We start from the raw sequence: 72,089 nt of genomic DNA, 5'->3' as shown, positions 1-72,089 counted from the left end.
ACCAACAAAGAGTATATATGTTAACAACACTTGCTCAAACTTACCAATTGTTTATGCACACTTTCAGCACGCGGATGCAGGTAGGCAGGATCTCGCATATATCGCTCTAGCCATAAAATGCCAAAACCACAAGCCTACTACACCTCTATCTCTATCTGTGGGAGATAGAAACTGTTTACTTCATGTCGTCAAACGCTCTAAGCACATGCATACGAGAGGACCACAATCCCCTCTGGTTCCCTACGTTTGTTGTGGCGCGGTCTAGTCTCTGATCATTGTAACTTTGAACTTCTTTGGCTTCTTGTTTCCAGAATTAGTCCAATAATCAATCGCATCCAAGTATTTAGCCAAATGAGCGCTTCATCCCTTACAAATAATATCTCTCAAATCAAACAATGGTATGTAATTCAACATGCTGTAATATACCATTGTCTTCAGGGATGGGAGCTGAAGCTCAACGAGAAGCCAATGACGATATTCCAAAACAGGGATAAACACTTGCAATCATAAATAATAATTCAATTGCGCACATCAAATTTTTATTTATGAACACCTTTAAAATATTCAAAAATAAATACTAACCTTATCGACCTCTCACCACGTAGGATAAAGTTTAGCTTTTCCAATACCCAACACATATGAAGTGTCTCTCTGATCCTTCAAGTGAGCTACGCGAAAAGACGTTAGCATAATAGTCCATTGCGTATTTTTTATTTTCTTCAATTTCCTTATTATCAGAAGATGTGACACCCATGCATCAATATGTTATTTTATAAAAAATACATATATTAGTGAATTTCATAAATTTAAAAAAAATTAATCAAAATGCAATATAAGAAGAATATAAGACTTACCCCCCGTCGAAATAGACATTGTCTTCAACCCCTAATAACACAACCCACCAAGACCGATCAATAAACAAATGCATATCATCATCGAGTTTGCATATGTCAGTGTAACACCCCTGGCTCCGCTCATGTAGATAAAAATCAACTGCGGTCTTAGCCCAAAAGGTATTATCCAGAATTGTGTTCGATAGTGTTCTCCTATCCACTTCAAATACCGAAATGGTACAGACCGATAACTCATACGAAAGCCAACTCTCATCCATCATGTCGGGCACGTGAAGGTGTTTATCAATATGTCGACATATTATGCCATGTGAATTGGGCTCTCGAACAGTGGGAGGGACCTCTTGAACTATGACAGGGGCCTCTTGAATGGTGGGGGCCTCTTGAATGGTAGGAGAGGCCTCTTGAACAATGACAGGTGAATTAGGATTCTTCTTACAGAGTCTTTGCACTATTGGGGTGAACGAAGACGTAATGGCACGTGCACGACGTCTGATACGTGAACCCCATCGTGCAAGAAAAACCCGACACAAAGCATCTACCTTATCGGGCCGCTAAAAATGAATTAATACATAAATCAGTAAATAAACAAATAAATAATGCCGAAAAAAGGTTATTTATATTTTTAGTATAGTATTAAACAAACTTACCTCATTCTGCAACGATGCAACAATCTCAGGTAGAGCGGCTACCTCATCACTTAAAGTAGATACCTCACCATGTAAAGTAGATACCTTACCACGTAAAGTACCATTGTCATCGCGTAAAACCTCTACCTCACCACGTAAAGACCGTACCTCATCACGACATGCACCATTATCTTCACGTAAAGTATTGACCTCCTCACGCAAAGCATTGACCTCATCACGTAACTCCACTAACTCATCCCGTAGAGGTGGAGAACAGGGAGATAAATGTCGTGGCATCTTGGCCGGTTGCCTATCATGAGGTGATGGTGGAGAAGAGGCTCGATGATGTGACGGAATAGGTGATGGCTCTCGCTGTGGAGGTGTATAATCGGCTCGATCAGGTGATGGCTTTGGGTGAGGTGATGGCTCTCAAAGTGGGGGCTGCTTATCATCCGTGCCATCAAAAAAACGCTTACTAACTTGCCACCAATCAATGGCAAGCTCAGCCTCTGTGGGTGCCAGCCTCTGTAATGGATAGTTGGCCTCCTAACAATACAAAAGCTCAAACAAAGTTAAACGTCTACTAGTAATAACTTATTTATATATGGTAGTATTTGTGTTTACTTACATCATTCATCGTCGTATATGGTAGTAACTCTTCCCAATCCAACAGCCGGATCCTCCTCCAGGAAATAGCCCTAGGAATATCATTTGAATTTTTGATTGCATATGTCTGCATGCTGGGAAAAGCCTCAAATATCCAAATCTACAAACAATATAATACACAAACATTAGTAATTGGTAAATAATTAATTATAATTTTGGAAACATTATATAGAAATTCTTACCTTAAAGGCCCAAATAAAGCCTGCCAAAGTGTATTTGGAACCATGGCCACGCAAACTTTTTCGGTCCTCAAAGGCATAAGACAACTTTTTCCAGGTAGCTTTCCATAGATATGAACCCCACGGAAATAGGTTCCATGCATTTAGGTCCTCTACCAATAATATTAGGTCCTCAGAAATAGGTTGTCTGGCCTCTTTGCCTAAAAAACCGGCATACAAAAGTAATAAATCGCATACTCGGACAACATCGAGGTCATCCATCCGAGTAAAACTATCTTTAACAAATAATCTTTTCAAGTCGTCGACGTGTAAACTCGGCTTCGCCTTTTCCAGCTCAGGAAAAACCCGAGATAACCATGATGGGCGGGCGATATGACTAGTGTACCGACCTACATCATCGTGTCTGAAGCGTAGACCAGTGATTAAGCAAAACTCCTCCCGCCCAAAACAAGTATAGGCCGAAGGAAAATGAAACCATATCTCTTCATCACCATGTTGTATCCTCTCGGGTAGATCGTTAGTCATGGTCTGAAGAAACAAATGGGTCAACATAGCATCTCCACCCGGATGTTGTACTTTGAGCCATGGCCCGAAGCAAGTATCCTCAAACAATTTTCTTTGTACAGGTGTAAGCGTTGACGCAATTGTAGTGGCTAGGCTTAATTTATTCCTTAAGGTCAATGAAGCCGAAAAAACTTTCTACAAAAACAATAAGCATACCAAGTTAGATATACTAAAAACTACAAATTATACACTATAAGCAGACATGATATTAAACAGTGAAAACAAAGCCAAATATATTTCAAACTTGCACGGTATTCACCCAAGTCATTATTCTATTATAGTTCACAAAATGCATCAGATAACATTCCAGAAGTAAGCACTTATATAAACATTTAAAAGGACAACATATAGGTTTAGTGCATGTTCAAGGACAACATAAAGAGTAGTAGTTTATTTTTGAAACTTAAATTCGCAACACTGTGAAGTTAGTATTTGTCTTTATTTTTTGGTTGAAGTAATGCAATTCATTCAAGTTTCAATTTGCAGAAGAAGAATAGTTTCTGAAACTTAAAATCGTAACGCGAAAATGAAAATTGCAACGCGAAATGAAAATCGCAACGCGAATTTGGAAAATTGCAATGCGATTTACATATTCGAGTTGCGAAATTGGAGTTTGCGTTGCAATTTTCATTTTCGTGTTGCAAATTTAAGTTTCAAATAGTCTTCTACAAATTGAAACTTGAATGAATTGCATTACTTCAACCAAAAGACAAAACAAAGACAAATATTAACTTCACAGGGTTAAAGACTAAATAGTTTAGCAGTATTGGCAGCAACCGAATGAATTTACTAAGCAATCTAAGTAAAATGATTAATCTATTATTGAAATTACCAGTAAATTTATCATCAATTTAAATATGAAAAATCTAATAATAATACAAAAATTTCAAAATAAAAATAATTAAAAAAACTAACGCTCAGTGGTTGATTTTTCATTTCTGACCGTGAATGGTTGTGAGGGTGGGCTCTGAGAGATGGAGATAGACGGATTTCGCCGGAGATGGGGACGGATTTCGTCGGAGATGTGGACGGATGTCGCCGTAGAGAGTGAGAGATGGAGATGAGATTGAGTTGTGATTTACGGTTTTAGATTATGATTTGCTATTATATTTTTTACATTTGTGTTGCGAAATTAATATTGTGTTTCGAATTCGAAAATAAAATTCGCGTTGCGAAAATAAAAGCGCTTTGCGAATTTGACTTCTGTGTTGCGAATTCGGAAAATCGCAATGCGATTTACATATTCGCGTTGCGAATTTGGAAACTGAGTTGCGAAATTGGAGTTCGCGTTGCGAATTTGTTGGTCATTTTCGCAAATCTAAAAAAAGTTGGTTAAAATCGTATATTATAAGGCATTTTCGGTCACTGAAGTTATTTTCTCTATAAAAAATAACCACCTTAATCTAATTCATATTGTAATATTCAGACTTATTTGATTAATAAACTAGGAAAATAATCTTATAATAAAATTAATTGATTAAGATATGCTTAATTAACATGATTAATTTGATGGTCGTCCACTATACCAAATAACAAATCATTTTCGATTAAGCTAAATTTTCCATAAAGAAAACCTAACCATGAAAATTAATACAAAGAGAGGCTAATTTCTTCTCCAAATAGAAAATATGCATCTATACCATTGTTTTGAAAACCGGACCGGACCGGCCGGTTTAACCGGGAATCGCTGCCTAGTCCGGTTCAATTTACACCGGTTGAACCGCTATTAGTGAACTGGCCAAAACCGTTGAACCGTTTGAACAGGACCGGCTGAAAACCAAAAAAAACTGACAATTTTGTTTTTTCTTTTTAAATAAACCAAACGACGTCGTTTGTTAAACGAGCCAAGTCGAACTCGAGTATTGCTGAGCTGGACTCGAACTTGAAAACTTTAAAAGTAAGCTCAACTCGACTCAAACTCACGAGCTAAAAATTATCAAGTTCAACTCGAACTCGAAAAGGCTTGAACTAAAAAAAATTAGAAGCTCGATTGAAGCCTAAAATTCGAGTTTGATTAAAGTGAAAGAATAGTTCACTCAATGCTCACCAAAAGGCTCCATGATTTTGAATGTCAAATTACCTCTATTATTTATAGAAGTTATTTGGGATGCTCTTCTATGTTTCTTAGCCATGTGGGATTGTTTTGTTCTCATATTTTTACTCTTTAGACTTTTGGGATGCTCTTTTATGTTTCTTAGCCATGTGAGATTGTTTTTAAAAAAAATTAAACCAAACAATATCATTTTGTTATGATTTTTTAGCCCCAAATTTATTTTTTAATTATATTTATATAATTATATTTATTATTTAATATGTTTTACCTTAAATATTATGTTGTAGTTAATTTGAATCATTTTGTTTCACTTGATTTTATGGTTTTTAACTTATATATGTTATGATTTTGCTTTGAATATGACTTGTGATATAAAAAATTATTTTTTATTAAATATTTTTGATATTTTTATTTAATTTTTTAAATAATTATGATGTCGTCTGGTTCTTCCGACCTGTCGGACCGATTCGATCGGTTGAACCAGTGAACCGGTATCATGGCCGGTTCGCTAACCGGTTCGGTTCTGAAAACCTTGATCTATACCTAATTACAAGTACCATTGACATTTTTTTAATTATCTTATCCGAATTCGATACGGCCATCGAGATTTATTTTACTTGTTATTTGTCTCTTTTAGAAAAAAGATTTAAAAAATTTAACAACAATCAAGATGGAGAGAGAACGGTATTGGAGACGATTTCATGCGTTAAAAATTTTAAATTCACATATAATTTAAATATTTTTTTTATATTTGTTAAAGTTAATTACATCACATATTTTCAAACTATGATATTTATTTCAAGTTGGTCCTTAAACTTTTCAACATTTCAGTTTCATACCCAAACTTGGATTATCATTACCCAAACTATGAGCATTCTAATTTTATTCCAAATTGTGACCCTCATTCTAAATTACTCGCTAAACTTTTGAATGTTTCAATTTCATCCCAAAATACATGTATATGCTAATCACATTACTTGTTAATAAAATCGTTAGGTCAAGCTATACTATTATATGTTTGAGAAAAAAGAAAAATTAGGTTAGATTGAAACTAATTACACATTTGAATGATTTTGGGGTGAGATAGGAGTCATAGCTCGAGGAAGGATCTAAGGGACGACTAAGAATTTTAAATTATCATACATTTTATATATTTTCTAATAATATGTTTCCACCGCCTTGAATTTTATCACATTTTCTTAAAATTTTATAAGTTTGTCCCCTAACGTAAAATTATGTGTTCGTCTCTCATCTCTGTGTCATAATTCAGGGATACAATTAGAATTTTCAAGCATTTAAGTATCAATTTAAAACAAATGTTATAACTTAGAGACGTGTAATACAATCGACAATCTTTTAATTTAAAATAAAACGAACATCATCAACATGAAATACTTTGTCACCAACCAACCACAAGTCTTTAAAACCGGCAAGAAAAACAACGGGGTTACCGTCGGTACACGCTATCGCCGTCTTTTTTTCGTTTTGTGTTAAATTTGTGTGACAAAGTTTTCAATAATCAGTTACATTTAGGTGACAAATTTTGGAATTATATTCGCAACTTGGTTCATCCTCTTCGTATTTTAATAACATCTGTGTACTTGTTGCGAGACATTGTTCCACAATTTCGTGTCGTGTTATTCACTAATATATATATATATATATATATATTGCTTAAATGCGTATTTTCCCCTGAACTATATTATTTTTATTAAATTATCCCTTAAAATATTTTTCGTACTGTTTTACCTTTAACTAAAAATTGTTACCCTTTTGTCCTAAATAGTTAACGTTAAAAATAATATGATAAATTACATATTTAGTCATTCAACTATTCTCAATGTTCTGTTTTCATCACTTAATTAATTTTTCTTTCAAAATAATCACTAAACTTAAGTTTTTTTTTTTGATTTTAGTCACCTAATTTAATTGCATGTCTTCTTCTTCTCTCTTTTCATTTTTTTCTTCCTTTTGTTTAATCTAAACAAGGTTTAGATTAGTATATAGGGGTGTTCAATTGGTTGGTTCGGTTAACCGATTGAATCGAACTTTCAAAATTTTATTAACCGAATTTTTTTCCTTTTAACCGTTTACCGAACCGAAAATTTTTCAAAAATAATTAACCGATCCAAACAAAGTTCGGTTAATCGGTCGGTTAACCAAAATTTTGAATAATATATATTATATATTTAATATTTTGGTCGGTTAATTCGGTCTATTAATTCAGTTAAAATCGAAATTTAAACACTCCTAAAGCTATTAATGAATAAATAATATTAAAATATATTACAATTTTAAAAATGTCGGTTAATTAACCGATTTTGAATTGCATTAACCGATAACTGAACTTTGAAAAAAATCATTAACCGTTAACCGATCGAACGTAAAATTAACCGACCAATTAACTGGAAAAAAATTTAGTTCGATTTATTTAATCAGTTAACTGAAAAATTGGAGAAAGGTGGGATTTTTATGGTGGAGAAAGAAGATATGGTGATAGAGTGATGAAAAAGGTATGAAGGAAAGAGGAAGTTATACTGGGATCGTTGAAGCTCAATTTGAAAAACCAAAAAATGTACAAGGGGTGAATTGGCAAATATTGTTTAGGGAGTAAGGAGAAAGAAAAGATAGACAAAATATTGCACAGTGATTTATAGTGGTTCGACTTCTCAACTAAGTCTACCTCCACTATCTTAACTCCTCACTAACGATTTTCTAACAAATTCACTAATTTGTTCTTTCTTTTTATAAGATAAAGAGATAACATTTACACTCCCTAGTTTTTCAATGGCTAAACTAGAACAAATACCCTTTTACAAAAGGTAAAAATAAGTAAACAATAAAACCTCTTAAAGGTAGGGTGTTTACAAAACAAAGCTCACAATATTTACAAGAAAATAGGAATAAAGAGTGAAAAGTTTTTCTCTTGTGTTTAATTGCTTTGATAGTTGTTCTAACCCTTCTTAAGTGTCTTGAACTTATCTTTATATGTTGGAATGAGTTTGTGGACGTTTCTAGCAGTTGGGGATGTTTTCTCTGCAAAAATAAATTACCCAGTACATAGGGTATTGATACTCCTATACGGAGTATCAATACTACCTTTGTTATTTTTAAATAAAACTAGTCGTTGGGTCTGATGGTATCGATACTAAGCCTATGACATCGATACTACTATGTAAAGTAGTATCAATATATCTTTGGGTATCGGTACCATTTTTATATTCTGGAATTTGAGCAATGATGGTAGTATCGATACTACCTAGAGTGTATCGATATTTCTCTTACCTTTGGTATCGGTACCACATAAACAATATCAGTATTGTTCATATAGAATCGATACTGTAAAAACAGTATCGATACTTCATACGTGAAAATCATTTTTATGCTCAAATTCACTTTTAGTGGACTTTGAATTATTTTTGAAAACTTTGAATAAATTTAATTCAAGTCCAAAAACATTTTGTCTTAATTTGTTATATCAAAATATAGTTCAACAAGTTATTGAGAGGATTCAAATCTAGAAAAATAATAAAATGTAGGATTTGTGTGTGCTTCTACAATCACAAAATTATGTGAATGTGGTTGCTTTTTAATCCCAATTTTTAGATTCATTGTTTCCTTTTTAATGGCAACATTTATTTATTTAATGAAAATTTTTATTTATTTTTAATTTCAAAAAAAATTGTAATTGAATTCAATTAAAACACATTGTAATTAGTCATTTTCAAGTGTCTTTCATTAATTTTGTTTAAATGTGTCAAGATCAAATATGATACTGTTTAATGAATTCTTATATATTAAAAATTTTAAAAATAAATTGAATCGAATTTAATGACCAAAATGAAACATAAACTTAAGTGTAGTGATGATTATAAAAAATAGAATAATTGGTGACTAAAATAAATAGTTTAGTGACTAAATATATAATTTATCCTTATATTTTTTTAATAGAGTTAACGGGTTAGGGCAAACGGGATAACGATTTTTAGTTAAGGGATAAAACAATACGAAAAATACTTTAAAGAGTAACTCGATAAAAAGATATAATTCAAGGAAACTATGCATTTAAGCCTATTTTTTTCCTTTCAAATTCTTCACGGATAAAAAAAATTAGCTAATCCTATTCTCATATGTAATGGGGTAAGAGGAGGTAAGATAGTAAGCTGCCCCTAACGCCAGGTTGAGAGCAGTTTCCATGGGAGACCTCCGGCGGTCAGAATTATGAATTGCCCACCATAAGACTCGATCTCACTACCACTAAGTCAAGAGTCTTACGCTCTACCAACTGAACTGGACGGACAATTCAAATTCTTCACGAATAAGTTATATTGATAATAAATAATAACGCATTTCGCGAGGGAAGTAATCAAATAAATAAAAAAATGCATGGACAAGTGTGACACTGGCACTGGCCTTCTTACAAAGCATCTGTCTATCTGTTTGTCTTTTTCTGTTAATTATTTTATTTCTTTTGAACAAGAAAAATACCTTATTTTTCGAACGGTGGACTAAGGATAATGTTAAGCCATGTTATTATATTCAAGATTATTTTAAAATTCATTGCTTTTGAATGAAAAAACTAAGGATAATGTAATGACGGTTAAGCCATGTTATTATATTCAAGATTCTTTTTTAATTCAATTGTATATGATATTCTGACGGTTATTAACGGTCTGCTTGATCAAAGCAGCCCTGCTATATTATTATCATTGTGGACATAGTGCATAATTCTAGTACTTACATTGAAAGCTTCAATGCATTTATTGAACAGAAAATTATAGGACCGGTATTAATTGTTTTACATTCCTTTTCTCAAATTTCATTTTAAGATACAGCTTAGGATAAACTAAACAAAATGCCACTTTACTTTGAGTAACAATATAATGAGGTCATTGTATTTTCAAAAGTCATAATTGAGTCACCCATTTAATCAATTATAACAATAATGTCATTGTATTGTTAAATCTTAAACTAATGTTGACTTTTTATTTATATTTTAGTCACTCAATTATGAGTGAACTTATATTTTGGTCACTTGACTTTTGATTGTGAGTCAACTTTTTTCGTTTTTATTTTCTAATTTCACATTAGTTGGTGCAAGGTCAAGTTATCATTTTTTTGGATGCATTTTTCATTATCTGCAAAAAGAATAAAAAAAAGAGAGAGATGTTTTATTATGCTCTTCATTTAACTAAGGATAAACTACAGAGTTGATCACTTTTGTTTTATTTTTTTAAACCTATGGTCACTTGATCCAGAAACATCAATACGTGGTCACTTTTGTTTCGTTTTAATTAAGACATTTTCACTGAGACGTTAGCTGCCGTGAGTTGGATAATGTGACACTTTAGTAAAAATGTTTAATTTTTATTTGAACACTTAAGCTTGAGATAAATTACTAATTATGAGTCTTTTGTAATCTAAAATAATTTAGGGATAAAAATCAATTAACCCTCTTTTCCCCATATGCTATATTCCCAAATCAAAAATGGAAAATCCCTAAAAGCAAACCCCTAATTTTCATTTTAATCCCGTCACCATTCCATCGATCCCCCGCCATCATTCGACCGTCGGTAACTGTTATTGTCGATGCCATCGTGAGCGCCTGATCATAGTAAACAAAACCTCATTGAGAGTGTCTCGTGAGCCACTGTCGTTCGACGTGGAAAGCTCATCGAAGTTATGTCGTAGAACTCAAAACCACTACACAATAATCAACGAATTTCGGCATATCTAGTCACCGTTAGGCCCCACTGTCACTATCCACGTGCTCTCTGACGTCTTGTGAAACAAACCCAACCGGTGTGAACATCCCCTTTGTCGTCGTGGAAAGGGGTGAAGAATGGAGGTTTCGGGTTTGTTGATAAACATATGGGAAGAATGGGTAAATTAATATTTTATCCCTAAACTATTTTGGGTTACAAAGAGACCCATTTATCTCAAGTTTAAGGGTTAAAATAAAAATCAAACATTTTTACTAATGTTCCACATCATCCAACTCACGACAACTAACATCTCAGTGACCACATTAATTAAAATAAAACAAAAATGACCATGTATTGGCGTTTATAGATCAAGTGACCATAGATTTAAAAAATAAAACAAAAGTGACCAACCCTATAGTTTACCCTTTAATTAATTAACTATATTTTGAGTAAAGAAACTAATTAACTACATTAGTTAATTGGGTTATTTGGCGGAGATATAAAAAAAATAGTACAATAAGATGGGCATGAGTCCGACGTGGCGGCAGCCAATCGTTATCGAGTGCCAACCATTTTACTCGAAATCAGCCGCGTGTTTACGTGACGCGTGGCAGTAGACTTCCTTTTTCATCTTGTGCTCCGCTGATATGGCGGTCTCCTACACATGCCTGCCTCGTTTCATGCATGTCTACCTGTTCTCACCCTACTTTGTGTCCTCCCTCCACTACAGTCTAATTTAAATATTTTTCTTACCTAATAAAATTAAGGGTAAAATATAGTAATAGTCACTAAACTTTTTTAAAACTTGCATTTAGATCCCCCAACTTTTAAAACTTACAATACAGTTATCCAACATTTAGTCTGTTTACAATATGGTCCCTAACGTAATCGGCCGTTTGACGTCGTTGCACTACCATTAGAAAAAGATGACGTGGTAGTCCTCAAACATTTAGTATATTTGCAATATGGTCACTGAACTTTTCAGGCGCTTTCATTTAGGTCCCCCAACTTTTAAAACTTGCAACACAGTTCTCAATTTCTTTTCGATCTCAAATTTCCTTTGCTTCTTTATTCTCATTTCTAGCGCAACTTTTCAATCAGGGATGCATGGTAAATTCTAATCTAACTTTGAATTAAGTGGATGTGTTGACTTGAATAAGGGTCCATTGAGAGAAGACCCGACCAAGGGACTGTCAGGACCATCAACGATTCAAGGTGTAATGTTAGATACAGGCATCTCAAGTGAGGCATTGATGTTCAATGAAATGCTTGTGAGAAAAAATGGGGTTAGAAATGCAGAGTTGACAAATACTACTAAGATGAACTAAGTATCATTATTGAAAGTCACCAACAAAGCTGGAATTATTTTGTATAAATGACATATAATATTTTATTCGTTTAATCCTTATGGTTAAAGATTTTTCAACATATGATAAAATATAATTAAATCTCAAACAGCGCCTTCACCTATCTATCTCTTTCGCTCACATGCACTCTCGTTTGGTTTTTGTTCTTCAGTTTTCCGCCATGTAAAATTGTAAACCCAAGCAATGCTATGTCTTTCAGCTTTTTATTTACAAAGAAAAAATGGAGGAAGAATTATGTGTTTTTTGTTGAAATTTTTATGTTTCTGGAACTGCATGTCAAGGATCTGGATATTCAGTGTTAGTTTTGAACCAAAACCATCTAATTTTCTTTTTTTCTTCTTAATCAAAACTTTTAGTACTCCTTATGAAAGATATTCAGTCTATCGGAATAGAAATGAGAGAGGGTCCTAGGATGTATGTTGTAGTCCTATGAATTAAAACTCTTTACTATTTTCGTAGCCGTTGTATGTGCATGCTCAATTTCCATCCAAACCTATTGGATTGTCAAACCAAAGTGCGGCAGCTGCGAACAAGACAAATTGGCCTTGTTACTTTTACTTAAACGATTTATGCAATAAACGTGATAGGTGCACTTTTCATGTTCAAAGTGCAACAATCGTTGGATATGCATGCAATAAACCTCAAATTTATATTGAAGTAAACATTATCAAATAGTAAATTTATGTTCAAAATTCCAAAATACTTCAATTACATTCTAAATCCTAAATTTCAAAATACTTCAATTATATTATAAACCCTAAATTGAAGTATTTTAGAATTTAGAGTTTAAAATGTAATTGAATTATTTTGGAATTTAGGCTTTAGAATGAAATTAAGGATTGTGTTGCAAGTTTTAAAAGTTGAGGGACCTAAATGAAAGCGCCTGAAAAGTTCAGTGACCATATTACAAATGGACTAAATGTTATAGGATTGTCACTTCATCTTCTTCTAACAGCATTGTAATGGCGTCAAACGACAAGTTACTTCGGGGACCATATTGCAAACAGACTAAATGTTGGAGGGTTGTATTGCAAGTTTTAAAAGTTGGGGATCTAAATGCAAGTGTCAAAAAAGTTCAGTGACCGTTACTATACTTTACCCTAAAATTAACTTGTTTTCTTTTATACAGAACCTACTCACGGTCAAATTAAGTTCATCAACCTTTTTGATGAAAGACATGACTAAAACCATACAATTAAGGAACAACTAACCGACCGTAAGGAGGGTCGTGAAGGTCCCATATGAGGATCAGGGCAAACTTATCCAGGAGCTTCATCCATAGGTAGAGAGTAGGGGTGTTCAAATATTAGTATTCGGGTTTTCAGGTACCCAAAATTTTGAGTACCCATGTCTTTGGGTAGTTGATTGGCCGCCCTATGTTCCGTTATGGATATTGTGGGTACCCGGTAATCGAATATCCGGATTTTGGGAATATCCTAAATTTAGGTAATCGGATATCTATTTTTTATCATTTTCAAATTATTAATTAAAAAATATAGCTTATATTATTAAACAAAATATTATATTAATTATTAAACACTGGTGAGTGTGTTTTTTTTTAAAATTTTATTAGTTTAATTTAATATATAAAATTATTAATAATTAAATAGGTAATATTATTATCTATAAAAAAATATAACGGGTACTCGAAAAAATATAATTTTGTAACTCGGGTCCGACTCGGGAAATGTCGGGTCGGGTAATATTTTTTAGATAATTACCCTTTTTTTAGTTTAGATCGACGGATCAATGGATCGGATCAACCAGATAAAATATTTTTAAACATTCATAGAGAAAGATTGACAGGACTATCATCCTTTTAAAATTTTAAACTTCTATATAATCTAAATATTATTTTATATTTTTATTTATAATTTGTTTTAGTTTCTGTAGAACATAACATCAAAATCCAACTTTTCCACCAAGCTTTGTCATTGGATCAGTTGGCATTTGGCATGTTAGTCTCTCCTCGAATAAACTTGGATAGCAAATGCCTGCTACTGCTCTAACTAATGCAAGGGACTTGAAAAGGTAGGGATTAAATTGATTAATATTTAAATTTCTAATGGCCTAAAGAGTTATTAGACCTTAAATAATATCTGGCAAAATGAATGCATAGGTCCGGCGGGTTATTGAGCAGGTTCACCGCGTCTGTGTGAATCAATGTTTTCAAAATCGGACTAGATATTGAACCAGTGAAGGTACTGATTCACTGATTTAACCGGATTCAATCGCAGTTGAACTGAATTTTATATAAAATAATTTTTTTTAAATTTTACATAATATTCAAAGTAATATTAATATATATGTAACACTTTTTTAAGTTTACAATATTAAAAGATACAAAAATATCACAAGTCATAACATGTATAAATGAAAAACCATAAAATCAAGTGAAACATAATGATTCAAATCAACTACAACATAATATTTAAGGTAAAACATATTAAATAATAAATATAATTATATAACTATAATCAAAAAAATAAAATTGGGGTTTAAAAAAATCATAACAAATGATGTCATTTAGTTTAATTGTTTTAAAAAAACAATCATACATGGCTAAGAAACATAGAAGAGTATCCCAAAAGTTTAAAGAGTAAAAATATGAGAACAAAGTAATCCCACGTGGCTAAGAAACATAGAAGAGCATCCCAACTTACTTCTATAAATAATAGAGGTAATTTGACATTCAAAATCATGGAGCCTTTTGGTGAGCACAAAGTGAACTATTCTTTCGCTTCAATTGTGCTCAAATTTTAAGCTTCAATTGAGCTCAAATTTTAAGCTTCAATTGAGCTCAAATTTTAGGCTTCAATCGAATTTCTAATTTTTTTTTTGAGTTCGAGCCTTTTTGATTTCAAGTTTTAATATTATATTTCGAGTTGATAATTTTTAGCTCGTGAGTTTTTGAGTCTAGTTGAGCTTACTTTTAAAGTTTTCGAGTTCGAGTCGAGCTCAGCAATATTCGAATTTTACTCGGCTCGTTGAACAAACGACGTTGTTTGGTTTAATTTTTTTTAAAGAAAAAAAGTGAACCGGCAGTTCAAACCGATTTTTCCGGTTTTCAGCTGATTCACCCCGATTTTCTCGATTTTCAGCCGGTTCTTCCGGTTATTTACCGATTCTGTGCTAATCCAGTTTTGAGAGTTAACCGGACTGAATAGGTCACATGTTTACGGTTCAACCGATCGAACCGACTGATCCAGTCCGATTTTAATAACATTGGTGTGAATGGATTAATTGAACATTTGAAGTGAAATTTAAAACTGTGCAAATCATTAAAAATAATAACTTACAATTTAATTAATTTAATCAAATTAAAAGATTTTGTAGAGTGAAATGACTAAAAGTAAACGAGACCTTTTTCAATAAAAAGATTTTATATTTTTGTACAGCATATCCGTATAAGTGCGTGAGCCATCAGCCTCCTTGCAGGCTCCCACATGGACGGCGAACATGACGTGGCACTTTCAATTCCGAAGTCTCTGCCTTCCCTATTTAAACCCCCGTGTAAAGCTCGATTCTTACCAAGCTCTCGACTCAGTTCACAGCCTATCCCTTCTTCCTTCAAGTCACTTTTTCCTGCCAGCGCTTTAATCCTTGTCTTCCAATTGTTCGACAAAATCCCCCTTTCGAAAATGGCTGTTGATTCCGCTCATTCGTCTCCTCTTGGTCCGCCGGCATGCGAGAAAGATGCAAAAGCTTTGCAGTTTATCGAGGAAATGATCCGAAATGCGGAATCCGTTCAACAAAGTGTTCTCGAGGAAATCTTGACTCGAAACTCAGAAACCGAGTATCTAACCTGGTTCAAACTCAATGGTGCAACGGACAGTGAAACTTTCAAGTCCAGAGTTCCAGTCATTACTTATGAAGACCTTCAGCCCGAAATCCAGCGTATTGCTAATGGTGACCTCTCTCCGATTTTATCCGCCCACCCAATCTCTGAATTTCTCACCAGGTTCGCATGAAAATTAAACTTTTTTTAAATCAAATCAGGTCTCTTCATTGGAATTAAAAACGATTTAAACTATTTTTTAGAAAAAAAATCTCATTATTACAACATTGTAAAACAAAAATATTAGTACTATATTATATCAAAATAGTAAAAAAATGAAATTATATCAATAAGTACTGAACTCCAAATTTTAATGTAGTAGGAAAGTCAACTATTAAAGAAGAGCCTGTAATGTTTGAGTTTCCTGGAAAATTGTGAGTTTCCTATAAAAATAATTGATGCTGATGTTTGAGTTTCCTGGAAATTTGTGCAGCTCCGGGACATCAGCTGGTGAAAGGAAACTAATACCAACGATTAAAGAAGAGCTAGATCGCCGTCAGTTGCTCTACAGCTTGCTCATGCCAGTGATGAATCTGCAAGTATTTTGAGAAAAAAATGTCAAATTTATATCATGCTAAAATTTGAGATCAAATCTTTATACTTTAAAATTAGTATAATTTAGTTCTTTTACAATTTTGTTGGTCCGTCTAAATTGTTAATATGGTTAATTATTTTAACCTCAGCACTTTCAGGAACATAGTTAATTTAAGTGTATGGAGTAATCTCAAATTTTAGTATAGTTTAGGGAGCAAATCAATAATTCAATAAAAAATCGATGGCTAATAAACATTGGAATTGGTCTGTATTCATTGATTAATGAAACTCGGTTTCAATGTCACAGTTATGTGCCGGGCTTGGACAAAGGCAAGGGACTCTATTTGTTGTTTGTAAAATCAGAAACAAGGACCTCAGGTGGTCTCTTGGCTCGCCCCGTCCTCACCAGCTACTACAAGAGCGATCACTTCAAGACTCGGCCGTACGATCCTTAGAACGTTTACATCAGCCCCAACGAAGCAATCCTCTGCCCGGACAAGTACCAGGGCATGTACACCCAGATGCTCTGCGGTCTCCTCGAGTGCCACCAAGTTCTTCGCCTCGGTGCGGTGTTGCCTCCGGACTCCTCTGTGCAATTAGGTTCCTTCAGCTCAATTGGCAACAACTTGCCCAGGATATCGAAACTGGTTCCTTGAATCCGAAAATCACCTACTCTTCATTAAGTGAATGCATTGCTAAGATCCTTAAACCCAGCCCGAACTCGCTGATTTCGTTCGACGTGAATGTTTGAAGGATAGCTGGGAGGGGATCGTTACAAGAATTTGGCCCAACACGAAATACCTTGATGTCATTGTGACTGGTGCTATGGCGCAGTATATTCCAACACTTGATTATTACGGTGGTGGGTTACCTTTAGCTTGCACAATGTATGCTTCATCCGAATGTTACTTCGGTTTGAACCTTAACCCGATGTGTAAACCATCGGAGGTTTCATACACCATAATGCCAAGCATGGCGTACTTTGAGTTCTTACCCCATGAGCCTGACTCAGCCGGCGCCACTCTCACTCGTGACTTGCCTCCTCCGAAACTCGTTGACCTTGTGAATGTTGAAGTTGGGAAAGAATACGAGCTCGTGATCACGACCTATGCAGGGTTATACAGGTACCGGGTGGGAGACATTCTCCGCTTAACCGGGTTCCACAACTCGGCCCCACAGTTCCATTTCGTGAGGAGAAAAAATGTGTTGCTCAGCATCGACTCGGACAAAATCTACGAGGCCGAGTTACAAATGGCAGTCGAAAATGCTTCTCGACTCCTCTGCAAATTCAACACCAGCGTCGTCGAATACACGAGTATGCCGACACGAAAACGATCCCCGGTCATTACGTGGTGTATTAGGAGTTGTTGGTGAAAAACTCGGCTAACTCGCCCAACAACGAGGTCCTGCAACAATGTTGTTTAGCGATGGAGGAGTCACTCAACTCGGTGTACCGACAAGGCCGTGTCACGGATAACTCGATAGGCCCACTTGAAATCCGCATGGTGAAAAATGGCACATTTGAAGAGTTAATGGATTATGCACTATCAAGAGGGGCATCCATTAATCAATACAAGGTTCCAAGGTGTGTTAGTTTCACTCCAATCATGGAGTTGCTCGATTCTAGGGTGATATCGGCGCGTTTCAGCCCAGCTTTGCCACATTGGACCACAGAAAGGAGAAGATGATTACTTAAATTTGTAGATTCTCCGTGATTTCATTTTTTAAGATTGATTAAATCTAAAATTTAAGCATATTAAAAGGACCAGATCATAATTTAACCTATTTACATCTAGCATGAAAGTGGCTGGAGAAAAGTAATCAATGATGTGCTGCAGACATATCAAATGATCAATCTATATAAAAGTATTGATCCTCGAATAAAAAAACGTGGTTTAGCAGTTAAATATCACATCTCCATCTAATATTCAGCAGGGTCTGCTGCTTCACATCTGATCGATAGTTTCGATGCTTGTTGTTTCCACTGTTGAGGGAGCTGCTTTAGGGACGCATTAATTAAATTTGCCGGGTATGTAGCTGTCAACCCAAGGCAGACCTCGAATTGTGTGTGCCAACACCTAAGCATTGCTAGAAACGGGGACCAAAATCTCGTGCCTTTTGGTAGCCTACCTTGAAAGAAGCCAACCAAGCTTCCACCGGAGTAGACTATATGATTAGCTGTCCAAACCCAAAGAAATTTAAGATGGTTTAAACAAAATCATTGATCCGTTCCTAGATTTATTTGTAATAACTATTGGGATGAAGCCTTTGCCTATTCCACTGTGCTTCGCCTTCGTTCAGACCATCTCCGGAGAATATATATCTTCGAATCAGATCGAATTGATAAAAAACTCGATCTATTACCATCCTTGATTTTTTTATTAGTTTTAAGCAGTTTTTCTAACAATCACTTCATTAACTTGATTTATCTATTCACATATCATTTTCTATTTTCACCCACATACCAATTGTCGTAACCGGTTTTCGTCCGGGCACGAAAAATTTAACTTGACGGGAAAAGTGATGTGAATAAATGGTTTTGAAAATAATTTGGGAGTCGCCATCGGCCTTTTGGGTCAGGTAGGTCGAATACCTAAAAAATATCTTTTAAAAGAGTTTTTAAGAAAACATCAATTAAAAGATAAACTGATCTGTGTTTTAACCAAAAATTCGTTCTTTTTAATAATAAAAAGGAATTCGTGGTCGGTTACGTTTAGGGAAGGATTAGCACCCCTACAACGCCCAAAATTGGTACTTTTTAATTATAAATTGTCTCTATTATTAAAAATTAAAAATTCAAAATATATTTAATTTAAATTTATTACTATAATTTTAAGTAAATTTATTAATTTATATAAATAAAATATTTATTTATTAAGAAATATCAGAAAAGGACTTCTAGGTGCCTTAAGACAGCTCTTTTCTTCGATATTAAAAAATAAATAAATATAAAAACATTTTTCTAAAAATAATAATAAAAAATAGATTAATATAATTTATAAAAGTAAGATGTTTATTTATTTAAAATATCAGAAAATTGACATCGAGTTGCTTTAAGACTACCATTTCTTAATATTTAAAAATAAGTAAACATTGTTATCTAATCGAATTAAAAATTTATAATATTGCATTTCATATAAATATTAGTGAATAAAAATATAAATAATAAATATATGAATAAATAAATAAATACTATACTAATTTAAACATATAAATGATAAAAATATATAAAAAATGACCAAAAGAAAATGATATCTAAATTAATGAACCTAACTCGAAATATAAAAATATTTAATAATAGTGTAATATCCCTTTATTAATCGGTGATTAGAATAATAATTATTAAAACTACAATGGTTAAATAAGTTATTTTACCTTAAAATATATATAAGCATATCATGTACTAAATTATAAAGTAAATAAAATTATAAGACCGAATTAGAAGTTTAGGATTTGATTTCAGTGACCAAATTGTAAATTTACAGAACTCAAGAGGACTACGTAAATGGTTTACCTAAATTAAAATTACACAAACATCCCTCACCAAAACTACGTAGTTTTGGTGAGGGTTTAAATACCTTTAATTGTCCCAAATGATTCATTTTCCCTCATTTTTCATTTTTCACTCTCTCTCTTAAAGAGAGATGACAATTCTCTCTAACTTCTCTCTAGTCCTCTCTCACCGGAGGTGATCCGGTCATCGGTTGGTCGACTTGCTCCGACGCCGGCAGCCCCCGCCGGCCACCACCCGCGGTGGTCGGAAATATTTTTTTTTACACTAAAATTTCTTTTTATTTTTCCTAAACCCGAATCTGAGATTATTTTAACCTAAAGAGCATTTAATCTTAATATATCTACAATAATACCTTCGAACTCCGGTGGTTTCCGGCGACGTTCGGATTCCCTGCTCCGGTAAGTTTCTTCACGATCTTCTCTTTCTGTTTTGGTGCTTGTTTGTTGGGTATTTTCTCTAGCTTCCTTCTCTTGCTCTCTCTATCGATTCCCCTCCCCTCTTTGCAGGTTCGGTGGTGGCTTTTATAGCCACCACAAAGCTTTCTATGGACCGGGTAATAAGGGGGAATTCGGTGAGTCACTAAACTATGGTGGTGACTCACCTATAGCTTCAATGTGGAGGGGCAGCTGTCGCTGGAAGCTACTGGAAATGCTGCGTGGAGGAGCTGCTGCAGCTGCTGGAAATTGCTGGAAATGCAACGTGGAGATGCTGGAATGGAGAGGTAAAAATGGTGATTACAGCTGCCCCTCTTTGCTCGTTGCGGTGGAACAGGAATGGAGCAAAGATATAAAACACCATTTTTAGCTTGAAATGTTTAAACTTCTAAGCTATAAGTTCTTCTCATTATGAACTTTTTGCTCACTTCGGACGAATTCTTCTCATTATGAATTCTTCCACTGGGATTGACAATTTATCTCATTCTGGAAATGTTGGTGCTGATCTATCTCCTTCTGTGATAGAGTCATGCAAAGGTTGAACAAATTCTTCTCATTATGAACTCTTCTCCTCTTCAGATGAGTTCTTCTCATTATGAACTCGAACTGGCAATGTTGATCCATCGAATGATGAATTCAAGCAAAATGTTAAACAAGTTCTTCTCATTATGAACTTCTTCTTCCTTCTTCAGATGTGTTCTTCTCATTATGAACTCTTCTGGAAATGCTGATCCATCGAATGATGAATTCAAGCAAAAGGTTGAACAAGTTCTTCTCATTATGAACTTCTTCTTCCTTCTTCAGATGTGTTCTTCTCATTATGAACTCTTCTGGAAATGCTGATCCATCGAATGATGAATTCAGCAAAGGTTGAACAAGTTCTTCTCATTATGAACTTCTTCTTCCTTCTTCAGATGTGTTCTTCTCATTATGAACTCTTCTGGAAAAGCTGATCCATCAGATGATGGATTTGAGCAAAAGGTTGAACAAATTCTTCTCATTATGAATTTCTTCTTCCTTCTTCAGATGAGTTCTTCTCATTATGAACTTTTTATGGAAAAGCTGATCCATCAGATGATGGATTTGAGCAAAAGGTTGAACAAATTCTTCTCATTATGAATTTCTTCTTCCTTCTTCAGATGAGTTCTTCTCATTATGAACTTTTTATGGAAAAGCTGATCCATCAGATGATGGATTTGAGCAAAAGGTTGAACAAATTCTTCTCATTATGAATTTCTTCTTCCTTCTTCAGATGAGTTCTTCTCATTATGAACTTTTTCTGGAAAAGCTGATCCATCATATGATGGATTTGAATCTTTGCTAAAATTTTGAAATTCCTGTCAAATATTCAATATGGATAAAATGAATGAAAATGCTCCTATTTTGCAAATGTCTAAATATGATGCATGAATGTTGATGCAATCTTCATTTGACTTCAAAGTGGTGAACTTGGTCTTCCTCTAGTTCATCATTTATTGTCAGGGTTACCTCTGGATATCAGTATAAAAACTTATGCTATCAAGCTTGCATTTTTGCAGAACCATCTGATCAACTTGTATCTTTGCGTCTTCTTTGCTTCATGAAAGTCTCAGAAGAAATGTTTCATTTGTGGAACTCTTGCTGTAGTCAGAGCTATGACTTTGATGCCCCATCTTGTCTTGGATAAAACCAACTTTCTTTGCTTGGACTTGTGTAGAAATCCCATAAAGCTTTCATCTTTGAAAAGAGAATCAATCATCTGACTCAGCAGGGATAATTAGGAGAGTAGAGTCTGTTCTAATTTACTCTTGAAACATCACAAGGAAGATTTATTCCAATTCCTTTCATGTCTCCACATATAATCAGATCTCGAATAAGGCAACTTGGACCAATATCATGTCGAGATGCTTAACAACAACCTGTAGTTCAACCTTAGTTGACCCCATTAGTTTATTGTTTAAAATTTCAACTTTCCTTGGAAAGAAATCTTCATTATATCTTACTTCTAATCTTGGGGTTAAAGAAGACAAACTTCATCTTGGATCAATAAATGGAAACCATATGATTGCAACATTGGTTCAACATCAGAATAACTGGTTCGTAAAACATTTGACAACACATGCATCATCTCATGTGGTTTATACTCAGATGTAAAACATTTGACAACACATTCATCCTTTTCTGTGTATTCTGCTCAGATGTCTCAATCATTGAAGCTCTTTGCTAGTGTTTCAAAGTTTTTGTATAATGTCACAAGATCACTTGAGAACAAAACTCAATGGGAATACAAGAGAAATGTTAGTATGACCAAAAAAGTTGGTCAAATTCACAAAATGTGCTGGTGTCGAATTGAATAGGAGATACTAATTGATCTTGATATTGTCTCAGGCAAGGGTAAGTGTGATATTGATCACATTTTCTTCTGTAATGAGCGTTTGTAGGAATTAGAAACAGACTCACTATAAGAGCCATGTATGGAAAGATATCCGTAGAATTCTTGATGCTGGGGATGAACGCACATGATAAAATCCCAAAATAGATAAAAATTCAGTTTAGCCTAGCTGAAAATGATAACCCTAGTAACAGTGGGAATGGGTAATATGTGTAAGTCGAGCTTCTCTCTTCAATGTCATCAAGTAAACAAAAAACTGATGTGAAAAACAGCTTCATAACCTCAATAGTATGGTTGAAACTAACTGCCAGGAACCTCAAAGAAATATTTTTAATTATCACCGACACATAAAAGGCCAAATTCAGAGTTGGAAGTCTCGATGAACTGATCCTTGGATCGAATGGTCTACAAAGGGACCATCTTGTAGTTTATCAAAGAACACATTGTCATGTGACACATGGTTTTAATAAGATTGGGTATTTGAAACCATACTTGCTGAATAGATATTTGTTCACAACAAGATTCTAATGCAACTGCCTGATGAACGAAGCAATTATGTATAGTGATCTACTGTCACTGTTTTTATTTTCAATCTTCATATCTTTCTGTCTCATTAGAAATATTTGTTTAAGTCAATGATCTTGACACAGGATGTTGTGGGCCTTCAACATGCCCCAACATTAGCTAATACAAGTGTTCAAAATGCATCAACAGTTCTGATTCTGATTGAAATGGGTTTTCAGCATGCCCCAGCATTTTGCTGATAAATATTCAGAATATTTCAACATTTCTGATTCTGATTGAAAAGGGTTTTCAGCATGCCCCACATTTCTTCTTGTTAATCTGAGCCTTCAAAATGCCCCACATGGATCTGTCTGAAGGAACCTTTAAAATGCCCCAACAATTGCTGATACAGATGTTAAAAGTGTGCTCAACATTACTTCTTGTTGAGATGAGCCTCCAAGAATGCCTAAATATTCATATTGTTGTGAGCCTTCAAACTGCCCCAATATTCTATTTCTGGTTGAAATGGGTCCTCAAGATGTCCCACATGAAACATTTCTGTCTGAAATGGGCTTTCGAGATGCCCCAATATTCTGCTTCTGGTTGACTCTCAATGTCTGTTTGACTTGAATATCATGATCCCCACGAGGTCTAATTTTGACAATACACTGTTGTACTTGTGGCTTATTCATGCCCCAAATCTGTTATCTTGAATACTCATTCTGATGTTACTGAACAGCAATGTTGTCAAGTAACTGGAGAAATTCTCTTTATGTTGTCATAAACTTAAGAAGTACTCAATCATTCTAACAGAAACGTCTGAGATATGTGTCTTCTGAATGAGGTGACCATTTTCTGTATCTGGAGGGATTTAGTCGGACAGAGCAGTAAAAATAGCTTGGTAATCCGTTCCAGGCTGGCACAGTGGCTTATCATCTTTCAGTGAAGGTCATCTCTGAAATATACTTTTATGTGGGAGAGAAACCAATTTATGCAAACAATAATCTGATGCAATGGCAGACTACATATACAATGGTACAAGCTCATCAAAATCCGCACCCATGCAACATGTTGATTCTGATAACAACTCATCTGATTATGAAGCGATCTTTCAGGATGATTTCACAGATTGATAGTTTTCTGATATCGAGGAAATCATGAATTCTGATTTTGATGAGGAGAGTAACTGTTATACTTGACAAAAATGGGATTCTCAGAGGCTGAGTTTTCAATAACCATGGAGAGATGTGGTTCAGATTCATCAATTGCAGAATTGACAGATTTTATATGTGCTGATCAAATGGCTAAGGTTACTGATGCACTTCTTATGGTAGAAGATAGGAAGCCATTATGCAATGATCCCAATTATAAGCAAATGCGAAACTTGGGCTATGATTTGTGGAAAAGGAATAAGCATAGGAAGCTTGAAAAGAAATTTCTTAATGAAGACGATCATGCAATTCATCCTTTAATTCCAATGATGGTTCTGGGTTCCTACCGAATCAGATCAGATAACTCAAAGAACACTTCCAGAAGATGCTATTGAGTCTCCTTATTTCTACTATGAGCAAATTCATCTTTTAAATCCAATGATTGGTTTTGGGGTTCATACCAAATCAGATAAGATAACTCAAAGAACACTTCCAGAAGATGCTATTGAGTCTTCTTATTTCTACTATGATCACCTGGCACTTGCTCCAGTTAATGTTTGGACTGGAATATCACAATACTTATTCGATGTAGAGCTAGAATTTGTAGATTCGAAGCATTTTCATGCTACTACACTGAAAAGGGCTATATTCATAATTCTTCCAATTGAGAACAGATTTTCTTATTTTGCTTCCTCCATGTGCTGATGTTTTTCCATTGACAAAGAAATGATGGCCTTCCTGGGATCCAAGAACAAAGTTGAACTATTTATAAACATGTACAGGAAGTGCCAAATTGACAGAAAGGACCTGTAAGGCTCTTGAAGCTTATGACAATGAGCCACCTTCGAATATCCAGAAGTATGTTCTTGATGAGTGCTGAAAATGGAATCTGGTATGGGTTAAAAAGAATAAAATTGTTCCACTTAAATCTGATGAAGTGGAAATGCTTCTAGGTTTCCCTAAAAACCATACATGAGGAGGATCATTAGAAACATGTTCCTCTAGGTTATCAATGTCCTGTCCCTTTTCTCTGGAATCAGTGATGCAGAGATTGCCTTCTATTGGCATATCTTTGAAAACAGATGTGTAAGAATTGAATGATGATCGGTTGGAGCAATTGATGAGTAGTTTTGGCGAATTCGACCTTGTGTCAGTGTCATCCAGTGTAACAACCTTACTGGAAGAAATAAACATCCTCATGATGAACTAGAAGATTTTTGTTAATGCATTTTCTTGCAATGACTGCCACAGTGACTGTCTATTCTGCTGCTCCAAAATACACACTGCCATATCCCACTCTTCCCTAACCATGGAAAGGTTTAGTTGATGGTAAAACTGGTTATCTCAACTTTTAGAATCCTGTACGGCATACAAATGTAGAATTTGTTCCAACATCTTATTCTGTGCCATAAGTCCTCAAATTCAAATTCAACAATCTTCTGAAGGACATATTGGATATCATTTTGACAAAGAAAGTGATCGGCGTAGAAGAAGTAGCAATGATGTATCAAGACTTGAGCTAACACCAGAGTGCAGGTAGTAACTTGTTCATGGCTTTATGATGTAATCTTCTAGAGAACATGAATTGATGGTTGGGGAAAATAATCTGTCTGGTGATGCTTATCGCCCTCAGCATGATATAAACAATAATCTTTCTTGATGAATTGCTAATGTCATAGGAGAGTGTCACAAGTTCAATTCTCCAGACTTTCTGACTTCTTGGACCACTTGCCTTCAAAAATGTGAAGCGCTTCATTCTTCTGGCTTCGTTCATTCTTTTTCTACAACAGAGGTAGAATAAGCAACAATTGCTTTAAGGACCTTCCTCATTTGAGACTGTACTGTTTGAAAATGTTTTTTCTCCTTTCTTTATTGAAGAATGAAAGAATTTTGCAAAGTATTACCCCTTTCAGGTTCACATCAATATAACGAATACAATGAGTTTAATGAATATCAATAAATCAACTACACTTTTAAATCATTCAAAAATCATAGTCCTATGGCAAGTGTCAAAATATTGACTGATTTGAGGTGTAGGTTGATTTTGGTAAAGTAGGTTCTTTTAAGTTGGTTCAGTATGTCGCTTCGGGCTTCCACTAACTTGAAGAAATGGTTGTTATGCTCATCTTGTAGAGATGCTTCTCGTTTCCAGAATCTCAGGAAAGTTTTTGAGATGTGTGGTGCTTATTAAGAGCTTAAGATCGTCTCTTATGTCGTTGTTGCACCATTCAATATTCGAGCCGCCTTTCAGGTTTCAACTCGAATCCTCCTTTGGTTTCAAGATGTTATTTAAAAATTTATATCTTGAACCCACCTTTATCATTTTTCATATCATGCATTAAAGATTTTAAAAACTAATTTTTGCAATAAAAATCAATCTTGGAAGGCGGAATGAATTCTAAAGATATCATCTTTTACTTAGAAATCCATGTATGATTAGAATGGACTTTTCAGGTACGTAACGTAGGCCATGGCTTATGGTTACGAAAGAAAGGGATAAAAAGGCCCAAATAAGTGTTTTAAGGGTCATCAAACCAAGGATCAATTCATTCTGATGCCATCAATCTTGTTTTGTTTGACTTGGATCTGCCTTGCTGGGGAATTTTCCATCAACTGGATCCCTCTAGACTGCCAAATTTTGGATTCATTTCCATTTCTCATATCTCCAGCATTTCTTGCTCTTCTTGTTTGTATTTTGATCAACCTTGTAACTTGAGGCTCAATAATCACCCATCTTGATTCAATTTTCCTTTTTTTTTTCTTCTTTCTTTGCTGGATGAGTAGAATACTTCAATTGCTTTGAGCACCTCCTTTTCCTTTTGCATTTTGGAGGTTTTCCATTATTCTTGATTGGATTGATCTTCAAGCACTCTGTATTTGACATACTTTGTAGTTCAAAACTTTCATGACTTCATGGAAACTTGTCTTCGTAATAAAACTGTATTGACAATCTTTATTCTTGTGAGCCATATCCTTTACCTTGCCCCCCAATGTAGAGGGTGATCCTTGGTTAGGTTGAATTAGAAGAAAAATTATTCAGGCTCAAATGGGACAACAAAGGATATATATATATATATATATATATTAAGGATAAATGAAACAATGTCGTTCATCATCTCATACACAGAAACCTTTGTAAAAAGAGGTATCCACAGGGGGATGAATATTCAAGATTAACTTTATTTACATAAAAAAATGTAATTAATGCATGATATATTTATTTCAATCAATCACTTTCCCCTTCTTCTTTGAGTATGCCCTAATCACTCGAAATTATCATCAATGAGTTGGTCCATGATGCCTCATCTCGTCTCTTCTTGCAGTAAAATTCACGAATAGTTTGAAAGTTTGGTTCTTTTGAGGTCTTTTGGTTTATGATGGTTTTGTATTTGGAAGGACAAATGTGTGACTTATAAAGTCATGTATATGGTGGAAGGTAGTATCATCAATCAATCGACTCTACCCGAGAAGGTAAACATCTAGAGTTTGTGTCTCAAAAACAGGTAGAGACATTTCTTCAGAGTCTCAGATAAATGTAGTGTCAGGATTTGGTTTTGGTAAAGGTCGAGTAATTGGTGTTGGATGGGATATGGAAGATATAATTTTATCACTTGCCAATAGATCTATAACTCTTTGCAAATTAAAAGAATATTTAATCTACTTGATACTCAATAATCTCAAGATTAAAACTTGATTCTTTGCTCATAACCATAAAAGCACACAATTTATTTTTTTGCACAAAGGCAGAGAAAGGAACAAAAACATTCAAACAAGATGCTGAAAGTAGAAAGGTATACAATGGTAAATAATACTTCCACTTGTTTATGCATCATTACTCCTCTATTGTTGGGTTGTGTACTTGGCCCAGGATTTTTATCTTTTTGCTCCCCATTTCTTGATCATTTCTTGTGTCAAGACTCCCTTATCGACGAGCGTCTCTATTTCCTTTAACAGTGACCAATATTCCCTGTTGAATGTCCAGATACTCCCAAGTGAAAATTACAGAAGCTATTTTGATCATAGCAATGAGCATAAGGCCTTGGTGACCTTCACCAATCTTGGTGTAATGTATTGACCTTTAACAAAATGAGGGTACAGGTCTGAGATAGATTCTTGAAACACCTTTAGAGCTTTTCTTGCTCGTGAGGCTATCACTTTCTTTGATTGTTCTGAACGAATGAATGCTCTCATGTTATTGAGGGGTTCTGAATGCTCATTTCAGCTATAACGGGGTAGTATTAACCAGACTCCTTAAGTTTCCCCTTGCCTTACTGGTTTTCAGAAATCTGATATAGGTATCTGAGGTGTCTTCTGGGTTATATCTGCCTCATTCTTTCTTAGACCTATAGGCCAATCTCGAATTACATCCATGGGAGCCTTTGATTTCTTTTCCATTTTCTTGTGCCTGATATTCTTCGTAGGATTTGGTTATATTAGTTTCTGTTGCAACAATGGTTCTGAACATTGAACCTTAACCCCTTCTTTTATCTTGCATTTTTGAATTGCTTGCTCTAAAGGGTCTTGGAAATTTCCCTTAAGGTTACCAGGAACCTTAGCTGAATAATTTGGAATTCTAGTCTGATTTATCCATGAACTTCCTTATAGGTCCAATTCTCATTTGGAGGCCATTGTGATTGATCAAGTTGTAGAGTAATTGATCTGGCTGAGAGCATTTTTGGATGCAATTTTTCACTCGAACAGTGGAAGGGAGGAAATTGAAATCCCTGCACATTCTTTTTCTTCTTGATCACTCTATAAGGTTTGGCACCATGTTTAACTGAATAAGACCTCATTGTATTAACCCCAGCTTCTTTCTTGACTTTAGTATTGTCAGAGCCTCTTATCTTGCCATTCTTGATAGCCATTTCGATGATTTCTCCACTTATGATGATGTCAGAGAAATTATTAGGGACAACCCCTATCATGTGATTAACATAAGGAAATTTTAATGTACTGATGACAAAGTAGTGACTCTTTTTCAGTCAATGGTGGATGTACTTGAGAAGCAACGTCTTTCCATCGTTGTGAATATTGTCGAAAGCTTTCATTGCACTTCATATTCATGCTTTGCAACATTGTTCGATTAGGGGCCTTATCAGTCATGTGCTTGTATTGACCCAAAAAAGCTTGAGCTAATCCCTCCAAGAACGTATTTGAGTACGTTTTAGCTGATTATACCATCTGGATGCAGACCCAGATAAACTGTCTTGAAAACAGTGAATCAATAATTTTTCATTCTCTACATAGCCAGTCATACGACGACAATACATAGTGATATGATATGAAGGGCATGTGGTCCCATTATACTTCTCAAAATCTGGAACCTTGAACTTTGGTGGAATAACCAGGCCAGGGACCAAACTTAGTTCTTTGGCATCAAACCCATAAAATGACTCAACTGTCTCTATAGATTTTATCAACTCTTTTATATTTTCCAGTAGTTGAGTGAATTTTTCCTTCTCAACTGATTTGTTTTGGTCAAGGACCTCATTACTAATACAAAATTCATCAGGCTTCAACTCAGAAGTATTAGGACAATCAGTGGGGAATGATGCTCCAGCTTGATATGGTGAGTTCTTAACAGCGAAGTAAATCGGTGATTGAATTTCCTGGGGTATAGAGGTGAACTCAGGATATGAACAGGTGTAACATCCAAGAATTTTGTGGTTTTCAACAAGACTCTTTCCAGCGTCTGATGCTTCTCAATCATTTCTTTCATATTGTTTAGTAGATCGATATGAGAATTTGTGATATTAGCTTCAATTTGTGCCAACTTGCTCCTCAATTCTTCTGTGGCTCTTTTGCTCTATCTCTAATTTGGATAGCCTATCTTCAATTTCTTTAGACATTTTTCTTGTGTCGTGCTGAGCGTTCTTGCTTCAAGGAAAACCAAGATCACTTTGTTTGAAATCCTTATTTTAATGAATAAATGTTTTAATGTATTATGACATAAAAAATGCAAAGATGCCAAATGCAAATGTAAATATGTGAATGTAATAATAAGAATACAAATTGTGCAATACAAAAGCAAACATAAAAATACAATGCAAAGATGCCAAATGTAATATGCAAATGTAACATGTAAATTATTTAAATATCAAATAGGACATCCAGTTATATTAAGACTGCCATTTTCTTGATAAATACAAACGTAAAAAAGTACAAATGCAAAATACAAATGCATGTATGAAAAGGTGTTACTCAAGAGTGATCATCTTAGAACAGATTTCATTGAACGCAAAAGTTTCGGTACATCAAACAAAACTTTACATATATGGATATATTTCATTCCTAACTTCTCCAAAGCCAAATTAGTCTATCAACTTAAGGGACATATTGCTTGTCTGGACTGCAACCTCTTCCATGACATTCTCTTTCATTCTGGTCACTTCTCGGAGTTGCCAAGAAGTCTTGAACAAGATCTTCATATATGTTGCAGTTCTTTTTCGCTTGGTGACCCCTGCTATCCATTCTTCTGGATACTTCCTAGGCCAGCATTTTGAAAGGTTTGACTGATCTTCTGAAAATCTTCATGCATGTTTTCATTTCTGTGCTCAATTTCTCGTTTTGGTCGTTCAAGTCCTTCAAATAACATGCTTGAGCTTCATAAAAATCTCCACTACTCTGAATGTCCCGACTGATACTTACCATAGATGTTTTTGGTATCAATCTAGCAGAATCTTTATGGATTACTTTTGGTATTAATATAACGGTTCTCTGTGTGCAGAACTTCCCTCGATCCTCGTAGTTTCTTCAGGATGTCTTTCCTTGGTCGTATCATATTTTGTTTGATCATAAAACTTTTTGTACATTTCCGATTTCTTTCCAATATGATGAACAGTCTTTCAAGCCAAACCTTTGGTTATGCCATGATCATGTAATGCAAACAAAAGAAATCAATATGAACATATTAGAGCAATGTAATATGCATGAAAAAAATAAGAAAAAATAGAATAGTTAGTACAACTATAAAAATCTATCTATCAATGTATAAATCATAACATACTTTCTAGTTCCATGCTTTGTAACGGTTCTCTGTGTGCAGAACTTCCTCGATCCTCGTAGTTTTTCAGGATGTCTTTCCTGGTCGTATCATATTTTGTTTGATCATAAAACTTTTGTACATTTCCGATTTCTTTCCAATATGATGAACAGTCTTTCAAGCCAACACTTTTGGTTATGCCATGATCATGTAATGCAAACAAAAGAAATCAATATGAACATATTAGAGCAATGTAATATGCATGAAAAAAATAAGAAAAAATAGAATAGTTAGTACAACTATAAAAATCTATTATCAATGTATAAATCATAACTATACTTTCTAGTTCCATGCTTTGTTTGGAAAAATTAACCTAACTGCATGATTCTAGTTCGCATGCATTATCAGGAAAAAGAAATAAATTAAAAGCTAGAGTTTATTTTCCTTTGTGTATACCTATGACAAAATTTCGGCATGGTTTCAGATCGGGAGAGTTTCTAGGGTTTATTATATGCAGGTTTTCAGTTCTAGGAGTAAAGGTACTCGAAACTGTCCTTGTGATGTCCCTTGGGCTGTCAAACCCTCAATCCTAGTCCATCACAGACTTAAGCGGATCAAGTTCAATTCGAGGGGATACATTTCTCTATACCTGACACGGAGAATAAATTCTCACGAAGACGAAGACGTCGCTTTCACTTCCACTTAAAAGGGACAAACTCAATTATAGAGCTTTATGTTATGCAAAGCAAGTGCTCTGTGTGAGGAGAAATGTTCAAACCTGTAACAACCCGATTTTCAAAATAATATTTAATTGAAATTTAGAGGTTAATTGTGAAAATTGGTAAATGTTGGTGACTAAATCAAAATTTATGAGTTTATAGGCATTTTAGAAGTGAAGAAAATCCAAGGACCAAGCCTTGAATTTACCTAAACTGTCGGCAGCTTTGATTATAAGCGTGCATTTGGTTGATTTTCAGAACCAAAAGGCTCCCAATTCCTTCCCATACGCAGTTTCCAAACTCCGATTCCGACGCCGTCCAATTCCGATCATCGTTTTAAACCACCGTGTGTTCATCATCGAGCGAGGAAAACCTTCAAATTAATTGAAGCGAAACGCGGCCAAACGTCGGGAATTTCCAGTCAAAGTAGCGACGGTTTTGTTAGCTCTATCGCCGAGGAAATTAAATTCACCGCTGATCGTTGCTCCGTTTACGACACCTCCCGCACATCGTGTTCCTTGTGCCGTTCCGAGTTCACCGGTGTCAACCTTGTCCGCCGTAGACGGCGGCACGTGAGGAGGTGGTGCAGTCAAAGATTCGGCCGATTTGAAATCGAGCTCTCCGCCGTTCAAAATTTGAACCGATCGTTGTAAGTATCTTGAAATCGCTCAAATAATTTTAGAAATTTTTCCGGGATTTTTAGGGCCCGGAGACGCCTCACGCGCCACACGCGCCGCGCAGGGCGAGTGGCTGCTGGAAACCGGTTTAACGGTTTTCAACTGGTTCTGACCGGTTTGACCGGTTTCAACCGGTTCGAACCGGTTTGACCGGTCTGAATCGGTTGACGGTCTGACCCGACCCGACCGTTGACCGACCCGACCCGACCGTTGACCCGACCGACCCGACTGTTGACCGACCCGACGTTGACCGTTGACCGTTGACCGTTGACTTTCTTTGACCAAAACTTAAAATGGCTTTGACCGAGCATTAAACGACCGTTAATCTTTTCCGATATACCTATCCTGATAGTTTCGACGTGCCGAATCCGTTTCCGTGGTCTGTTTTGTCAAATTCGAATCCGAAGGTCTCCAAATCTACGGTCAAAGTGGTTGACTTGACTTTGACCAAGAATCTGAATTTTCAAAAAGTCATACTTTATGTTTTTCGACGTCCTGATTCCGATTCCGCAATCTGTTGGCCAAATTCAGACTCGAAATACCCCAAAATGATAGTCAAACCCGAAAAATGCTTATACTTAAGAATTCTAGCTTTGAACAATTAAGTAAGATTTGGGGCTGATTAATTATTATTGTTTGAAGGTACAAGAGACTCTCATCGTTCGATAGCTCGACCCAACTCTTCTAGATCAGTTAAACCACGTATACCAGTATTCACTCGTAAGACTCGTAAATTTTATGATTTAGAGATTTATTTATGTTACCCATTAGTAATATAGTGATATTATAAATTAGGTTCGAAAACTGTAGCAGAGCGTGGTGAAACCAGCAATCAGTAGATCCACGATTTGAACATATTATCGAGGTGTGTTCCCTATTTATTACTGAACTGTTTATTTGTTTTAATATGTGGTACACTGAATTCTTTGGTTTCCGTATTGTTGATGCACCGATTAATGTGATGATTTATGGATTATGAATGTTATCTGATATTGTTTTGAAATGGTATATGATTACCATGTTTATGGATTATGGAATTTATAACACGGTGCAATTGAATTTTTGGAATACGAATTTATAAAGTACAGCTCTGATCAAGCTGGAAAATTTTACAGACCTAATGTGACTCTTAGGTAGGCTCTGCGGCCCTGAGATCTCGGGTAGGCCCTGCGGCCCTAAGATGTGTTCTTAGGTAGGCCCCACGGCCCCGAAATCTATCTTGGGTAGGCTCTCAGGCCCTAAGATGTTCCCTTAGGGTAACGCTTTGTAAAGAGATTACTGCAGTATAATTTATGAGACTTTTTGGACTATGATGTTTAGTGTACCTATAGTGATTTATGGTAATATTGGGACACACTGAGCCTAGCTCACTTTTCGAAAAATTTTTTCCCTTTCAGATACTGTTGGTTAGATACCTGGATTGAGCACTTGGAGGATCAACATATCTCTTGAAGTATTTTGATTGTAATGTTTTACCTTGCAAGTTGACTTTATTTTGTGACATGGACCTTATTTTAAAGTATGGATTTTAATATGATGACATTTTACTATTACTATTCGGTTTATCGTGATTTGATTTTTAAGATATGTTTTAAATTAATTTATTACTTATTGGTATTATATTTACAAGTTAGGTTTTGATAGTATGATTTATTATAATTCATGTAATTTATAATGTGATTACATTGTTTGAATAACGGTTTCGGAAAAATGTCTTAAAGAATCATAATGTGATCCACTAGACTTAGTCGAAACGCATAGGCGGGTTAGGGGGTTACATTTATTGTATCAGAGCTTTTGGTTTTTAACCTCGGACTGTGTATGAGTCCACATGGAAGATACGATTTGAAATATTTTACAAAACAAGATACAAGGTCATATCACAAAGTTATTAAAATTTTAACTGTGTTCGAGACTCCAAGTGCTTATCTAACCCTAAGTTTTTCTTCTGTAGTAAACTTGAGATCCATCAAAATGAGTGCTAGACGTGGTCGTCGAACTAGCCGTGGACGAGGTGAGTGGCTAGATTTGCAGATCCGATCGATGAGATACGAGTAGATCCCCCACCTCCGATAGGTGATCTGCCTACGACCCCAACGAATCTGCCTCCTACCGATGGTATTGGCATGACTACACCGATCATAGGAGCGACAGATATTGAGTCAGAATCTACGGAGTTGCTTTGGATGAGACTTTTGGTAGACAATTTATGCAGTTGATACAGGGAGCAGTCAGAGCTGCTGGTGTGTATCTGAGGTTCCTATTTCGCAGACTCTAATTGCTAATGGGGTCAGGACTTTGGAGGACAGCTTGGAGGAATTCCTACTGAAGCAGAAGATTGGCTACAGGATACAGAAAGACGCATGGATCAGTTGGGTTTGGACTCAGCAAAGAGATATTTGGGGGCAAGTAGCGATGTTAGATGGAAATGCCCACATGGTGGGAGTCAGTGACCAGTAGTTTCTACTGATCGGTTGACATGGGATTTCTTCAAGGAGCGTTTTCGGAGCCGATTCTTGGGTGAGCGCTACTTAGTCCAGAGACGACAGCAGTTTCAGGACTTGGTTCAGGGTGACATGACTGTTTCAGAGTATGAGATAGAGTTCTTGAAATTGTTAAAGTATGGAATCAGTCTGGTGCCTACCGAGAGAGATCGATGCCGTAAATTTGCCCTCGGACTCAGATACGAGCTACGTAGGCAGGTGGTAGCCCTTCAAGATGAGATTTTTGATGTGCTGGTAAGCAGAGCCAAGGATGCTGAGGAGATGGAGGCGTTAGCTTCTGGTAGAGAGCGTGTTGATCAGGAGCGATCTAGGAAATCTTTGGCCCTACTGAATCATCCGCATATTCCGGTAAGAGGACTCGTACTTCAGCCCCTCAGAGGAGCAATACACGCTTCAGGTCTACTGTATCATCACCTTCAGCTGTTAGTAGAGGTGGTTCTTCGGTTCCGGTTCTAGTGCCTCAGTGTGACTTTTGTGGGAAACGGCACACGGGAGAGTTATAGGAAGACCGGAGTATGTTTTCATTGTGGATCTAGTGGACATTTTCGGAGGGATTGTCCTCAGCTAGCTTCGTCTGAGCGGATCGCTACCCAGACTCCTGTGCGTTCTCAGACAGTACATACTCCAATTAGAGATCGTAGCCAAGTAAAGGCTCGTGGTCAGCGTCCAGGACAGACAGTAGAGCTCGACCTCAGCAAAATAGAGGGCCAACAGTTTCTGAGGATAGACAGCCAGCCTTGGTTTATGCCACTAGACGTCGGGATGACAGAGATGAGCCTGAGGTTATTGCAGGTACATTTACTATTTATTCTATCCCTTACTTTGCATTACTGGAAAATGGCTCCACTCACTCCTATGTATCGAGCTCAGTATCTCGAAACCTTCAGATTCCGATAGAGAACACTGAAAATACTGTTACAGTTACGAGTCCAGTAGGACAAGCGGTAATAGTGAATAAAGTATTTAGGCGTTGCCCTCTCGAGGTTCAGGGAGAAATTTTTCTCGCTGATCTTATGGAGCTTCCTCTAGAGGAGTTTGATCTAATTCTTGGAATGGATTGGTTGAATAAACACAAGGTAAAGCTGGATTGCGAATACAAGCGGGCTACTCTGAAGACTTCAGATGGTCGGACTGTTGTGTTAATTGGTGAACGGCGTGGTTATCTCTCCAATATAGTTTCAGCGATGGAAATTGATCGTATGATCCGGAAGGGATATGAGACCTTCATTGCTTGTATTTTGAACACCAAAGGTGCATTGTCCACAATCGAGGAGATTCGTACAGTTAGCGAGTTTCCTGATGTTTTTCCTGAGGAGTTGCCTGGGTTACCTCCTGATAGAGAGGTAGAGTTCGAGATTGAGACTTATCCGGGATCTTCACCTATTTCTATGGCACCTTATCGCATGGCTCCAAAGGAACTTAAGGAGTTGAAGGTCCAATTGCAAGAATTATTTGATCGAGGATTTATCCGACATCGTACTTCACCATGGAGAGCTCCAGTTCTATTCGTGAAAAAGAAGGATGGGTCGCTAAGATTATGTATTGACTATCGGAAATTGAACAAGATGACGGTCAAGAATAAATACCCATTACCCGGATTGATGACTTATTTGATCAATTGCGAGGAGCTACTGTATTCTAAGATTGATCTTCGTTTGGGGTATTATCAATTGAAAGTTAAAGGATCTGATGTTGCAAAAACGGCCATTCGCACTAGATATGGGTCATTATGAATTTTTAGTGATGCCTTTTGGTTTGACGAACGCTCCTGCAGCTTTTATGGATTTGATGAATCGGGTGTTCCGACCATATTTGGATCAATTTGTGGTGGTCTTCATTGACGATATTCTGATCTTTCTCGTACTGAGGCAGAGCATGACGAGCATTTGAAGATCGTCTGCGGACTTTGAGAGAGCATCGTCTATATGCCAAAACTAAGCAAGTGTGAGTTTGGCTTCAAGAAGTGTCATTTCTGGGGCATATTATTTCTGCGCGAGTGTTCAGGTTGATCCCAGCAAGATAGAGGCTATTATGAATTGGAAACGACTAAGAACGTATCTGAATCCGTAGTTTCTTGGGTTGGCTGGTTATTATCGACGTTTTATTGAGGGGTTCTCGATCATTGCTTCTCCTTTGACAAAGTTGTTAAGGAAGAATGTGTTGTTTGACTGGGGCGAGGCACAACAGGAGAGCTTGAGAAATTAAAGGCGGTTTTGACTCAAGCACCGGTGTTGATTCAACCGGAGTCCGGGAAGGATTTTACAGTGTATAGTGATGCTTCACATTCAGGACTTGGTTGTGTTTAATGCAGGAAAGTAAGGTGGTGGCTTATGCATCCCGTCAGCTGCGGCCGCATGAGAGTAATTATCCTACTCACGATTTAGAGTTGGCAGCAGTTTTTGCCTTGAAGATTTGAAGACACTATCTTTATGGAGAGAAGTGTTACATCTTCACAGATCATAAGCTTAAAGTATCTTCTGACCCAGAAGGAACTTAATTTGAGACAGCGTCGCTGGTTAGAGCTTCTAAAGGATTATGATTGCGTGATTGATTACCACCTGGTAAAGCTAACATTGTGGCAGATGCTTTAAGTCGAAAGACGGTATCGGAGTTGAGGTCTTTAATGGCCAAGATGAATTTATATGACGATGGCACTTTGTTAGCAGAATTGCAAGTTAAGCCGACCTTGGTTGATGAGATCAAAGCTAAGCAGCCCCTTGATAGCTCCTTGCTTCCATCTTTGAGCAAGTAGAGCAGGGGACAAACACAGATTACGCAATTGATCAGGATGAAGTTTTATGCTTTAAAGGTAGATATTGTGTGCCTGATGACGCTGAATTGAGGCAGACTACTTACTGAGGCTCATAGTAGTCCATATGCTATGCACCCGGAGGAGATAAGATGTACCGGAATTTGAGAGAGGTATTATTGGACTGGTATGAAGAAAGACATATCTGACTTTGTGGCTAGGTGTTTGACTTGTCAGCAAGTTAAGGCGAACATCAACATCCATCAGGTTTGTTAGCCTATCAAGATTCCTGAATGGAAATGGGAGCGTATTATATGGATTTTTTTACTGGCTTGCCTATGACTCCTTTGAAAAGATTCAGTTTGGGTGATTGTTGACGATTACAAAGTCAGCTCACTTCATTCCTGTGCGAGTAAATTGTACTTTGGATAAGCTGGCAAGATTGTATATTTCAGAGATTGTCAGATTGCATGGTGTTCCATGTCTATATTTCTGATCGAGATCCGAGATTTACTTCGAGATTTTGGAAGGCGTTACATACGGCTTTGGGAACAAGATTGGATTATAGTACATCCTTTCATCCACAAACTGATGGTCATTGAGAGAGTAATTCAGATTCTGGAGGATATGTTGGGGTTGCGTAATCGATTTTCATGGTAGTTGGGAGAACTTTTTGCCGTTGGCTGAATTTGCTTACAATAACAGTTATCAGACCAGTATTCGTATGGCACCCTATGAAGCACTCTATGGGCGTAAATGTCGCACTCCGATCTGTTGGACTGAGTTTGTGATAGGAAGACGTTGGGACCTGAGTTAGTGCGAGAGACGGAGGACACAGTCAGATTGATTCGTGACCGTCTGAAAGAGGCATTTGATAGGCAGAAGTCTTATGCAGATCAAGAAGGAAAGATATACAGTTTGGCTGGAGATCAGGTCTTTTTAAAGTTTCACCCTGGAAGAAAGTATTGAGATTCGGCGTAAGGGTAAATTAAGTCCAAGATTTATTGGACCATTTCGTATCTTGAAGAGGGTAGGACCTGTTATCAGCTTGAGTTGCCTTCTGAGCTAAGTCGTATTCATGATGTCTTTCATGTATCAATGTTGAGGAGATACCGTCCAGATCCAGGTCACTATTCAGGTTGAAGAAGTAGAGCTGAGACCTGATTTGTCATATGAAGAGGAGCCCCATTCAGATCTTGGAGAGAGATGAACGAGTTCTTCGGAATAGACGAATTCCAATGGTCAAAGTTCAGTGGAGAAATCGAGGCCCCTCAGAAGCTACTTGGGAGACATTGGAGTCAATGGAGGCTCAGTTTCCTCAACTATTCTCATAAGGTAAATTTCGAGGACGAAATTTCTTGTAGAGGGGGAGAATTGTAACAACCCGATTTTCAAAATAATATTTAATTGAAATTTTAGAGGTTAATTGTGAAAATTGGTAAATTGTTGGTGACTAAATCAAAATTTATGAGAGTTTATAGGCCATTTTAGAAGTGAAGAAAATCCAAGGACCAAGCCTTGAATTTACCCTAAAACTGTCGGCAGCTCCCAATTTTCCTTTCCCATACGCAGTTTCCAACTCCGATTCCGACGCCGTCCAAATTCCGATCATCGTTTTAAACCCACCGTTGTGTTCATCATCGAGCGAGGAACAAACCCTTCAAATTAATTGAAGCGAAACGCGGCCAAACGTCGGGAATTTCCAGTCAAAGTAGCGACGGTTTGTTAGCTCTATCGCCGAGGAAATCTTAAATTCACCGCTGATCGTTGCTCCATTTACGACACCTCCCGCACCATCGTGTTCCTTGTGCCGTTCCGAGTTCACCGGTGTCAACCTTGTCCGCCGTAGACGGCGCGCGTGAGGAGGTGGTGCAGTCAAAGATTCGGCCGATTTGAAATCGAGCTCTCGCCGTTCAAAAATTTGAACCGATCGTGTAAGTATCTTGAAATCGCAAAATAATTTTTAGAAATTTTTCCGGGATTTTTAGGGCCCCGGAAGACGCCTCATGCGCCACACGCGCCGCCGCAGGGCGAGTGGCTGCTGGAAACCGGTTTAACCGGTTTTCAACTGGTTCTGACCGGTTTGACCGGTTTCAACCGGTTCGAACCGGTTGACCGGTCTGAATCGGTTTGACCGGTCTGACCCGACCCGACCGTTGACCCGACCCGACCCGACCGTGACCGACCCGACCCGACCATTGACCGACCCGACGTTGACCGTGACCGTGACTTTCTTTGACCAAAACTTAAAATGGCTTTGACCGAGCATTAAACGACCGTTAATCTTTTCCGAGTATACCTATCCTGATAGTTTCGACGTGCCGAATCCGTTTCCGTGGTCTGTTTTGTCAAATTCGAATCCGAAGGTCTCCAAATCTACGGTCAAAGTGGTGACTTTGACTTGACCAAGAATCTGAATTTTCAAAAAGTCATACTTATGTTTTTCGACGTCCTGATTCCGATTCCGCAATCTGTTTGGCCAAATTCAGACTCGAAAATACCCCAAAATGATAGTCAAACCCGAAAAAATGCTTATATACTTAAGAATTCTAGCTTTGAACAATTAAGTAAGATTTGGGGCTGATTAATTATTGTTTGAAGGTACAAGAGACTCTCCGGATCGTTCGATAGCTCGACCCAAACTCTTCTAGATCAGTTAAACCACATATACCAGTATTCACTCGTAAGACTCGTAAATTTTATGATTTTAGAGATTTATTATGTTACCCATTAGTATATAGTGATATTATAAATTAGGTTCGAAAACTGTAGTAGAGCGTGGTGAAACCAGCAATCAGTAGATCCACGATTTGAACATATTATCGAGGTGTGTTCCCTATTTATTACTGAATGTTTTATTTGTTTTAATATGTGGTACACTGAATTCTTTGGTTTCCGTATTGTTGATGCACGATTTAATGTGATGATTTATGGATTATGATTGTTATCTGATATTTGTTTTGAAATGGTATATGATTACCATGTTTATGGATTTATGGAATTTATAACACGGTGCAATTGAATTTTGGAATACGAATTTATAAAGTACAGCTCTGATCAAGCTGGAAAATTTTACAGACTAATGTGACTCTTAGGTAGGCTCTGCGGCCCTGAGATCATTCTCGGGTAGGCCCTGCGGCCCTAAGATGTGTTCTTAGGTAGGCCCCACGGCCCGAAATCTATCTTGGGTAGGCTCTCAGGCCTAAGATGTTCCTTAGGGTAACGCTTTGTAAGAGATTTACTGCAGTATAATTTATGAGACTTTTGGACTATGATATGTTTAGTGTACCTATAGTGATTTATGGTAATATTGGGACACACTGAGCCTAGCTCACTTTTCGAAAATTTTTTTCCCTTTCAGATACTGTTGGTTAGATACCCTGGATTGAGCACTTGGAGGATCAAATATCTCTGAAGTATATTTGATTGTAATGTTTTACCTTGCAAGTTGACTTTATTTGTGACATGGACCTATTTTAAAGTATGGGATTTTAATATGATGACATTTTTACTATTACTATTCGGATTATCGTGATTTGATTTTTAAGATATGTTTAAATTAATTTATTACTTATTGGTATTATATTTACAAGTTAGGTTTTGATAGTATGATTATAATTTCATGTAATTTATAATGTGATATTACATTGTTTGAAAACGGTTTCGGAAAAATGTCTTAAAGAATCATAATGTGATCCACTAGACTTAGTCGAAACGCATAGGCCGGGTTTAGGGGGTTACAAAACCTCTAACAGATAAATAAAATAATTAATACCTGAATAAAAAAACAATATTAATATAAAAATAATAAATAATAAAAATTTGAAAGAAAAGAATTAAAAATTAAATAATGAATTTTAATTTCTAATTAATAGAGACAATTTATAATTAATTTGAAGTTTGACAAGTCCCCAGTGGAGTCGCCAAGCTGTCGTAACCGGTTTTCGTCCGGGCACGAAAAATTTAACTTGACGGGAAAAGTGATGTGAATAAATGGTTTTGAAAATAATTTGGGAGTCACCATCGGCCTTTTGGGTCAGGTAGGTCGAATACCTAAAAATATCTTTTAAAAGAGTTTTTAAGAAAACATCAATTAAAAGATAAACTGATCTGCGTTTTAACCAAAAATTCGTTCTTTTTAATAATAAAAAGGAATTCGTGGTCGGTTACGTTTAGGGAAGGATTAGCACCCCTACAACGCCCAAAATTGGTACTTTTTAATTATAAATTGTCTCTATTATTAAAAATTCAAAATTCAAAATATATTTAATTTAAATTTATTACTATAATTTTAAGTAAATTTATTAATTTATAAATAAAATATTTATTTATTAAGAAATATCAGAAAGGACTTCTAGGTGCCTTAAGACAGCTCTTTCTTCGATATTAAAAAATAAATAAATATAAAAACATTTTTCTAAAAATAATAATAAAAATAGATTAATATAATTTATAAAAGTAAGATGTTTATTTATTTAAAATATCAGAAAATTGACATCGAGTTGCTTTAAGACTGCCCTTCTTAATATTTAAAAATAAGTAAACATTGTTGTCTAATCGAATTAAAAATTTATAATATTGCATTTCATATAAATATTAGTGAATAAAAATATAAATAATAAATATATGAATAAATAAATAAATACTATACTAATTTAAACATATAAATGATAAAAATATATAAAAAATGACCAAAAGAAAATGATATCTAAATTAATGAACCTAACTCGAAATATAAAAATATATTTAATAATAGTGTAAATATCCCTTTATTAATCGGTGATTAAAATAATAATTATTAAAACTACAATGGTTAAATAAGTTATTTTACCTTAAATATATATAAGCATATCATGTACTAAATTATAAAGTAAATAAAATTATAAGACCGAATTAGAAGTTTAGGATTTGATTTCAGTGACCAAATTGTAAATTTACAGAACTCAAGAGGACTACGTAAATGGTTTACCTAAATTAGAAATTACACAAACATCCCTCACCAAAACTACGTAGTTTTGGTGAGGGTTTAAATACCCTTTAATTGTCCCAAATGATTATTTCCCTCATTTTCATTTTTTCACTCTCTCTCTTAAAGAGAGATGACAATTCTCTCTAACTTCTCTCTAGTCCTCTCTCACCGGAGGTGATCCGGTCATCGGTTGGTCGACTTGCTCCGACGCCGGCAGCCCCCGCCGGCCACCACCCGCGGTGGTCGGAAATATATATATATTTTTTACACTAAAATTTCTTTTTATTTTTCCTAAACCCGAATCTGAGATTATTTTAACCTAAAGAGCATTTAATCTTAATATATCTACAATAATACCTTCGAACTCCGGTGGTTTCCGGCGACGTTCGGGTTCCCTGCTCCGGTAAGTTTCTTCACGATCTTCTTTCTGTTTTGGTGCTTGTTTGTTGGGTATTTCTCTAGCTTCCTTCTCTTGCTCTCTCTATCGATTCCCCTCCCCTCTTTGCAGGTTCGGTGGTGGCTTTTATAGCCACCACAAAGCTTTCTATGGACCGGGTAATAAGGGGGAATTCGGTGAGTCACTAAACTATGGTGGTGACTCACCTATAGCTTCAATGTGGAGGGGCAGCTGTCGCTGGAAGCTACTGGAAATGCTGTGTGGAGGAGCTGCTGCAGCTGCTGGAAATGCAACGTGGAGATGCTGGAATGGAGAGGTAAAAATGGTGATTACACCAATATTATAATTCTCTTAATTTTTTCTAAAAATAAATTAAAAGATAAATTAAATATTAAATCATAATATGAGAAGGAATTTACTATTTTCTCTAAAAAAATATAAAGAAAATCCCACAATTTGAAAGGAAACAAGATATCTTTTATTACATTAAAAGGGAAAAAAAGAAGAAGAAAAAAGAAACGAGAGAAATAAGCCACGTCATATGTGCATTAGTAGCTAAGTTGACACCGTGTTTCATTGCCTCAAACATTAACTTCCAATTCTCCATCCTCAACTTAACTGGTGGCTACCGTCGCTGCTCGAGGGAAAAAGGGAAGAAGAAGAAATCCTAATTGGCAGAGAAAGAACGAAGGATTGAAAGAGTCGCGGTGGCGGAATTGAATCTACATGGCAGCCGCCCCTCTTTCTCTTATCCCTCCCCCCTTTCTTCTCTTTCAAAACACGCTCAATCCAAGGCCCAATCTCCTATTTCTCCCTCTTTCCATATCTCCGTTTCGCTCCCTCTCCCCATCAACCCTAAAAAATACGGCAGAACCCCTCTCCCGCCTTCTCTTCCTCTAATCCCGACGCCTCTGCTTTCCACGATGGGTTCGATTCACATCCCAGTCCATCTAAGGTAAGCAAGCTTTTCCGGAAACAAGTTTCAATTCTGGGAAGTTACCCTTTTTATGGATTACTGAAATTTGGATTGGGTTTGGTCATTTGAGGTTTATGATTTAGAAATCGACTGAATTTTTAGCATCTTTTTTTTTCTTTCAGGAATCTGTCCTTACCAATCGCATACATAGATAGAACCATTGGACGTTAGCCTTATCCAAAAAGATGTCTCCCCTACAACTGTGGATGCATGAAAAGGACTATTTCTGGCATGTTGGGTTTACTCCCTTCTGATAGGTTTCAAAGTCTTTATCGAGGCTTTATGGGAACCCCTCTCCAAATTGTTGGTTTCTTCTATGATGACGGGTATGTTGTTTACTACGTGATGTGTGATGTGCTCCATTATATTAAATGCTTCTATGCTCCAGTATATCTCTCTGCTTGCCGTGATGGTTTTAATGCTTGTTTGCTATGTTACTACGATCAGGTGTAAGCGTTGGGTATGGGTATGTGTTGGACATTGATATATTCAACTTCTTAATAAGTTTTCTCTGTATCGGAGGGTCCTTGGGATCACATACCTTGTACTTAAAGAAAAGCTAAGAACTGGAACAATATAGCATGGTAAAACATACCTTTGCAGTTCTGCTTATTAACTGCACTATGTCCTCATTCAACCCTATTTTAGGCAGAAAAAAAGGTTGATATCATTAATGGTTGTTTTAGTGAAAAGCCAAATCTTAAACTCATTTACATCGTGCAAAACATGGCTCAATGTATACGTGTTTGCCACCACTAGGACTTAAAAGCTGAATCCTGATGGGGTCTTATCTCCTCCATGTATATAGTTCACATTTGCGTCTATGTTTTCTTAATATGGTACAATCACTTCAGCATTTATCTTTAGTAGTTGTACCATGAGACATGCAGAGTACCATTTATCTTCAATAGTATCTATCAGATATTGGGATTATTATGAACAATAGTTCTTCTGAACTGCAGTTATACATTGAGGAATGCTGAATATAGGCTTTGCCTTGAGCGGAACCTTGGTTGTGAAGGAGATTTGGAAAATCAAACTTTAGAAAAGTCGAACTTTGATTTACAAGACATGTTACTAGACAGTACAAAATAAATGAACTTTTTGAGAAAATGGCTTGTCATCTGAATACGAAGAAACCATAAAGAGCAATTTGAAGATATAGACTTTCAAGGCTGGGTGAAATGCCCTTGGAAGCTCGTAAATACATTCTTCATTTGAAGTCTCGTCTAACTGCAGTGAAAAAGGTATGCTACAGCATATTGAGGAGCCTCTCATGGTTTGTTTTTCCTTTTAAACTATGAACCGTTTACTTGATGCACGGCCTGGATAAAGTTAACTTTATGCTCTGAACAAATTTGAACCCCTATGACCTTCTTATTTCCTCTTTTGGCTGATATGAGATCCATATTTCTGAAACTTGTTGACAATTCCCCCAATTACCCCTTTTTTTCATTTGGGATAGGATATTTGGCCAACTTGTTATGTCATGCATTCCAAATTGTTGGTAATAGCATTCTGAAAGAATTTAGATACGTGGGAAAACAGATAGTTGTGCTTATATGTCAGACATGCCAACCTTATTAACTGAATAGACCAGTCAATGGAAGAATACGAGGGAGCAGAAAACTAAATTTAAGATATTAGATGTGCCTTTCTTCATAATTTTATATTTTGGGAGTTTACCAGTTACCACCATGGAAGTATTGGTGAGTTGCGAATTTCTGGCTTTTCAAAATCTACGTTCCATGAGATGTATGTTCCATGGTTTATCCGGTTCAGATATTAACAATTGCTTCACATACACACATACTATATTAGAAGATTTAGCTTTCTCAAATTGGTGAATATCTTCACGATATGTACATAACTACAGATCATATATTTTTGCTTTACAGTTTCTTCAAATCCTTATCTGCAAGTTGGTGGAATACATGCTCAATTTCTGTTTTTTGCTCTATTGAAGGAACTCCATGAAGTAAAAAGGAAGAATGCTGCTCTGCAGATGCAACAGTTTGTTGGCGAAGAAAAGAATGATTTACTTGACTTAAGATCACTAGAACCAGAAAAGGTTTCCATAGTCTCAAAATCTTCTAAAGCAAATTGATTTACTAATTTCCCATAAACATGATGCTATGAAAGTAATATCTCCAATTGAAAATAGAGTTTAATTTCTTTGCTTTTATATCCATTAATATGAAGGGAAGCTTGAACTAATTAAAAAGAGCTTTAACAATGTGACAATTCCGTGCCGCACATTGTATACCAATGGGATTAGCTTTTGTCTTGAAGGGGTACTGCTTATTGCAAATTGCTAGATATAACGATTTTACTCTGATTTCTGTACCCTGAGTGTTTAATCTATCACACGAATCTTTTCCTAGAAATGAGTTTCAGTAAAATTTATGTTGACATGGCTAATAAATTTCAAACATAATTTCAGGTAGCTGAGCTTTCTGAAACCAACATCTCCTGAAGTGAAAGACACAATCCACTCTGTAGTTCACGGTCTCCTTGCCACTCTTTCTCCAAGGATGCATTCCAAGATTCCTCCTTTGACAGAGAACACTGCCATGGAACTGTAAATATTGGTAGTGAAGATTGCGCCGAACTTGTTGAGAACACTTCACTTCAGTTCCAGCCTTCATTTCATTAACGCGGGACTATCTTGCTCGTCTACTCTTCTGGTTAGTCCAGCTCTCCTGCAGCATTCCTTTTGTCTCCTCCGTCTCTTTTATTCTAACACACTTTCAACCCTACAAGTTTATTCAAGTTAAATACTTTAAAGGGAAATCTAGCTCATTCAAAGTTAACAGGAAATGTGCATTCCTCTGTATTAATGCTCATTATAGTGGAATCCTGTTTACACTTCAACTTAATGTGTTTGATCGGTATACTTTGGGAGAATGAAAGATCATCTCGAGATTTGAGAGGTTTTCTTCATGTTTGAACCTGAATAAGCCTCAGTCACACTTAACATTCAACAATTTTTTGACCGAACCTGTATTATTATTATTCAGATATGGTAATGTAGCTACCTCTGATATTCTCATATCTTTCCTGAAGGTGTATGCTGTTGGGACACTACCTTAGAGGCCTCGAGTATCGATTGGAGCTAATGGAACTTTTGATGCTGACAAGCAGTCCCGACAATAACGGCAGTGGTGATGAGCAGGTTGTTTAGAGTTGCTGTGATTCCAGTGCTTCCATCTGTACATATAGTGTAAATCGAGATGCGACTAACTTCTTTTTCGGGAAGAGGTAGGGATTGGACAAGATTAGGGCCTTTCACTTTCTTGCAGATGGCGAATTGTTTTCATGTATATGGAAAAGGATACATTGTGTTTGTTAATGTTTTCACCAAAAATGGATGAACAAAGTTGTTGGTATTGCTTATTAGTTGCATTAATAAAGATTGCTTGAACCATGTTGAAGGAGATCGTCTCTGTAATGTTGATTTTATTACAATAATATTGATCATTTTAACAGGTCATTGGTTAACAAACTATTGGTTCAGTGGTTGAAGTTAAGTTTCAAAATATGACTTTAAATTTATGATTAATTCAAGATTTGAAACCCAAAATAATGGCGAATATTTTGTCTCTTTGCCGATGTCTTATTGGCAAACCCAAACGGAATTTGATTTCACACGTAATTGGGCTTGTAAATTACGGATTGGGCTCCACTAGGACCATGGGTCATTTTCTTTCGCCGAGGCTACTACCAATTTAAATGTTATCCGACATTGGGGCAGTAAATATTCGTTCAATTCTCGGTTAATACTCAAATTGAATGTATTTGACTCGAGCTCGAACTTAGTTTGAATTTTTAACGAGTTGAAATAAGTTGCTTAGTACTCGACTTAAAAAGTTCACGAGTAATTCTAAAAAAATATGTTAAATTTTAAGATTTTGAATTAAATTATTAATAGTATTAACATTTATATGTTATTTTTAAAATGTAATATAAGATTTTTATGTAATAAAGGTTCAAATTTGAGTTTGAGTTCAAAATTTAATCAAGCTTGAGTTTGAACTTCAGTCGAGTTAAACCTGAGAATGTTTCGAGTTCAATTTTTTTTCGAGCTTCGATTTTTGATTTCGTGTTCCTTAGAGCTCGACTTTACATTTTTCGAGTCGAGCTTAGCAATGCTCAAGCTAAGGCTCGACTTGTTTAAAGCCATAATAATAATGGAAATTCTATTTTTTTCTTTTATGATTCAATTAACCTATATTACCGACCATTGACTTACTGGTAAAAGAGAATGTTATTCTCTGTAGACAATTTGTGTTTGAATAATTGTGTTTATAGAGTATAAGTAAATTCTGAATAGATTAATTTTTTATATAAGTACTATTTTGAAACTACTTTGAAAAAACAAATTAAAAATAAGGGTAAACTACTCCAACAGTCACTAATGTTTAGGTAAGTTTTTGTTTTCACCACTAATATTTCAAAAGTCACAAATCAGTCACTAATGTTATCGTTTGTTACAAATTAGTCACTCGCCGTTAATAGGCGTGACGGAAAACACACGTGGACTGTTAACAGCAGCTAAGAGGCTTACCTGGATGGTATAATTACACAAATAGTCCATGTTATTTATATATTCTTTCAATTTGATCCTAGCTTTAATAAATTAAAATAGTCCATGTTATCATTTGATTGGAAGACTAAATTTATTTTAATTTAATATCTTTATTTCTACCAATCAGATGATGACACTGTCACCCTTTGGTTGGAAGAAAATAAAGCAACAAAGAAGCATGTGGGGGATTCAAACATAGAACCCTTGAGTGAAATATTGCGCGCCAAATCATTAAGCCTAGGCAACCATTTGATATAATTTGGACAACAAATGGTATGTATCTTGTATCTTAGTATGTAAATGCTTTACTTAAATTTAATAATATGTTATATATCTTAAAATTTAAAATTATCTCTTTATTTTTTTTAACTTATTAAATATTATTAAATATTTTTGTTTGTAAAAATTTATTTTTACATCTCTATTATATATATTTTTTAATCTTTGCATCATATTTAAAAATTAATTTTAACTTTTTTTTTACTATAAAACAATAGTTTACTGTCTACACGTTTAAAAAATAATAATATTTTAAATTAAAATATTAAAGTTATTGTTGGTGACTAAATATTTTGGTTTAAACAATTCTTAGGTTCTTTTAATTTTGAGCTCGAACAAATTAATCTCTCTTAAAAATATTTTTTATGAAATTTTGTATAATTCTTTTAAACACTTGTAGAATCTAAATGTAAAATTAATATATTTTTATATTAAATTAATAGTAAAATATTTAAATATATTTCAAGTTAAGATATTTAAAAATATATTTTAAGTGATGATAAAGATAAAATAATATATATTTTTATATTAAAAAAAATAAAATATATTTAATAAATTAAGAAAAAAATAAAAATATTTAATAAGTTAAAACAAAATAAAGAGGTAATTTTATAATTTAAGATATATAATATATTATTAATTTTGAGTAAATCATTTACATACTAAGAGACAATATATATATCATTTGTTATCCAAAGTATATTAAATGGTTGTCTTCGCTCAATCGTTTGGCTTGCAATATTTCACTCAAGGGTCCTATGTCTGAATCCCCCACTTAATTTTTTGTTGCTTTATTTTCTTCCAATCAGAGGGTGACACGTGTCACCCTCTGATTGGTAGAAATAAATATATCAAATTAAAAATAAATTAAAATAAATTTAGTCTTTCAATCTGATAGGTGTGTAACCAATGACACATGTCACCTCCTGATTCATTGACAAATTTATTTTAATTTATTAAAACTAGGATCAAATTGAAAGAATATATAAATATCATGGACTATTTGTGTAATTATACCATCCAGGTAAGCATGTTAACGACTGTTAACAGTCCACGTGTATTTTCCATCACGTCTGTTAACGGCGAGTGACCAATTTGTAACAAACGATAACGTTAGTGACCGATTCGTGACTTTTGAAACATCAGTGCTGAAAACAAAATCTTACCCAAATATTAATGACCATTGGAGTAGCTTACCCTAAAAATAATTTGTAGAACACAAGTAAATGGTGTTTTCTTGTGTGTGGGGTTAGATTATAGCATGGGGATTGGCAGGGTGTGGTTGAATAATAAATTAGAAAGTGGGTTTAAAGCATGAGATTGATATTTATGGGGTACTTGATTTGATGAAAGAATCAAATGCTTATGAATTAAGGAATATACTCTGTGCAACGCTAAAGAGGTCCAATATGTTTCCTTTTCGTTAAGACTGATCTTTCATAATTCATGGATGTGAAAAACAATCACTAAACTTAAGCTTCATCTTTGCTCCATTTAATTTGTCAAATCCTAATGGTTTTAAAATATTAATAATTGTGAATTAAATTTAATAATTTCGGTAGATTTAGATATCTCCTCTCTAATCAACAAATAATAAACTAACAATAAAATATATTATAGTTTCAACGAGAAGACTCAAATTAAAATTTTAGACATAATATTATTAAGAGGACATCTATAAATCTTAAACATGAATAGTAAAATAAATATGAAATATTCCCTAAAACGATACTCTATCATCACACTAAAATTGTGACCTTTAGCGGGAAAATATATTTTAAATTTTTTTAATTATATAATTTGTAAATATATATTTTATAAGTCTAATTATTAAAAATATTTAAAATAAATATAATCAAAATTTCAAAAGCTTGATCACTAAAACAATTTTAATAATAATAATTAAATAAATTCACATTTTCTTCTTCATTTTTGTTAGTTATTAGCTTGGGACAATATGAATCATATTGTTGGTCATCAATCATTGATATTCTTTATGTTTTATTTAATCTCTTATATCTTATCATTGTTTATCTCTCTCTCTTTTAATTTTTAATAACTCGTCATTATACATGTTTTTTTTATCTTTATGATACGTTTTCTTTTACCTTTACGATATGTTTTCTTCTTTCTTTTATCATAGTTTTGATCTTTTTTATCGGTTCTTTTGGCTAGGGCCTTTGTTTAATTTTATTGGATTGAATTTGACGTCGCCTCGACTGATTAAGATGATGCTCATTTAATATCATATTGATCTTTCATTCTTTAGACCCTCGGATTGAATTTGGAAACACAATTTGTGTCATAATTTTCTTACGACGCTCGATTCTGACTTACGATTGCTGGTAGTTTTTCAGTAGTTTAATCCCTTGTCGTGGTTCGTTTTATGATGCAACCAGATTTATTCGTATCTAATTTGATTTGACTTTTTTGGATTAATTTTTAACATTTTGCTTATGTGGTCCATATATGATCACATGTGACTAGTTTCTTATGCCGATGGTTATATCAAATGTCAAATGTTTAGAGTTGTAAACCTTTATTGCAAATCTAATATCTAATTAAATGGGGTATATTTGATCAGTTAAGGTATAGATTAAGGAGCAGTTAGACTAGTATATGTATTGTTTATGGTCCACTTGTAACATCAAAAATTGTAGGGGACTGGGACATAAAGAATAAAAAACAAAGGTATTAGAAAGTTCTTTTCAGATCCAACGTTGATGGCTTTAAAACTTGAGCATAATGGGCAAGCTTCTTCGGTCTTTGTCTACCTTTACAACTTTCCTCTTCTTTTCCTAAATTAAAGATGTATAAACCTCGGCTTACATCAATCAATCCTAGCCGGATTATACCTAAAAAATATTTTTTTTAATTCGTTTCATTTATAATGTTAAAATTAATTATATGTATAATATCTAAATTTTTATTATATTTGTTGTTATCATTTGATTTTAATATTATACTAATCCAAAATAATCATATACATTTCTTAAATATTTGGTTTTAATAAATCTAATTAAGAAGCAAAACACATATTACTAATAGATAATCTTATTTGTAATCTACAAAATAAAAATAAATTGAAAAAAGTATAGCGTAAATTACAAGATTGATCACTTTCATTTAAGTTTTTTTACACTTTTTCTTACCGGGTTAAAAAATAATATTTGGTTTCGAGGGTTAATTATCGTTAGACCTTTAATGGAATGCTGGCGTGACATAATACATTTATAAAATTAAAAAGACTAGATTACACAAATGGTCACTAATGTTTAAGTTTCTACTAAATTTTCAAAAGTAACAAATTGGTCACTAAGACATCATATAGGTCCTTGAACAATGATTTTGTATTTAATTTAACATAAAAGCTTTCTAATTTTCCAAAATTTCCATTATATATATACTTTTAAAATTTAAAAAAAAAACTTAGAAATTAATTTTTTTGGACATGAAGCATTCGAGTATTTCGAATGATAAAAAAATTAGGAAGTTTTTGCAGTAAATTAGATATAAAATCATTGGTCAATGACCTATTTGATGTTTTAATAACCAATTTATTACTTTTGAAACTTCAATATGGAAAATGATAACTTACTCAAACATTAGTGGCCATTTGTCTAGTTTATCATTTTTAATTTTATAATTTCACAATGTCATATCTAGGGTGTTCATATTTCACTTAAAACCGAAAAATTTGACCAAACTGAAATTTCAATCGGTTAATTAGTCAGTTTATTTTGGATTCGATTGGTTAACAGTTAATAGTTTTTTCAAACTTCGGTTATCGATTAGTTCAGTTCAAAACCAGTTAATTAACTGAAATTATTATTTTTAATATATTTATATATCATTTAGCTTTAAGGATGTTTAAACTTTAGTTTTAACCAAATTAATCGATTGAAATAACTAAATAAATAAAAAATATTAAATATTTATATAATATATATTATTTATAAATTTTGGTTAATTCGATAAACCAATCAATTAACCGAACTTAGTTTGGTACGATTAAATTTTTTAAATTTTTTTTGGTTCGATTAACTGTTAAACGAAAAAAAAATCAGTTAATAAATTTCGGGTAATTCAGTTCAATAAGTTAATATAATTAATTAATTAAACACCCTTAGCCATGTCAGTAATCTGTTAAAGTCTAACGACAATAAACATTTAGTGGTCACATCTTAATAAAAAAAAATAAAAGTAGCCAAATCTTAATTAAGTAAAAATGAAAGTGACAAAATATTATATATTTTTTAATTCAATGAGAAACAATATATAAAATTTAAACGAAAGTGATCAATCATGTAGTTTACCAAAAGTGTATATAAATTAAAAAATTTAAAAGGATAAATCAAAAAGTTCATAAATATCTTAATTACAGATGAAAAATAGATCGAATAGAAATAAATATAAATATAGAGATATTATTATAATTATCTCAAATTGACTTTTGCTGTTTAAAGAATTTTTTATTAAAAATAGGTGACTAATGTTTTCTCTGTTACACTTTTAGATGCTCACCGTTTAAAAAAAATCGTTAAATAACACGTGTCATGTGAAGATTTTTTTAACGGTCACTTAACAATTTTTTAACGATGGTCACGTAAAAGTGTAATGGAAAAAAATAGACACTTATTTTTAACAAATTTATTTTTAAACACCAAAAATCAATTTAAGACATAATTTAGACACTTAGAGTGTATCAATCATTTTTTAAATAACTCTATTCAAATTAAAATTTTAAAAAGAATAATCTTATAAATTTAGTGGAATCAAATTTAGATCCTATTACCATACCTATTTATGACTCATCACTGTCTCTCTCTTATAAAAAGCATAAACTACAGAGTTGGTCACTTTTGTTTCAATTTTATAAATGTATGATCATTTGATTCTAAAAACATAATATATGGTCACTTTCTTTCGTTTTAATTAAGATGTGGTCATTGAGACATTAGTTGCCTTGAGTTGGATGAAGTAACATGTTAGTAAAAAGTTTAATTTTTATTTGAACCCTTAAACTTGAGATAAATTATTAATTATGGGACATTTTGTAAACCCAAAATAGTTCATGAATAAAAAATCAATTTACCCCTTTCCCATATGTTTTATTCCTAAATCAGAAATGGAAAATCCCTAAAATTAAAACCCTCAAATTTCATTTTAGCCTCGTCACCTTTCCATCAATCCCCCACCATTGTTCGATTGCTAGTGACCGTTACCGCCGATGCTATCGTGAGCGCCTGATCACCGCGATCAAAATCCCATTGAGTGTGCCTCGTGAGTCACTGTCGTTCGACGTGGAAAGCTCGTCGAAGTTCCCTCGGGGAACTCAAAGCCACCTCACTATTATAAACAAATTTTGGCCGATCCAGTCACTGTCAGGCCTCACCGCCACCATCCATGTGCTCCCCGACGTCTTGTGAACCAAATCCAACTGGTGTCAACATCCCCGTCGCCGTTGTGAAAGGGTGTGAAGTGTGGAGGTTTCGGGTTTGTTGATAAACATATGGGAAGAAGGGTAAATTGATATTTTATCCCATAACTATTTTGGGTTTACAAAAAGACCCATAATTAGTAATTTATCTAAGTTTAATGGTTCAAATAAAAATTAAACTTTTTTATAAATGTGCCACATCATCCAACTCACTGCAACTAACGTTTCAGTGACCACATCTTAATTAAAACGAAAGAAAAGTGACCATATATTATGTTTTTTGAATTGAGTGACTATACATTTATAAAATTAAAATAAAAGTGACAAACTCTGTAGTTTACCCTATAAAAAATATGGAATAAGCAAGTGCACATGGTTTGGGGGCGTAAAGAAGAAGGCTGTTGCGTCAAAAGAAATGAGCAGAGAATCAACGCTACACCATCCCCTTTTGTTGTGGAAGATTTACATTTTTTATTTTTATTTTCTATGATATAAAACAATTTATAAATGTTTTCTTACAAAAATTAATATTTTTAGAAAATAAATAAATAATAAACACATATTCAAATGCTAAATTCACATAATTAATTATTATCCCATCAGTATTAAGAGTGTTAAAAATATTCAATTTAAATTATTTAACCCATTGATCTTTCGATCCGATATAAAATTATAGGATATTTTTCTTTGAGAGGTAAACCCATTTTTGCAGACTGGGTACCCGATTCATTATTTTTGGCAGCTTTCCGGGTTAGACTCGGGCCATAAAATTACCCTTAACAGACTACCCATTAACCAATAGACCTGATTTTTTTTATTTTTTTAAAATTAGATTTTTTATTTCTAATGTCAAAATTATTTTACTTTAACATTCTAAGCATATATTTTTCAAATTATTTCACCTTAACATTTAAATTATTTATTTTAATATTAAATTATTTTAAATTTAATTATAATTTTATTTTATTTTTAGATTATATAATTTGAATTTATAAATTTATAAATTTTACATTTTTATGTGGTTTTTTTCTAAAAAATAATATAAGTTAAAAGAATATAAAATAAATATTAATCGAGTATTTGTGACCATAAAATGCAAATACATGAGTTTTATAAGTATCCGAGTTACATGTATCCGTCTCTTATTGGTCGGATCATGAGTCAAAATTTTATGACCCGAAAATCTCGAGTACCCAATATTTCAAATACAAAAAATCTGAGTATCTGGATTTGATCACCTCTAGTATGTATCTCATGACATGAAGTAAAGTTCATTTTCTAACTGACCAGAGAAATAAACCAAAGAAAATAAGAATACATATGGAAAAATCTCTTTTAATTATTGAAATTTTGCCTGCAAATTAAGATTAAGAATGCCTTTGTCTAGAAGGAACAACGACTTTGTCCACTGCTTCTGCCTAATTTTTTATAAATAAAGATGAGGGGGCAGCAGTAGTGGTAGTAGTTCGATTCACTGGTAAAATCTATGATGGCTCATAAGAAACAATTATTATTCTGATCGGGAAAAAAAACAGTTATTATATAAATAATTATGACTGCTTAACTCTGTATATAATCATAATGAACCCTACTTCCGTATTTCGCTCTTTCAAAAGTCGCTACGTTTCCCACTTGCAACCTCCATGAACGAAGCCTATCACTCTCTTTAGTCTTCCATCTTCTCTAAACTTCACTTCAATCCAACCCTTCTTCTCATTTCTTGTTGAAGACTAGGAAACCTTCTTTTCTGACTCCATTTTCTTCAAGGGCAAAAACCCGACCTTTAATGGAGAAAAAGCAAGGTTTTTTCTCGGCTCTCAAAGAGGAAGTAGTTTGCGGGCTTTCTCCTTCCCGCTGTCGGACCAACAGCAGCCTCGTAAGAGCCCGTTCGCCCATCGCCCTTCTGTTACGGAGAAAGAAAAGCAGCCCCAACAGCCACGGAGGCGCGCAACTGGTCGGGGAAGCTTTAGCCCCGCTCATGGAAGGTCCCGAGCCGGACGGAGGGGAAACCGGGGTTTCGAAGCGGCTCGGCTCGGGGCTAGGACAATGGGTAATGGGACAGTTTTCGAGGACTCCATCGGTTGCTTCAACGAGTTACGGAAGGTCTGATCTAAGGCTGTTGCTTGGGGTCATGGGTGCCCCTTTGGCTCCGGTTCAAGTTAGCTCCACTGACCCGCTGCCTCACTTGAGCATAAAAGACACTCCCATTGTTAGTCCATTTTTCCTTTAAGCTTATTCTATGGTTGAGGGATCCGTTTTCATAAATCATTGTTTTCATTCAAACTGTTTGGTTAGCAAGAAAATAGAGTAGTACAATTTTTTTGGGGTCCAGAATGATACTAATATTACTTTAACACAAAGTTATAGTTGGAACTACAGAGTAGAAAAGGGTGTTTACTGGCTGAGATTGTTTTCTTTCTGCAAAATTCAGAAACAAAAACTTCACATTTGATCGTTACTGGGTTATATGCTGCATTCTCGTGATGAAATATTGTGACTGTAAAATTCCTTCTTGTTTAAGTTTCTTTCGGGTTTTCGATGCGGTATTCTGCAGGAAACTTCCACTGCTCAGTACATATTGCAGCAGTATGCAGCTGCTTCTGGTGGGCTGAAGCTCCAAAATTCCATTAGGAACGCCTACGTGATGGGAAAGCTCAAAATGATAGCTTGTGAATACGAAACTGCGACGAAGACCGTTAAGAACCGATATGGCTCCAGAGGTGCAGAGTCCGGTGGATTCGTGCTTTGGCAAATGAATCCGGACATGTGGTATGTTGAACTCGCGGTCGGCGGCTGCAAGGTTCATGCCGGCTGTAATGGGAAACTTGTGTGGAGACACACTCCTTGGCTTGGTGCTCGTATCGCGAACGGTCCTGTTAGACCCTTGCGCCGAGCGCTCCAGGTGAGGTTTCATATTCTTATCGACTGCTGAATATTGGCTCTCTAGTCATATTTTTTAGCATTGTTAGTATTCTGATATTCTCTTTGTGGTTCATTAAGGGTCTTGATGCAAGAACTACGGCTAGTATGTTTTCTGATGCAAAATGCATAGGAGAGAAGACATTTAATGGTGAGGATTGCTTCATCCTCAAGCTTTGTACCGATCTGCAGACATTGAAGGCAAGGAGCAAAGGCCCGGCAGAGATCATTAGGCATGTTTTATTTGGCTACTTCAGTCAGAAGACTGGACTTCTTGTTCACATGGAGGATTCACATCTCACTCGTATCGAATCCAATGATGGTGATACTGTTTATTGGGAAACCACAATCAATTCATATCTTCATGATTACCGACCCGTCGAAGGTATCATGATAGCACATTCCGGGCGTTCCATCATTACACTTTTCAGGTTCGGGGAAGCTGCAATGAGCCATACTAAAACAAGGATGGAAGAAGCTTGGACGATCGAGGAGGTTGCCTTTAACATACCGGGCCTTTCCATCGATTGTTTTATCCCTCCAGGTGATTTGAGGTCCGGATCTGTCAACGAAACATACGAACTACCTCAGGATGAGATGACAATGAGTGAGGTTGCCTTATCAACACATTATGCCAAAGTTTCCGCCCTCGAGAAGGCACGGGATAGTTGTGCCGGTGGCATGATATGGGGGATGCAAGTCTGAAGAAAGGTTAGAATCAAATCTTAGCAATTGTTCAAATTGGTAGCTAGTTCAGTTGACTAACACATCAGAAAGTCGTTTTTTGGACTTTGATTTCATGCCTCTAGTAATTTGCAAACAGAGTATACTCATTCACAGGTTCTAATGGGGACCCTGCATGAATGTTTATACTCTCGGCGCAGTACCCGACTACGGAGTTGGAGCTCGGCTTTCCAGTTAGGGATAGAGCTAATGGAGGTTGGTTTTTAGTTTACCATTGATGGTAGGTGGCAAAGCTGCCCCATCAACCTTTTTCCTATAGTTACACTAACTGTAACGGTTGATGAAAATATAATGTGGCAGTAGAGGGGATGCTGCCATAGTTTTTTGGTGTTACAATTTCTGGATTTGTGATTCAAAGTGTGGTTGCTTGGCTTGCAAGTTGTTTTTAATTAATATATATATACACATTTCCTTCATTCTTTTCCATATATAAAGATCTTCCTGCACTATATGCTGCAATACCTCAAGCTGTACCAACTAGTGCAGACGACGTTACTCGAAGAGGTAGTCATGAACTCTGAACATAGGTGGTAAAACTCCGAATATAGGACTCCGAACGTAGACAGTAAAAACTCCGAATATAGAACTCCGAATATAGACAGGAAATCGGCTATGAAATGTAAAAGGTTGAGACGAGTAAACATTGCTTTAAGGCAAATGCAGAGGCCCATCTTTGACCATTGGAACCCTAAACACAAACCGGCAGGGGGTAGATGCGTGGCATTTCGAATCATTCAAAGCTAAAAAGCTTATTGGCACGAGATGAAAGTTCTTCAATGCCCCCATGTGATGTCTTTTCTTCTTCTTTTGCTTTTGCTTTGATTCCTTTGCTAAACTGTTTTAACAGATCTTTCCACTCGCTTTTGCAAACCATTTTTTTGCTCAACTGTTTTGAACATTTACTGACAAATCTTTTATTATTTTACCTTTATTTATTTACTGATATATATATATATATATATATATATATATATATATATATATATATATATTTACAAATATGCATTCTTTTATTCATCGATAAAGTCTAATATTTATGTTTTTAAATTAATGTTTGAAAATGTATCGAATACATATATTATAAAATATTAAAAGAAAAACAAAAACCTTGAGAAAACACGTGCGGTATTAATAAATAGTAGCCGGAAAAGTAAGCAATGTCAATGGATAACTTTTGGGTAAATTAAACTCAAGGTCACTTAATTATAGGTTTGATAATAAACACGTCACATTTTTTAAAAGTTAAAAACAAATTACTCAATTAAAATGTTGTTACAATGAAATCATTTCGTTATCAAAATTGAAATGAAAGTCTAATGTGGCACGGTATAATATCATTTTTAGCTCTTAAAACTTATATATTCTACCAATTAAATTTTAACTTAGAACGATTCGATAAATTCAACTCTTTATATTTAAAATTTTCGTCAATTTAGTCCTTTTGTGATATTGTCAAATTAAGAGACTCCACTTGTTAAACTACTATCACACCAGATAAGTAAAAATAACATTTATGAGAGAAAAGCAAACAATTTAAGAAAAAAATAAAACAATCAAATTTTTAAATATAAATTGTTAAATTTATCATATTATTTTAAATTATGAAATTTGATAAAAAAAATATAATTTTAAAAAAATAAAATTATTATTATATCAAATACAATTAATTTAATAATATTTAATAATAAAATAATTTATTTATAACACTATTTTAATTAAATAATATGTTTGTAACTTGAAAAAAATGATGTGTTTATTATCAAATTTATAAAGTGACAATAACCTTAGTTTATTCATAACTTTTTAATATGGTAAACAATAAATGGAGAACATTTAAGAAATTTTAAGAAAAGAAAGTGTCGGCAAAGGAAGTTTCCAAGCTAAAAGTAGTAGCAAAATAGATGTATAACTAAGAGAGTGAATTGAAACCCATATTAATGGTGGAACAATAAGTGACGGATCCAGAAATTTTATAATAAAGTTTAAAAATTTAATATACTTTTTTTAAAAAATAATGGGTATGGTTTTTATTTATTTTCTCCATTTTTTTCTTAACACATCAAACTAAATTCCATATTTTCCCTAAATAATAGGATACATTTGACCTCCTAGGAGGCGTAGTGCATCCGTCCCTAAGAGCAATGGAAGAAGGGTTTAAATAATATCATATGATTTTTAATGTTGTATTTATTCAGAATTTTCTTAACTTATTAACAATACATAAATTTGATTTAAGCTCAAGATATAAAAATTATTTTAGCACAATTTAAGTAAAATCATTTTTATAATTTACGTACTTGAATATAAATTTAAACTTGAAATTTATTTATTTCACAAATTTTAGAGTTCGACTATTAAGTTTGTATATACACATAAAACAACATTTTTATATTAAAAAATAAAAATGCATTGACAATAAAAGGTTTTTCAAGCTCACAATACATATCATTTCGTACAATTAAGAATGACGGGACTTGAATATATCACGTTCTCTCGGTGGTTAAAGGTATTGTTGTTCTATTTTGAGATAATGAGTTTTATTAATTGCATCTATAGAGTGTGTACATATCATCAATGATTTAGTGAAAATAAGAATAGATAATATATCGTAATCATCCAGACAATTAAAAAGAAAGAAAGGAATGATGAGAGTTCTGCTGGGCCTCAAAGTCTCAGAAGCCAGCAAGCAGCAGGCTCTGCTTTCCGAGCTTGGAAATGATAGGTTGGGTCCAGATTGGTCGACCCGCATCACTCACTAACTGGGCCTATGCCTAAGATTCAACACTTTGGGTTGACTTTCAATTTACTTTGTTAAAAGGGTAAATTACAAATTTGATAACTAAATTTCACCCACTCTCCATTTCACGCAATGTACTTTAATTTTTTTCAATTTCATCACCAAACTTAATACATTGAGTTTTTTTTGTCACTAAATCGTTTCCCCCCTTTTTTTTGTCCAATATGGCAAACCGGTAGATTATTTGAGAAAATGGAATAAGCCTAAGTTTATTTGAGATCTACGACATTTTCTACAGTGTTCATGAAACTCGTCACATCGAAGTGATGAGTTCCAATAAAATATATTTTTTTATTAAAATTTATCACATTGAGGTAAAAAGTTTGAATAAAAAAAATATTTTTATTCGAACTCTTCACCTCGATATGACGAGTTTCATGCATGGTAGAAAATACCGTAGATCCCAAAATAAAAATGTTTGTGCCCTATTTTGCAAATTCTTTTCGGGTTGCCCTATTGGGCCAAAAAACATTATTTTCTCACTAACGACGTTATAAAAAGGTTTATATATAGATACAAAATGATGTCATTTTGGTGAAATTTTTTTTTTTTAAACAATGTCATTTTAGCACCATTAATTATTTAATTTCGGAACGATAAAAAAACTCAAAATACTAAAATCAGTGAAGAAAGTGAAATTTTTTAAAGTACAGTGAGCAAAATAGGAGAGGGAGTAAAATTTAGCGATGCAGTTTGTAATTTACCCTTTTGAAAAATACAAGTTTCCGTTATAATGCAATAGCAGTAACATTTATGTTGAGCCCAAAGCCCTCACACAAGACCGCTCGTAAAGCAAACCACCCAAAGGAAAGGGGAAAAAAACTCAAGTTTTTAAATTTGATTTAAAATTTTAATTTAGGGTAAATTACATAAAATACCACCAAAATTTGGGTAGTATATAATTTATACTACTAAAATTTCAAATTCTTCAATTACAATTCTAAACATTGGTTTTGACTTCAATTATACCATTGAGCCATTAAAATTGAAATGGTGTAATGTCATGAACAAAATAATATCGTTTTGGTGCGATTATATATATGCATAAAATGATTTCGTTTTAGACATTAAACTTTAGGGATGTGTCGATTTTGTCACTAAATTTTTAAGCAATTTAATTTTGAGCAATGCACTTTTTTGGTTGTCGTCGGCAACTAATTGTTTCATGTCATCGATTGTCTTTCAAGGCAAGATCAGTACCAAAATTTTTGTATTTTCTCTCATCTTTATTCTCATAAGATTAGTTTTCCACGAGATTCACTCAAAATCAACTGAGTTAACATAGTACCAGTTTTAGGAGTTTGAGGCTTTCTCAAATTGAGAGGTTTTTGGGGTTTTTTTTCCAAAAAATTTGAACGGTGAGAAGTATTATTCTGAAAAGGTGAATAACATACCTCAAAACTTGTCTCATTAGACGTATAAGTATGTCAAACAATGGCAGATCCACTGTAACACCCTAATCCAATCCGACCCGAAGATCCATAGATTACATTGTTACACGGGACTACTGAAATAATGATCCAAAAATTTTCTTTAAAAATTGCTTATAAATCAACTGATAATAATTCATCCATAGCAGTTAAAATAAAACATGACAATAATATGAGTTTACAAAATATGGGGAGCTCCCAAAATATATCCCAAAAACTACAATTACTGAGTACAAATCAAGGTTACGACTGAATACACTTAAGAGTCTATAAATAGTACATGCCCTCTAAGAATGACTCAAGACGTACTCTGCTAGTCTCTGAAAATCTGATTTGCTGAACTGGAATGTCTGGCGACATAACTCCCCACGAACATTCCCCCTAAGAACTTGTGCACGGAAACACATTCCGAACGTTGAGCTTACGAGCTTAATGTCTCACTAATAACTGAAATATACTACATGCATTCATTAAATAAACTGGCTAGCGGCATTGGTATGAAATATGCAAATATGGATCTACTAAATTGGGGCTGACATCATGGTAAGGTTGAGGGTTCTGTATCTCAGAGCTCACGCACCCCTCTAGCCTGTCGGTATACCCTTGGGTACCAAGGTGAGATCCGAAAATGTATCGAAAACGTACACCCGACCCCTTAGGTATATAGGGTGAGATCCGGAGTTGTATCAGAAACGTACACCCTGCCAACTTACTTCGTCAAGTCTTGGGGCATCTGCGTCCAATTGACTACTGAGGTGCCTTGGAACTGAATTAGATATCTGATGACTGTCGTGTTCTGTAAGAGAGACACAGTTGTCCTGACTGTTTTTAGAGCGTCAAACAAAGCTAGTTTTATGTAATCCTAGATGTTACTATTTCTATTGTTCTGATATTAATTTCTTTTCACTTGAAGTCTTATTTTTTGTTATTCTAAGTATATGGGGTACCTCGAGTCTGATCCCTTATTCTTTGCATTATTTATCCAAAACTATTTGTGGGTACCAATACTGACCCTTTAGTATCAATACTAATCCTTTGGTATCGATACCCACCTGTTGGTATAGATACCCCCTGACTAATAAAGGCTGTTTGGATAAGGTTGAGTATCAATACTCTAATGTTGAGGTATCGATGCTTGTCTAAGTATCAATACCAAATTTAGGTTTGATGTTTTGAAAAATACACTAGTATCGATACCCCTATGGGGAGTATCAATACTCATGTCCTAATATTGATACTATACGAATGAGTATCGATACTACCCCTTTAAAATTGCCTAATTTTTGTCTAAATGAAGAACAATATCGATATTGTTCTTATAGTATCGATACCTTTCTACGGGGTAACATGTTTTGGCACGAAAAATCCCATCTTTTAACCCTAAAAGTCCCATTGAGGTCCCTAACTGATGTTTAAGTGTTTTATTTGATAATTGGGGTCATAAAGAGTCTGTAAACATGCTGAAAACACCCAAATAATGAAATCTATCATGACATGCTTCAAGCTTATGTGACCTATCAATCTCACCTAAATGAGCTACATGTGGTATAGTTGAGTTAGAAGTGAGTTACCTAATGATTCTAAGTTACTAGGAGTGTCCAAAGATCAATCCAAGGTGAGCTTTTCTTTCCCACTTACTTTGGAGCTTTCTCCAACTTCTCTCTACAAGATAACCAAATGCATTAGTTACTAACTTGTTTTAGTGGTTAAAAAGGGTTTAAAAACACTTCATAATGCTAGAAATCACTGAAAATGAACTGAATCTTCCAAGCTCATCAACCCTCTTAAAACCCTTTTTTGCAACTATAGTTAAACTTTGCTCTTGAGGTCTCAAATGAAAGATTTAAACGTGCTAATTTTGATTCTTACCTTTGAAACACTGAACTAGGTTTAAAAGATCACCAAGTTTTCACCTTTGGAGATTGCAAGGGAAAGAAGAATGAAGGATAAAAAAGGAAGAAGAAGAGACAAAGAAGGGTGAAGAAAAAAAGAGAAGGTTTCCAGACGTGAGATCACCAGTCTCAATTGGTTTTCAACCTTTATTTTGAAGAATTAGGTTTAAAAGACCACCAAGTTTTCACCTTTGGAGACTACAAGGGAAGGAAGAATGAAGGATGAAAAAGGAAGAAGAAGACACAAAGAAGGGTAAAAAAAGAGAGAGAAGATTGCCAGACATGAGATCACCAACCTTAATTGGTTTTCAACCTTTATTTTGAACAATGGTTAATTACTCCTTTGGTCCCTCCAATTTTGACTGCAAACTAAAAATATTATTTTTATCCACTATTGGGCTTAATCAAAGCCCAAAACCATTTCAACTTGGGTCAAAGCTTCCTATAAACCAAAGAATTAAATCAAGGCCCATCTCGGGTTAACCCAAAACTCCTAACCTGGGATCTGGGGTGTTACAATCACCCTTACTTAAGGGCGGGCACATGCCTATCTTGAAATCTGAATTTTCTTCGGTTAGTTATCTATTTTATTGATTGTGTTCACCTTGAAATTTTTGTGTACCCATTTCATACGAAAATTTTATGTTATTAATATATGTATGCACACATTCAAAAATATTTGTGGATCCGTCACTGATGTGAAACCTTTAAATGGATTTTCACGAACCTTGTGTCGATTTGATCCTGATATTTACCTTGAGAATATAATATATTTGTACTTGATAAAAAAGTATTTAATTTTTTGTTTAAATTTAATTTAATATCTAATTTTTAAAATTTTGAATTTAAAATTGAAGTTTTAAGGTTTAGAATTGGTTAAATAAAAGTAAAAGGCTATTGATAAAAAAACAAATAAATGATGGGAGAAGGAGGTAGCTACCAACATACAAAAGAAACAATGAAAAGTCATAAAAAATCTCTCAATGAATACAATCCCATCGTCAAATACTCATAGTGAAAAGGCCCTTCAAAGAGACTTCAACTTAATGATATCACTGGAAATTAATGTAAATAAACCATCGAAACTGAAAACGAAACAGATGCGAACGTAGAAGAGCCCTTTCGTTTAAAGCATCAGAGTCAGAACAGCCCATCCAACCACCGCCGAGCTTCCTACCCTCCACATTTTCTCTACGCCACTCTGGCTCTGCAGTTCAATGTTAAAAACAAATGATATTTAGTAATGTATAACCAAGAAATATATACGATAAAACAAAAGAATGTATATATATATATATACCACATCACTTCCTGATGGGCCTGGTGAAGAAGCGCCCAGGCTAGGAGCAGGGGCCTCGGTTGACGGAGACGGAGACGGTGGGCTCGACCCCAACGGTGATAGCGCCGGAGATTTGGCTTTCGGTTTGCTAGGTGCCGGTGCTGGAACCGCTGCTGGTGGAGAAGCCAAAGGAGCAGGTGGTGGGGTTGCGGGAGGAGGAGTTGCAGGTGGAGGGGTAGCGGGAGGAGGAGAAGAGGGTGGTGGGGTTGCGGGAGGTGGAGAAGCCGGTGGAGGAGTGGCGGGAGGTGGGGTGGCAGGAGGAGGAGAGCTAACTGGTGGGGGAGTTGCTGGAGGAGGAGAGCTAGGAGGAGGAGTTGAAACCGGGGGTGGAGAAGCTGTCACTGGAGGAGGTGATAAAGTTGGAGGAGGAGTGGATGCCGGAGGCGGGGTAGCGGTGGGCGTCGGAGGTGGCTGAGTGGTAGGCGGAGGCGTGGAAGCTGGAGGGGTGGGAGGTGCCGGCGTGGATGTAGGAGGATTACTGGGAGTAGGAGGAGCTTGGCCTAAAACGCCAGCTACAGCAGTGCAAAACAAAGCTGATAGAAACAAACATTTATGATCAAGCATCATGTTGGAACAATGGCGATCTCTAGTCCTGCGCAACCTCCCTGCTTAAACTACGCCCAACACTTTAGAACTGAGGGATAGAGAGAAAGAGGAGAAGGAAGAGCAAGTATGAGGAATGAATTGGTGGTATATATTTATACAGCATATATGCAGTTCTTTATTAGTTTAGTTGACCCTATTTTTATATGTAATGGGGTGAGGGGAGGTAGGATAGTAGGCTGCTCCAAACGCTAGGTTGAGAGCAGCTTTCGTGGAAGACCTTCGACAGTTAGAGTTATGAATTACCCACCGTGAGACTCGATTCCACGACCACAAGGTTAAGAGCATTGCGCTCTACCAACTAAGTTGGACGGGCAATTTATATAAAGTTCTGTATCATCCTCCAAATTTTAAACCTCAAATATTATTCATTGTACGGTCTAATGAAAAACGTAACATGCTTTCCAAATTTACACAATTAATTAAACTTCTCGAAATATTATTTATAATATTTTTAACCATTTATATGTTATAATATTATATTTAATGATTTATACACTTTAAAATTTTGAATATGAATGGCTAAATAAATGTTTAAGTAAAGATAAAAATTAAAATTTGGAATTGATATTAAATCTCAGTCTGATAACTTCTGATTTGATAAAATTTTAACTTTTTTTTTAAAAAAAAATTAAAATTAAATGGAGTCGAGTTGAATACAGGTTTATGGTTAAAAACGTAATCTAGTCTTACGTGGCCCGATATAATATTGTAATCACTTAGTATTTATTGAAAGATAATTACAATAATATCCATTTTTATATTATTTTTTCAATTATGTTTTTATTTTACCAAATAGAAATAATGTATGTGTCTATATATATATATATATGCATGTCAAATTTCAAACTAAATGAAATTTTTTTATACTAGGATTGAATCAACTGCAAATAGATAAATTTATTTTTTGAGTTACGTTTGGAATTACAAATAACTCGACCCGATCCTTAACTATCCCTAATATAAATTTGATTTATGATATAATTCACTTAGGGCTGTAAACGAGTCGAGTCGAGCTCGAGTATTAATATGTTCGACTCGAATTGAAAACTCTGAAATGGAGCTCGACTTGACTTGAAAACTCGCGAGCCTAAAATTTTCAAGCTCGACTCGAGCTCAAACTCGAAATCATAAACTGAAGCTTGTAAAAGTTCGAAATGAAAAAAAATCTTAAACATAACTCGATCGAAGCCTTAAACTCAAACTCGAACCGGAACCTTAAATACATAAAAATCTTGTACTGTATTTTTTGAAAAGCAACATATAAATTTTTAATATAATTAACAATTATTTTTTAAAAAAAAATAAATCTTAATATGTTATATTTTCGAGCTGGTCACGAGTTTTTCGAGTCGAGTATCAAGTAGCTCGTTAAGAACTCGAGTCGAGTCTATTCGAGTCGAATATTTTCCGGACTTTGATCGAATCGATCTCGAATAACTCACGATATGTCTCATTTACGGTCCTAAATTCACCTAGAAAGGAAAATTTGATTGGATTAGATTGAATTGGGTACAAAGTTTGAAAAAGATGCATGTGAAAGATGAATTAAGGGTGGCTGTGGGGGGTCCATTGGAATAGCTGGAATTTTTAAATTATGAAACAAATGTAATTTGTACGCCAAGTAACATAAAGTTGGGGAAGAGGAAAAATGATGGGAGACTTGGTTGGTATGTTGGAGCACCTGCGCAGGCGGCACCGCCACCATTAGTTGGGCCATGCCCCCCAATCATGTTCTTCTCTTCCTCAACACCATCATCGTTACTTCCTCTTCCAAATCCTCATCTTCCTCCCTTAATTATGATTTAATCTTAGATTTATCATTTATATTTTAATTTAATATAATTTGATCCTTCTATATCCACAAGTTCATTAGTTAGTTTAAACAGTTAACATCATTAACTGTCATTGTCGACGATGAAACTGTATCGTCATCACGACTTCCAACTATCATAATCTTTCATACAAATGATTAAATTGGTTTCACGTTTCACTTTATAATTGGTGCCCTTATTACGTGGCCTTTGCTTATAAATCATTTCATTTTTTAAAAAATAACCTTCTCTATTTACATGGATTAATTATTTTTTCAACCAGGTTCCATTTGGATGTAATTGTCGGTTTAGATCTATTATGAAATAATTTGAAATGTGTGTATTTACTCTATGAACTGCTTCCATTATGATTTATCTTTTTATTTTGATCAAAACCAAACTATCATATTTAATTTGGTTTTCCAGACGATATATATATATATATATATATCATATATTTTAAATTTGTTCCAAATCATACTCGAATATTAACGTCAAAGTTTATTATTAAATAGAGAAAAGAACATAATTAACAAGCTTTAAGGGTTATTTTTGTTCCTATAGTAGACTCAATTTATCACTTTTGCCGTTATCGTATTTTTGCATCAATTTAACCCTCAAAGTTGTTTAATTGCATCATTCTATACCCTTCCCCTAACTTAAAACTCTAAATCATAAATCTTAAATTAGTGTTTAGGGTTTAAGGTTTTAAGTTGAGGATAGGGTATAAAATGATGCAATTGAGTAATTTCAAGGGCTAAATTGATGCGAAAATACGATAGGGACCCCTTAGTAAATTCAATTTATCATTTTCGTCCTATCGTTTTTTCTTTTTGCATCACTTTAGCCCTCGAAGTTGTCTATGGTGTTCATCCTAGCCATCGAAATTCGTTGACTGCTTTTTACTAACAGAATTGTGAGTCTTTTGCGTCTATGAATTAATGGATTAGGTTAAATAATTTATTAAGCACACTGGTTAGAACAAATTCCCAAAATTTAATTATTTATTTCAGTGAGAAAGAGATTGTGTCAAATTTTTGAGGATTTTATCTAATAGTTGTATTTAGTAAATAATTTAAATATTTTATTATTTATATTTTTTATAATTGCCACATCATCATCAAGTTATGTCGGTAATATTTGGTTGATTTGAAAATTGATGGTGTTGAAAAATGCAGAAGATTATGGTTTTGTTAGTCAAAACGAACTTCGAGGGTTAGGATAAACATTATAGACAACTTCGATGACTAAATTGATGAAAAAAATGATATGAACGAAAATAATAAATTTGATTTAATACAAAGCGACAATGACCCTTTTACCTAAAAATTTCATATTATCTCTAAACCTGAACCCACTTTCAAACTTAATCAATAAAAAAGTCCTAACAATAGTTAACCCAAAATTTAAACTTTAGGTTGGCTCGCAATTTTATCCAACGGTTCATCATCAATGAGGTTTTTGATCTTAATCAGCCGGTCCCATTCGGTTATTTTCTTAATGATTGCCTTAATATGCTCCTTTTTCCCTTTTACTTTGGATACTCAGATCTTATCTTTGCTTTGCTTTACCTTAATTTAGCAGAGAAATAATTATGAACCATTGAATGAGTTCTCTAATATTCTCCGTGTTTGCTTTAATTGACTCCATTTGGCCCTTTGTTTCTTCAAATTGTACCACCTAACGTCTTAAATAACGTCCTTTCTTTGGGGTCATCATACAATTCGTTAACACTTGCATAAATTTAAGGGACACTTTGCATGTGACATTGCTACAACTAGAGGTTTCCCATGTGACCAACTAATGAAATGTATGTTCAAAATAAATTAATCGGGCTCGTAAACTATTCAAATAAGTATAATAATATTTAGTCTTTGTTGATCGGTTGTGGCATCAATTTTAATGTTGGTTGTTGACCGCTGGTATTATTTATTGTCTTTTTTCTTTTTTATATCATATATTTTTTTTTTATTTTTTTTTTCAATAAGTATGCCCGTATGACACGTTTTCATAAGCCTTCATGGCACATTTTTCGATTGTTTAATTGTTTTTTAATTTATCTTTTTTTCTTCTAAGGGTTGGTTTGACATCGTCACGACTGATCAAGATGGCGCTTATATGATATCTTGTTGATCTTTCATACTTTGGACCCTTAAATTGGATTTGAATATCCTATTTGAGTTCGTGTATAGCTTTTCACGTCGTTCGAGTCTGATTTTTTTATCGGTGGTCTTTCAATAGCTTGACCCTTTTTATAATTCGTTTGCCGATGCGACCGGATCTAATTGTATCTATTTTTTTCCGAGTTTTTTGGTTATATTTTTAATCTTTCCTTGTGTAGTTCTTATGTGATCTTAAGTTGTTAGTTTTTTTCCAATGATTATAGGAAAAATTTCTAATTATGTGCTTAATTTACGATCTTGATTGTAAATCTTAATTGTAATTTGGGATGTTTCCTATTTTGAATAAAATTAATTGTTTCGATAAAAAAAATATCATAATATTTAAATATAATTAACAATCAATTAGTTTAACATGATGATGCATCATTTAAATAAAAATAAAGAGTTTAAATTTTAAGGTTGTGAACGTAGAAAATCGAATTAATCATTCTCATATACCAATGATAGTTTAAAGAAAATACTATCGAGGGTTGAATTGTTTATTATATCAAATAGTAATTGTTTTTAAAGAAAAACAACTCAAAGTGGTCCGTAAGTAGCTTAGAGTAGAAGGGATTGAGCAGAGGGTCCCTCAGGTTTAACCATCATTTTCTCCAAATGTTAAGTGATGTGAACTGCTTAGTGAATTCAGTCATTAATCATTTAATTGATTAATTTCATGTCATAATTTTGCTTCAACTGCAAAACCATGTGCCACTCATTCTCTCTCTCAATTGTACTTCCTACTGATAATTTGACCTATGAATTGTGAGTTTTAAAGAAATATATTAATTTTCTTTTAATTCCCATTTCGAAGGACGTATAAAAGGTGGATGGAAGAAACTGGGAAGTGTCTGCATATTGTCGGAATCGTTTGGACTTTGAAATTGGACTTCGACTTAAGAAGATGGATTAAGAAGTCACCACCGATCATTTATTTTATTAAAAATAAGTTGATCAGATACATTATTTCTTACCTAATTTGCATCTTACCAGTGATATGTCGGATTCGGGAGTCGGTTACAGTCAAAGAAGGATTAGCACCCTTTAACTGCACTTTCGATACTACGTAGTTCCCAGTTGTCATTAAATAAGAAAATTGTAAGTTTAACTTAAAAGGTAACATTACGATCCAAATTACTTACTTCTGACAGTTTTCAAAATGTACCTTTACAAAGTCGGAGAACGTGTTAGAGAACAATAAAAATAAAAATACAAGTAAAAAAAAAAATAAATAAGATAGAGAAAGACAAAAGGAATCAAAGAATATGACACGAGGGTAAAAGGATAAAGATATTACAAAGGAACAAAAATAAAAATAAAATGAAATAAATAAATAAATAAATAAAATCTATATACAACCAATGAATAAATAAATATAAAAAAATAAAATAAAATAAATATAAAAGGAACAAAAATAAAGTAAAAATAAAAAGATGATTAAAATATTCACATAATAAAATAAAATATAAAACAACGAAAATGAAAAAAATATGAGTAATATATGTATAATAAAAATAACAGTTATAATAGTAAATATAGTAATAAAATAATAATGAGAAAATAATAAATAAATAAACGTATATATATAATAAAAAAATGTACATAAGAAAAATATATATATAATAAAAGAAAAGAAAAGAAAAGAAAAATAGGTAATATATATATATATATAATAATAATAAAGATATAGGCTATTTTCTCGGTATATCACTGGTAATCGATATTATTATCGATCTAACACCGGTC

General features: G+C 34.5%; 2 protein-coding genes, 1 long non-coding RNA gene and 2 pseudogenes across 3 annotated transcripts; 4 read left to right on the top strand and 1 right to left on the bottom strand.

The window, feature by feature from the left end:
• Positions 1 to 15,561: 15,561 nt before the first annotated feature.
• LOC120120636 lies at positions 15,562 to 18,084 on the top strand (annotated as a pseudogene).
• Positions 18,085 to 43,943: 25,859 nt separating this feature from the next.
• LOC120120610 lies at positions 43,944 to 45,694 on the top strand. The gene is made up of 3 exons (XR_005515913.1): positions 43,944 to 44,312; positions 44,456 to 44,659; positions 45,296 to 45,694. It is a non-coding gene; the product is annotated as an uncharacterized LOC120120610 (long non-coding RNA).
• A 336-nt stretch (positions 45,695 to 46,030) lies between these two features.
• On the top strand, positions 46,031 to 47,760 carry LOC120120632 (annotated as a pseudogene).
• An 8,566-nt stretch (positions 47,761 to 56,326) lies between these two features.
• Positions 56,327 to 58,678, top strand: LOC120120609. Its single transcript, XM_039140205.1, has 3 exons — positions 56,327 to 56,849; positions 57,195 to 57,542; positions 57,641 to 58,678. The coding sequence occupies exons 1-3, from the start codon at positions 56,427 to 56,429 to the stop codon at positions 58,262 to 58,264; spliced, it is 1,395 nt and encodes a 464-aa protein (XP_038996136.1). The 5' UTR covers positions 56,327 to 56,426; the 3' UTR covers positions 58,265 to 58,678.
• Positions 58,679 to 65,392: 6,714 nt separating this feature from the next.
• LOC120120620 (classical arabinogalactan protein 9-like) lies at positions 65,393 to 66,442 on the bottom strand. Its single transcript, XM_039140215.1, has 2 exons — positions 65,723 to 66,442; positions 65,393 to 65,629 (listed from the first exon to the last, which is right to left on the bottom strand). The coding sequence occupies exons 1-2, from the start codon at positions 66,326 to 66,328 to the stop codon at positions 65,549 to 65,551; spliced, it is 687 nt and encodes a 228-aa protein (XP_038996146.1). The 5' UTR covers positions 66,329 to 66,442; the 3' UTR covers positions 65,393 to 65,548.
• Between the last annotated feature and the right edge of the window lie 5,647 nt (positions 66,443 to 72,089).

Source organism: Hibiscus syriacus, unplaced genomic scaffold (assembly GCF_006381635.1).
Source record: "Hibiscus syriacus cultivar Baekdansim isolate YM2019G1 unplaced genomic scaffold, ASM638163v2 tig00110342_pilon, whole genome shotgun sequence".
In the NCBI taxonomy this organism is placed as follows: domain Eukaryota; kingdom Viridiplantae; phylum Streptophyta; class Magnoliopsida; order Malvales; family Malvaceae; genus Hibiscus; species Hibiscus syriacus.
Note: the sequence above shows the minus strand (reverse complement) of the source record. Positions and strands in the feature narration are given on the sequence as shown.

Excerpts from the sequence above, each read along its gene's own strand:
- LOC120120609 (XM_039140205.1), top strand. The coding sequence starts at position 56,427 with ATGGAGAAAAAGCAAGGTTTTTTCTCGGCTCTCAAAGAGGAAGTAGTT. Across the intron at positions 56,850-57,194 it reads GCATAAAAGACACTCCCATT|GAAACTTCCACTGCTCAGTA; the intron begins GTTAGTCCATTT and ends GGTATTCTGCAG. Across the intron at positions 57,543-57,640 it reads CCTTGCGCCGAGCGCTCCAG|GGTCTTGATGCAAGAACTAC; the intron begins GTGAGGTTTCAT and ends TGGTTCATTAAG.
- LOC120120620 (XM_039140215.1), bottom strand. The coding sequence starts at position 66,328 with ATGATGCTTGATCATAAATGTTTGTTTCTATCAGCTTTGTTTTGCACT. Across the intron at positions 65,630-65,722 it reads GCCCATCAGGAAGTGATGTG|AGCCAGAGTGGCGTAGAGAA; the intron begins GTATATATATAT and ends ATTGAACTGCAG.